Below are 72,089 nucleotides of genomic sequence, written 5' to 3'. Positions count from 1 at the left end.
TGTCTAAAGAAAACTTCTATGCAATCACTCTTAATCTATTGCTGCTTAGTGCTTACATGATTTACAAAAAGAATATGAATTTAATGTGAGTTGGCCTCCCAAATTTCAAGGTCCAAACAGAATCACACATTGCGCGAACTGTTTATAAGGTTATTGGTTGAGGAATAATCTTCTCCACTAGTAAGAGAGACGGAGGAGTCAACCCATGGTCCATTCATGGATCTGCTCCTCTGCTCTTGGCTATATTGTGAGAATGCAGAAGAAATATTTGTTTCGCTGTCGTGTGACAGCATCTCAAAGGCCTTGAATCTTGCGTCTTGTGCACCCTCGCTGCGCTTGATTATTGGTGCTTGGATCGGAGTCTTCCCTTCAAGCATACTTATAATAGATGACATGGGTGGTCTAAGAGTAGGAGATGGGTTGGTGCACAGGAGTGCCAACTGCAGCATTCTCATGGCTTCTTCAGGGGAGTAGCTTGAACCAAGACTTGGATCAACCAACTCCAGAAGGTTTCCTTGCTCTTGGAGAACATAGGCCTTTAGTGGCATGGAAAGAAAAATAGTAATTAGAAATTCAAAATGAAATCTAAACTTTAGAAGAGTCAAAAAGTAACTTGGTGATCATGCACCCAAATGATCCCACATAACATTTGAGGTTAACATAAAACTCAGAGCGGCATGCAGTTGCAACTTACCCAATCCAGAAGATAAACAAACTCCTCTTTTGGTCTGTAGTTTGTGTTGCTCTTCCCACTAACAATCTCCAACGCCACAATGCCAAAGCTATAGACATCTGCCTTGTCAGTCAAGTAACCCCGCATAGCATACTCTGGGGCCATGTAACCACTGGTAATACAAAAATTTTAGTATCATTGAGTCAGTGAGTTCATAAAACAATACAAAACATGAAACGTTTTTTTCCAGCTAGAACTGAAACTTAAAATGATGTGGTATGGCAAGATACTAACATTGTTCCAGCTATTCTTGTGCTGATATGGGTATTCTCTTCTTCATCAAGCTTGGCTAAACCAAAGTCAGAGATTTTAGCATTCAGACTCTTATCAAGTAAGACATTGGTTGCCTTAATATCCCTATGGACTATTTTTAATACTGATTCCTCATGTAGATAAGCTAAACCCCTTGCTATGCCAACACAGATCCTCATTCTTGTGGGCCAATCCAAATGCATCCTCTGTTCTTGTTTACCTGGAGGGGAACATTTTCTTTTTCAGTTAGATATGACTAGGAACATACACCACAGAAACAATGAGTTGTTCGTAAGAAAAGGTACTAACCGAAAAGGGCACGAGCAAGACTATTGTTCTCCATGTATTCATATACTAGCAGCAATTGGTGTCCTTCAATGCAACAACCATAAAGCTTCACAAGATTTGGATGCTGCAAAGCAGATATCATGCCTATTTCATTGACGAATTCGCGGTTCCCTTGCTTTGATTTGGCCGAGAGTTGCTTAACTGCAATTATAGTACCATCTGGCTGTACACCCTGTGAATAGGAAATGTTTTCAGCATCTTTGTTTTCATAGTGAACTTATTGGTGTATGAGGTAATTTCCAATATTCTAAAACTTCATACTGCTCAAGCAAGATGAATATAATCCATTCAAAGTTACCTTGTATACTGGCCCGAATCCTCCTTCACCTATCTTGTTTGCTGGGTCAAAGTTATTAGTAGCAGCTTTAATTTGCCTTAAACTGAAATAGCCTGTTTTCAGCTCTAGAAGTTCTGCAACAAGGTAGGTTTATACAAGTTAATCAGAATGAAAAAGTACACATGAAAACAGAGAGACAAGAGGGGGTGATAAAAACATATGATTAGTGGGGAAGAAGTTCCAGGAAGAAAGCAACACAATGATCAGAAACCAAGTCAGCAATTTCAAATAACATAAAACACATGATTTTGTCACCTCAAAAAGAATATCACAAGAAGATATCATTTTGGATCTTTGCAGTAAAATTTTTGCTATGAAATAATATAATCTTAATAGAAGTATCTTGGCTGCTAACCATTTTTTTAACCTTCTATTTGTGAAATTACCTTTGTCTGTTTGATCTTTCCCACATAGGAAACCCATCTTCCAAAGGACAAATAGTATCAGTATGACAAATGCACACGATCCGATCACAATTCCGACAATTGCTCCAGTAGACAGTCCATTCGAAGGAATTTTGAAGTCTAAAACAAAGTAGGAGAGTCTTTAGAACTTGAAATAATATGATAGACAAAACTTAAAAGAAAGGAAGGACAAGAACAATAGGGTTGAAATTACTTACTGGGAGTAACAGTTATGGCAGATATAAGAGGTCCATATACACCTCTCACAGGAATGGCATTAGTTCCTTTCCCTGCCCAGGACAAGTGTATCTCCAAGGTATTATCATTAACATCTACATCAAACTCCTCAGTAATTGGTTTACCAGCTCCACCAGCTTTTTCAGCAATGTTAAAATCTTTCAAATATTTAACACCCTGCCATGAAAAAGAATTCAAAACATTGAAAACTTTTGTTATCTTGTAAAACCAGGTGCACAAATTTTGGTAAAATGCGAAAAACAAAAATTTTGCTCACTTGGACTGAAACATCGAATATACGCCTTCCAAGGCTGCTAAATGTTTGGTCATTAGAAAACATTATCTCAGCAAAATGAAGTTTCACTTTATAATTTCCATTCTTCATACAGAGGCCATAGTAATTAAGAGACAAAGGGGCAATGCGGGCAGTTTGGTAGTATTCAGGTCCACTAATATTCAAATTGAAATCATTTGTTGCCACATGTGGAGCATCCGTATCTCCTAGATATGCTCCTGTGCTGCTGTAAGCCCACTTGCTGCTACTACTATGATAGGTTGAAGTGCCGCTTCTGCTGACGTCGGCTTCATATTTTGTTCCCTCAGCCTCAATTTCAGATCCTCCACAGTTTATGAATATTGAATAAGCTGCATAAACATAGTGAATCACTTTTGAGAAGAAGAAACAACTACTTCTTTTGTTAAATATTACTTCAAAAGTAACTATCATTTAACTACTATGTTTGGACACTTACTGTTTGCTTTTCCTGAACATGGCAGGCCCCTCTTTAAGCATGTAGTTCTACAAGACATGAGGTTTGTTTTTAACAGATTATTTAAAACTGGCATAGAATATAAACTAAACCATTAAAAGAAACTTACGAAGTGCTCGCTGAGGAAGAGAAGCTGGAAGCTAGGTTCCTGTTCAATAATTATACAGAACTTAGCATTGGAATATATGAAATGCTTATGTAGTTTCTAGACAGAGAAGCTTACACATCCTGAAGTTGGCAACTAGGTTGAGAAGGCGATGTAAAATCGTTGTAAGATAAATCCCTGAAAGAGAGAACATAAAGCAATTTAGTAACTTCATTCAGTTACTGCTAAAGACAAGTCTATGGTGTTGGTATTCTTTAGTAATAGCTAAATTTGAACAATTGACTCTAAACTTTGCAAATAAAGAGGGAAAAGTTCGGCAAAATATGCTAACATGTTCTGGTCGCTGCCTAGTATCCATGAAGGAATCGTTCCGGTCAAAGAATTGTTAGTCAGGAACCTGCATCATCAGTAGCTTATCTTCATCATATCAGAGAAAGTTAAAATCAATAAAAGCAAAGCACTCAACATTCTTGAGATCAAATTACAAGTTGGAATTACCATATCCTTTCTGGACTATCCGATCCGAGAAAAGAAATTGTACACTTACAGGTAATTTAGTCCTTGCAAGTTCCCAAGTGAATCTGGGATAGAACCATTCAACCTGTTGAAGCTCAGGTCTCTGCAACAAAAGAACAAATCTTTCAAACTCATTCCTCTATTCTTTTTAGCATATATATCATTGAATTAAAAGTACATATAGATTTTCAGATAAACAGATATGTAGTGAAAATGTTATACCCAAAGCATACAACAACTTACAGAGTTTTTAAACGTTGCAATTCACCAAGATAGGGTGGAATGTGACCAGTGAGAGGGCAATTTCTTAATTCCCTATGTCACCAAAAACTGAATGAGTTAGTAAAAAGGGTAAATGAATTATATCTTGTATAATTCTTCACATACTCACAGTCTGGTCAAGCTCTTCAACTCTGTAAGATTAGGAAATGTCATAGGTGGTCCCTTCAAATCAGTTATTCTCCTGATACATGTAACATTTCATCAATGGAAAGAACATCTGTCTCTGTTGAAGATTGAATTCTACAATGCAGCAATTTAAGAATATGTTTAAAGTTTAAACAGAGAAAGTACTCACAATTCTTGCAAAGTTGTTAACTCAGATATAACAGAAGGAATTGGGCCTTCCATGGATGTTCCCTGCATATCCCTATAAAAAATACAAGACGCCTCACCGAATTAACTCAAAAGCAACCCGAATTATGTGCATTTGTTTTCTTCTTTAACAAGAAAAAATATCATGCATGAAGCAAAATTTTAGACTCACATTCTCGTAATTTTGGTCCAGTTCCCAAAAAAGTTTGGTATCTTCCCAGAAAAACTGTTTCCATCTATCCTACTGCAGAAAATGGCAAGTGATTTCAGAATTTAACCCAGACATAATAAGAAATTAAAGAAAAAGGTAAATAAAAAAAGTTGTATAAAATCATATCACTTACAACCCAGTGAGATTCTTTAGTTTGCCAAATTCTTCTGGGATTGCCCCTGTAAAATTATTTCCAGAGAGAAGTCTGCATGTGCATTTTCAAAGCAAGATGAAATCATGATACATAAGAAATGCATCCACATTAAATGAAAAATATATCTTGAAATCAATCAATAAAAGTTCTTACAATTGATCCAATTTGCTCAAATTTCCAAGGCTAGGTGGAAGGGATCCTCCAAGTTGATTATCTTCTAAGTTCCTATTACCATGGATTAACAAATTCAATTTATTCTTCCTCTTCAAATACTAACCAATCTGACACAGTCATTTTATCAAACACTTACAGTTCAAGCAAAGTAGCAATGTCACCAATTTCAGCGGGAATTGGACCACTAAGATTATTTCCCAAGAGTGACCTTAAGCATAGTAATAATCGTAGATTAATTAGTGATTTGAATCATAGAGCAAGAAAACAATAACACAGATACAAAATAAAGTAATGGTGACTTACAGATTAGCAAGTGGGATGTTTGCAAGACTCTTTGGAATTGAGCCATTAAAATAATTGCGAGTTAAATCACTGCAAAATTACAAAAATTTCAGTTAATTAAAAATTCTATCTTACATTAATCATATACAATTAAGTCAAGTAATGACTACAAAATTAAGCACATTCAAAATTTCTAACAGACTCACAAGATATATGAACATGTAACAAGAAAAACACTTACAGTTCCACCAGATGAGTTAGATTTCCAAATTCATCAGGTATAGCTCCAGAAATGTTGAGACCCTTGAGAACACTATCATATCCAATTTTTTTGTGTTATTAATAACAAAAATAACAATTTAATTTTGATATATTTATCCATAAAAAAAAAAATTTAACACGTATTGCCACCTAACATTTGATAACTACTTTTTACATTCACTGCATAGATACATATCATTGAAAATTAAAATTGACTTACATGTTTGTAACATGGCAAAGAGTGTTACTATTGAAAGAGCAATTGCATGTGATATTCCTAAGGACTTGAGACCCTAAATTGGCTTCTTGTTTTCCAAATCCGCCATCAACGTTACATGAATTTTGTGTTACTTTCCAGTTCAGGTTCTTCACTTTATCTGATATTGTTTGTAGCACTTTCACTGTAACACAATACACAATCCAATTGAATTTTATTTATCTGCATGCATTATTTCATGTTGTTTTCAATATAGTTAACTTGTGATAAAAATATTTTATATCTGTTCAAGATTCTAGAAATCGAACAGAATATTGAATCAATAGAGATAGCAATTCAAAGATTTAATGGTATTTATTTTTCATATATTTTTTTCCTCTATCTTTTTCGTTTTTAAATTTTAAAAAGAGGAATGCTATGGGACCAGCAATTTTAGTGTTTTGTAATCATCAATTGACCATCAATAGTATTTTTAACGGTGTGAGATTATATCTAATAGTATCTAATGGTGGAAGATCTATCACTTTTATTTTGATGGTTAAGTGTTGGGAAAAAAAATACAAAAGTTACTGTCCCCTAGACTTTTTTTTTTTAAAATGTATAAAATTAAACAGCAATTTAAATACGAAATTATTATTACTTACTCTATATATTAACAAAATGCATAAAATAAAAGGTGTGTGTTATTATGTACGTATAACATATCTTAAAAACAAATACAAGGTATCAATAGTACGTGAACGCGAGTCACATCAAATTGGACAAGTAAATGAATTAACCAAGGCTTTATTAACCACCTTTTAAACCATAGTATTTAATTAATTGAAAAGTAAATAATGTATGTACGAATTCAACCATGTCAACTGAAGATGGTTCAATTAATTAATATTTCTAGATTGACTTGGAGATATTTCTAGTCAACAATCACATGCTTGGGCTACTATATCAACTTGAAACTCTCATATATGATTTAAAAGATTTTAACTGGCCATATCATTGTTATTGCATTCACGTGGTCAATAGCCTAAATAAATGAATGCGATGCTATTATAATTATATAATAATAAAAAAAAAAGAAGAATAATAAAGACACAACTCGTTATACTTAGTTTGACGGCTAACAAAGTCATACATGGTTGGCGTGGAATATAAAATACTAACGAAAATTGAACTTTTCATGCAACTATATGCTACAAGTCACTTTCAATGATCTTTTCATATTCTCTCAAGGCTTATCGTCCAATTTTGCATGTTTGGCTGCGCATTCAACTTTTTTCACAAAAAAGATGTTAAGAAATTTAAAATGCCTTTTTTTATTGGTTTTTCTTTTTGGTAAAAAATTCTGTTTGAATTTACATGTGTTTATTAATCAAAGAATTATGGGATTACTTCTAAGTTCTAAGGTTGCTTCACTAAATAACATTAACGTATAGATTCAAATCGAGCTATTAACTATGAATCACTTTATGGTGGAAACTCAGATGCAGTTGACTTCATGTGAAGTTAATATTTAAGAGTCGTTAGATGATTTGACTGATTTGACTAAATTTTTATTTAACAATTCTCAAATATCAACTTCACATGAAGTCGATCGACTTCACCTGAATTTTTACCTTTATTTATTTATTTTTTAATGGAGGCCAATAAATATGCTACTAGCCGACACACAAAGCAGGTTTGAATAAAACACTGAACTCATAAAAAGAAGCACCTCTCCTTTCCACAAAATGTATGAAGAAAAGTCAAGTTTAAGAACACATATGGCTTAATAAGGCATTAGTTACAAAATAGTGCTATGATTAGCCAAATAGCCAGTTCTAATAATAAGAAGAGTATGCACGATACTACAGCACGTAATTCCATTCATGAAAAGTATTCCATTTTGGTACACTACTAATAATGCTTTAGTAATAAATTTAAAGAAACACAAGTGGGGATAGGAGAAATATGATTTTAGCAAACCATGATTTTGGTCAATAATTTTAAAACATCTTGTATGTACACAATTATTCAACGTAACCATATATGAAACAACTTATTTTGTGTTTTTTTTAAGTCCCCTTTACATCATTATAAAATTATGAGCTGCATGATCCATTCCTTGGTTTGACTACAACAAAACATAGAATATATCTTCTATCTATTATTGATAAAGAAAACACGGGTCACACAGTAAATATGATAGAATAGATAGATAAATATAATACGGTTCCGCTACGTTACCAATAGTATATCTGCCAACTTCTGCCAACTCTTAAGTGTGTTCATAGATGTATCTAATAAAAATATCTTTTTTATAATTGTGTTTAATAGAAGTGTCTTTATAGATATATTTTATGGATGTGTCTCTTTATATATGTATTTAAAATATATTAATTATTAGACACATCTACGAACACACTTTCATGAAACACAAATATAAATAAGAGTTGGCAGAAGTTGGCGAATAATATATTGGTACCTATACTTTTCCAATATAATAATATTTAATAATTCAATCTCATACATGAGTAAATTACAAAAGAAGTGGCCCCTTTTGCATGTAAGGATGGGACATTCTGACGAGGGACAGCAATGCGTACAAGATATTTTATTTAGTGAAAATTTATTAACATTATTTTTAAAAATTCCGATTTAAAAGTTCATTTTCATTTTATGGTAAAAGAAAAACGAGTTTCAAATAAATATAATAAAAGTACATGACTCTATCATTATTTTTGTGAACACCAAAAACCTTCAAAAACAAACGACAAGTCCATCTACAAAAAATCTACGTCATCCAAAAAATAAAATAAAATAAAATAAAATAAGGAAGTGTATGATAAACAATTCGCCATTATTGCTAGCAGAAAAGTAAAACATGTCACCATGAAAGTGCAGGAGCTCCAATAAGAAAAAACAATATAAATTCATGTGTCAAGTAATAGAAACATAGGAAGATTGACCATGATCAATTCAAGTTTTGGATCTGGTAACTGCCATAAAAAAACCCAAACAGCAAAATAATAAAAGAAATAGCAATTGAAGTTGATGATAGATAAATAAATAAATAAATTCTGGAGGTATAAGCAGAGAGCAAAGAACACAAACTTTATTCAGCAAAAACAGAACAAGGTTATCAAAAGCAATGCCAAAAACAAGGACAATCACTTCAAACTCTACGAAAATGATTGATTGTATATATATGTGTGTCTATTTAATTTAATTCATACAATTCGAAACGGTTATAATGCAAAACTTTTCATTCTTTCTTATATTTTCACACACAGATCGTTAACACAAAGTTCTCATACATTTTTTCTTTTCTGCCAGAAAAGAGCGTTAGTGTTATTTTTTATGGCAGTTTTTTCTTCCTTTAAAAGAAAAAAAAAAGCACCACGGAAGTTATAGAAGTTACTGAAACCCAAAAAAAAAAAAAAAACAGAGAAGATGAATTGTACCTTCATCTTGTGGTATGAGTTGAGCGAAGGATCCAAACTGTTGGAAGCAATTGAAGGCAAGGAACACAATGATGAAGAAGGCTTTGACGTTTTTGGAGCTTGTTGGCATAACAAACTCCACCTTCATCATGATATGGTGTGTAATTAATTATTGCTGGCCACCGTATTTAATTTCGCGTTGGTTTTGTGAAAGGGACGAAGAAGAAGAAGAAGACAAGAAGAGTAGCTATGATTATGTGTTATTATTTGTGGGAGCGAAACAGAGTCAATAAGAGAAAGAGAAACGTTTTAAAGCCATGTGTGTCTACTCTATATCTATTTATTTGTCATGAATCAAATGAGGAACTTCCGAGTGATGGAACTTCTAAGTATCTTTTGTTGAACTTGAAATAGATTTTTATTTTTTAAAAAAAAAAAAAACGGATTAGGTACGATTTTGGCCTTTAAGGCATTGGTCGAAAATTTTTTTGTCTTTAACTTTTTTTTTTGTGCATATAAAATAATTCTTAAGGTTCAACTTAATTTTAAAATCATTCATCGCACCAAAAAAACCTTTCTCCAACAAATTTTCTACACCAAAATATTTAGTTTCGCTTATTCTTTTTCTTCTTTTTCATCACAGCATCAGCAACAATAACAATGGAATCAGAAGCATAATGTAATAAACAAAAAAAAAAACAAAAGAATAAAAAATATAATTAACAAATCAACAAACATTAAAAAACCAAAAACAGATGAATCAACAACGTAATAAACAACAAGCAAAAGCAGAAACCAATACTAAAAAAATCAACAAATTTACATTTCAAATATCAAAGAATAAAAAAAAAGAATTGGAACCTACGAAACAACGAGGAGTAGCCGTAAGCGGCGAGTGGCGAGTGGCGAGGAGCAGTAGTGAGCAGCGAGGGAGTGACAAGTAGGAGCAGCAATGGCGATACGGCACACGACGTCCTTCCTTGTCGATTTGCTGGCGTCGACGTCGAACACTAGCGCAGGAGCAGAAACGGGAATACTGGCGCACAATGTCCTTCCTCGTTGATCTGCTGGCGTCGATGTCAGACACTAGCGCAGGAGCAGAAACGGTGACACAACGTACGATGTCCTCCCTCGCCGATCTGCTGGCGTCGACGTCAGACATTGCCGCAGGAACAGAAACGACGATGCGGCGTGCGACGTCCATCCTCCCTCACTGGCGTCGTCGCCACCTTTCTCTTTCTCCTTCTTCTTCTTCTTTGTGGTTCTTTTTTTTTCTTTCAACTTCAAACACGTTCTTTTTCTTATTATTTTTATTTTATAATTTTTTTTAGAAGTAATTTGGTCCAAAATTTTAAAATTTTAGTAAAAAATACGATTTTAAGACCAAGTTAAACCTTAGGAACGATTTTGTATAAAAAAAAAGCTAAATAAAAAAAATTTGACCTAAACTTTAAAAACCAAAATCGTACTTATCCTAAAATAAACTATATAAATGTTTTCATTTATTTATTGAGTTTAGGTTTGGTAATAATCAATTATTGCTAACTAATGAGTAATATATATAGATATAGACAATTTTCGTACATTATTCTTATAAAAGAATTCAATCCTACTATCATGGTATTATTTATTATGTGTATACAAAAAATTAATTATTGTGTAAAATATATATTTGACATTTTATAAAATGTTTTATTATACTACTATAAATAGACTTGATTATTCTACTATATCAAGTTTGATTATTCTATTGGCTGATTATTTAGAAAAAAATATATAAAATAATATATAAATATAAATTTAATTTTGATGCACTGTCAGTGTAAAGTAATCTTATATGTGAATTTAATTACATAATGTTACAAAAGTAAAAATAATTATATTTTATATTAACCGTGTGAATGGTCATTTAAAAGAATGGATATGATTAAATGCATCAAAATTAAACTATATAACACAAAGGGTTTAGTATGATTTGATTTCTAAGGTACGGGTTGAAAATTTTTTTTGTCCCAAATCTTTTTTTGCTTATAAAATCATCCCTAAAGTTTAACTTAGTTTTAAAATCGTCATTTTTAGTAAAATTTTTTAATTTTTATTACCAAACTACCCCTAATTAAACAAATATAAAAAAGAAAAAAAAAGGATTAAAGGGAATCACGCTTTCGGGGGAGGGGTGTCATGGAAGAAGAGGGGGAAGGGAAGGTGGGGAAGGGAAGGGGAAGAGAATTCACCGCCAGATCTTGGCGCTGCTTCTCTTCCTCGCTCGACGTCGACGCCAGCAGATCCGTGAGGGTGGACATCGCGCGCCGCTCTCCATTCTATTCCTCGTCCTCGCTCGGTCGTCAGTCGTCGCTACTACTCGCCGGCCATTAATCGTTGCTGCTACTCGCCGACCATTAATCGTTGCTGCTACTCGCCGGCCGTTTCTGTTCCTCGTCGTTTCTGTTAATTATATTATATAATTTGTTTAATTTGTGGATTTATTAAATTTGTTAATTACATTGTTTTTTTATTATGATTCTATTGTTTTTTATTCTAATTTCATTCTGCTTCTGGTTTTGGTTCTGCTTTTGGTTGCTTGTGCTTCTGATTCTAGTTTTGCTTCTAATTCCATTATTTCTACTTCTGCTTCTAGTTGTTTGTGCTTCTGGTTCTGGTTTTGCTTCTAATTCAATTTCATTTTGCTTCTGCTTCTAGTTGCTTGTGCTTCTGGTTTTGGTTTTGCTTCTAATTCCATTATTTCTACTTCAGTTTCTAGTTGTTTGTGCTTCTGGTTCTGGTTTTGCTTCTAATTCAATTTCATTTTACTTCTGCTTCTGGTTGCTTGTGCTTCTAATTTTGGTTTTGCTTCTAATTCCATTGTTTCTGCTTCTGCTTCTGGTTGCTTTTTTTCATGTTTATTATATTGTTTCGTTGTTATTGTTGCTAATGCTTCAATGAAGAAGAAGAAAAAAAAGAAGAGATGATGCTGGATGGAGAAGAAGAAAAAGAAGAATAGAAAATGAGGATTTTGGGGAAGAAGGGGAAGGGTACTTTGGTTCGAAGGACGATTTTAAAACTAAATTAAACCTTAGGGACAATTTCGTAAGCAAAAAAAAGGTTGGGGATGAAAAAAATTTTCAACCCCTACCTTAGGGACCAAAATCGTATTTAACCCTAACCCAAATAAGTAGTGAATTTTTTTCAATAATAAAACAAAAAATCTTTAATTTCAGAAACAAATTAATCTAACATTATATACGAAGATTTTTTTTTTACAGATTTATCAAATTCTTCCAACCGAGCGACGAACATGTGGAAGCATGTTAAAGTTTGCCTAGTTTAGCAACTGTAACACCCTACCATACAAAGTCTTATGCTTAAGTCATAATTCAGAGATGGTAAGGTATTGCAATCTCTATAAATAAAATTTAGTATATATAGTAGTATGAAAAATGTTTATAACTAGGAGCTTTTGAAGAAAAAGGTATAACAAAAATCGTTAAATAGAAAAGTGCAACACTTCGATCGATAACACACGGATAAAGGATAAACTAACGCGAGATTATATATATACAAAAGAGTGCCAAAAACAGGAATATCAAAACTCAAAATTCGGTTGCGAAGATAACCGGTCCGAGCATAGAAGTATATACAAATATATAAAGCAAGAAACCAAAAAAAAAACCTAAAGGGACAAAAATACAGAAAACCTATTCTCCAAAACAACCTCTAAGAGGAATTAAAATAGTTTGTATTATTTAGTGGAGATAAAAGTATCTAAACAAAACATATAAACCAATATAGAGTCTCAAGAACCAAGGATCTTCACTAATCCAGAAGACTCCAGCATACTTCAACGAGAAGCCTCACGTCCTACATCTAAAAACTACAAAATCTGCATGGGTGAGAACCAGAGGTTCTCAGTATGGTAACAGTGCCCACATATCTAACATGTAATGTCCTGGGAAAGCCGAAGGCAATCCTAGAACTTCCAACAGATAATTCAAAGCTTATAAACAGGCTAAACCATAAGTGGTAACTGACTAAAGATCTTCAGTCTAACTAATACTTTCCTTTCCAATTCCTTCAGACCTCTCAACCACCAGCAGGAGAATAAAATGGCAAACACAATTATATCAGACAAGGAGATATACAAGTAGGAAGCAACTATGACATTTAGACAATTAGCAAGTAATATATAGTCAATTAGGCAATTCCAAACAATTGACATAATATGCATATGATGTATGCCTGTCCTAATGGCTGATGTGTCTAATCTGTCGGTTATAAAGCCAACCCGACAAGTCCTGGTAGCTAACCATTGGATTGTCCCTCTGTCGTGCATCCCCAACTCGAGTTATACTCAATATAATTCATAATTCATAATTCATATCCAACACCCTCACTGGTGTATATTCACGGGGGCGAGCTCATCTGGAACTTTCACAGTGTCCGGCCACACTTATGACATAGGGTCAGCAGAGTATCGAGTCTCCATCTGGAGCACATGGTGGCTAGCCACAGCTTCCACCCAAAGAAACTTGTATCTCAGATAGTGGAAGTGCAACATTCACATTTCACTCAATATGCATATATGGAATCATACTCAACCATAAATCAATAATGGCTCCGCCGTAATTCGGCAATAACTCAGCCATCTAGCTCATAGTTCAATCTAGAACCCGCCAATTTATTAATAAATTCAGCTCTTCGGCTCATGGCATATAAAGCACTTCCACCGCCATCCTCCGTATCTCATACAATCACATTTGATCATCATTGATCATTATTTCTCCCCTTTCTTCATTCACAAGTTGCTACACTCCCTACCTTCTTTCCTATTGCTAGACATATCATAATGATTTGGGACATAAGGGGTCAGATCGGAGGCTTAGAAGTATGAAATTTCGCTTTTAAAATTCAAAAATCAACTTTGGGATGAAAACAGGGTCATGCGTGCGCGTCGCCCACGCGCACGCGTGGAAAGCCAAAAGTTCATCGACCCGTATGCATCGTCCACACGCACGCGTGGATGGAAGAAAAGCCAAGTGATGCCTACGCGTCAGCCACGCGTACGCGTGGGTGTGGTTTGTTCCCCACGCACAAAACTGGCACATTTCTCGCACAACTCTCGGGAAGTATGCTGGGCAATTGGTGCAGCGCATCGACGCGTGTGCGTGGGCCACACGCACACGTGGGTAGTAAAAACGACGCGTACGCATCAGCCACACTCACGCGTGGGTGTGCGTTCTGCCGAAAATTTTTCCAAGTTAAAAGCTGCAGAATTCACAGTTTCAAACCCCAATCTTCCGACAGGCATAACTTCGCCGTTTCAAATCATTTTTCACCCGTTCTTCAAACGAAATAAACATCCCAGGTCCAATTTCATTTCTAAACAAATTTGGCACAAATTGGGGATTTGGAGACCAAGTTATGCTCCGTCAAAGTATGCCCAAAAACCACATTTTCATATAAGATCACAAAGTGCCAGTTTCAAAAGAAACCAATTCCAACCCTTTTCAAAATCAACCAAAACATACCAAAAATCAATCTCAAGCCTCCTCCACATATACATTAACCTTTTTATCAAAACACAAGCCACCAATCCACCATTTTAACCAATCTCAATCAATTACCTCAATTTCAAACACAATATCACATTGTATATATCTCCTCATCCCAATTTCCAACAATATAATTTCTAATCAACCATCAATATATACAATCAATATCATTCTCACCATCAATATGGTTTCACCCACAATTCAACCTCAACTAATCATCAAACATATAACAAGCATGCATATCTCTTATGCATCATACCATCAAAACATCAATATTCATAATCACACACATGACCACATAATTTACCTCAACCATTCAACAACATCAACAATTCAAATCCTATCTTAGGGTCTCTAGCCTAAGTTTTCACACCACATTATATTTTAGATACAGGAAACCGAGACCATACCTTAGCCGATTTTTCCCACTCAACCGCAGCACTTCCAAATCACTTTTCCATAAGCTCTCAAGGTCTCAACACCTCCAAGAACAGATTTTTAGCACACCAAAGCCCTTTTTCCAAGCTTTCCAAAATCTCAATCAAGCTTCAATATTTACATACACACTACCTAAGCCACAATTATCATACCCAAACACAATAACTCAATACCCAAATATCATAGAACAATAAATTTCACTAGGATTGAGAATCTTACCACACCCAAGGTTCAAGGAGACAAGATTAATCTTCTCCTTCAAGAGAGTTGGGTCCTATAACATCAAAGAGTCCAAAATTTCAACACTTTTCTCCATAAAATTCGAAATTAAGGGATGAAGAACTGAACCAAAATCATGGCTTACCTCAAGAACAAAGTAGTGGATTTTGTAGAGCTCTTCGCGGTGAATGCGTGGCTACAAACGGTGCAGAAATCGGAGCTCTAGATCAAAAGTTATAGTGGTTTGAAGATCAAATAAGGGTAGAACTTTGAGAGAGTGTCCTTCCCCCTTTTGCATTCATTTCAGCGTGTGTGAGTGTTTAGTAAGGAGAGAGTGCTGAAAATTAGGGTTTTAGGTTTAGTTATGTTGGGTCAAGGGCCCAATATGGGTCCAGTTGGCCCAGTTTGGCCCATTCGGTTCAATCTTGGGTCGATTTCTATAAAATTGGTATCGAAATTCTCGTCTCAATCTCCTCTATCATATTAAGCCATAAAAATCACATTTTTTGGCTTTCTAGAATAAATTCTCATTTATGGGTTAATTAGTCATTAATTAACCGGGTTTTACATTCTACCCACCTAATTGGGAATTTTGCCCACAAAATTCAAATTCAATTACCTGAGAGTAAGTGCGGGTAGTCGGCTCGCATCTCCGACTCAAGTTTCCAAGTGTGTTCTTCAACACCGCCTCGACTCCATGCCACTTTGACTAACGAAACCTCATTTCCACGCAACCGTTTGATATTAGTATCATCAATTCTGACTGGAGTTACCGGAAGCGTCAAATCTTCTTTCAACTGAACAGATTCAGGTTCTAACACATGGCTAGTATCAGGAGTATACTTGCGAAGCTGTGACACGTGAAATACGTCGTACAAGTTCGAAAGATGAGGTGGTAGAGCCATCCGATATGCCACCGGTCCAACCCTTTCCAGGATCTGAAATGGACCAATGTACCAAGGATTCAACTTCTTTGCTTTAATCGCCCTACCTACTCCTATGGTTGGAGTAACCTTAAGGAAAACATGATCTCCTTCCTCAAATTCCAAGGGTTTTTGTCTCTGATCGGCGTAACTCTTCTGACGACTCTACGCGGTAAGTATCCTATCTCGGATTTTCTTGACTTGTTCAGTGGTCTCAGCTATCATCTCCGATCCCAACAAGCCTTTCTCTCCAGCTTCATACTAACATAGCGGAGGTTGATATTTCCTCCCATATAGAGTCTCATACGGAGCCATTTCGATGCTCGCATGGTAATAAGGATCACTAAATTGTGAATAAAATAATAAGGATAAACAATAAACATAATGAAAAAATAAAATATATAAATTCATAAAGAGAATGAAAAAATATATTAATACCTAAATTATAATTGTTTGAATTAAAATTTGCAATTGAAAATATCAAAAAGAGAAACAATAAAATTAAAAGATGCATAGAGTCATAGAGAGCTATATAAAACAAAATAGAGAATTTAAAATTTACCTTTTGATGAAGAGAAGATGACCACTAGACAAGGAATAAAAAAAGAAGGTTAAAAATATGAAACTAAGAAGACGGTTTAAGAGAATAAATTAAAGGAGTGACGGTAGAGATTTGAGAATGGAAGAAGACTAAATTTGATTAGGTTAACTAATAGTCAAAATGATAGAAAGATAAAATAAATTTGGGGCTTTAAATAATTGGGCTTAGTTTATTTGTAGTGGAGTCATTTAAAATCTAAAATGGGACATATTATATATATATATATATATATATATATATATATATATATATATATATATATATAATTAAAACAAAAATGAAATGTGAGTGGGGGCAAGTACCCCCATTGCTCTACTTAGGTCCATGCCTGCTAATTGTCACATGAGAAACAGTGACAATGGGATTGTTTTTGAGTGTGATAGTCCTATCCTATTGTGCACTCATCGATTAAGTTTCTTATTTGAGTTGAATAGCCTAATATTGACGAGCTTAGGTATTAATAGGACAAAGGAGGTTGGAAGAGTTGGGTATAGGTTGTTAGCTCCAATAGAAAGTAGAGTATTTCAGTTTTGTAATTTTTTGCTGGATGGCAATGAGCATGTACACTTGATATTATCCATGGAAGAATCATAGCCTAACAAGTGATGGAGCTTTCTACGAAGGTTGGTGACATAGGTGGTGTTGGTTTTAGACACTCAAATTTTATCAAAGCTGATCCACCTCTTGCACGACCACCTCTACAGCGTGCTAGTCTAACGGATCATATCGAGGTGGATAGTGAGGAGTCAGATGAAGAATATGTTGCTGATAGCAATGAAAGTGGTTCTTTTGGGGATGAGGAAGAGTTTGTAATAGAGACTTCGGTGGGTGGGAACAGTTCTATATCTTCTGCCTGTCCCAAAACTAGTTCCAGAGTTGTCAACTGTAGCTAGTCATTATCACACACTGAATCTTGATGCGATACATGAGGGTACTCCATTTTTAAATACAGGGGGAAATGATTACAACACAAACAGTAGTGTGGAGTTTTTTTATTGGGCATAGATTCAAGAGCAAGGAAGCTTTCATCCTAAGTGTGAAGAATTACAGTATTCAGAGGAGTGCTGAGTATAGGATTGTCGAGTATGATTGATCAAAGTACCACATGCATTGTAGGCAATTCATAACAGAACGTCCTTGGAGTCTCCGTATTGCACTTTGACAGAATCTTGGATATTGATAAGCTACTTTATGATGTCTAAAGTTACAATATTCTTGTTTATCATGATTGTTTTGGGACTGACATATAACCATCTAATTTGATGTTAATTTGATAAGGAGGTGCATAAATTTGGAAAATCGCACACTTCTAGCCCTCACCATGTCTCAGGACCATCAATAGTTGGACAACAACATCATTTGCGGTGTTATCATGCCTTTCATACAGTCCTATCCGTCTGTATCTGTTCCTGTCCTACAAAGTGCAGTCAGGTAGAGCTATCACTACAAACTGTCATACAGGAAGGTCTGGATGGCCAAACAAAAGGCAATTTCCTAGATCTATGGTAATTGAAAGAAGTCGTATAATAAGGTTTTGAGGTTGTAGCAAGCATTGCAGATTTGTTGTCCTGGCATAATAAGTGATTTCAGTATGGTACCGTACTATGATGGCCACTTATTGGTGTGTGATTGCAGCCAATTTGACAAGATATTCTGGACTTTTCTCGTGTCTTCAAGTTTTCAAACATTGCAAGCCCTTTGTCTCCATGGATGGCATACACTTGTATGGCAAGTATGGTGGTGTAGTACTAATTGTCGTGGCACAAGATAGTAATAGTAATATCCTGCTTGTTGCTTTTGCTATCATAGAGTCAAAGATGACTGAGTTATGGTCATTCTTCCTGAACAATATAAAGAGGCATGTGACACCACAAGAAGTAGGGCTGTTGGTTATATCTGATAGATCTCAAGTGATCAAAGCCGCATTGAGAGCTGATGATAGCGGTTGAAGGCCTCCTAGTACTTTTCATGCGTACTGTGTGAGACACATAATAGCAAACTTTATGACCCGTTTCAAATCCACAGAGGATAAACGATACTTGATGAATGCTATATATAGTCCAAGCAAGGCTGGGTATGAGGGGTATATGGATGCATTGAGAGGGTTATCCCATGAGATGTTAGACTTGGCCAACAGATTCAACAAGGAGATATTGTTGCAGCATTATGATAGTGGTTGTAGGTTTAGACACATGACTACAAAACTCTCAGAGTGCATGAACGCAGTGTTGAAGGGCATGCGGTAGTGAAGACGATTTCCCGTGCCATATAGTGGGGGCTGTATCTGACGTGATGGTCTTGTCGGCCTGGCCGGGGGGCGAAGGAGGAACTTGCGGAGGTTGTGGAGGAGCCTGAGGGGGTGGTGGAGGAGGGAACTGCATAGGATGACCATACTACAGCCACGGACATGGTTGTGTCTGATAGTTTGGAGAACTAGGTGGATACTATGGTGGAGGAGGCAGAGGTTGTATTGCAGTCATCAACCGTGCATAGTCCACTGATGGGGGTGTGGCATACTGAGCACCAGGAAGTACATCGTACCATATGAGTAACTAGGACCAGGAGACACATAAGGGACCCACACAGACGTCACTACCGGTGCAACGGTAGAGTGGATACCCTAATGTATCCTCTACTCCATACTCGTTCGAAACTGGTCTACAAGAGTTTGCATGGTATCCTAGTCGGTGGTATACAGCTATAAGACCTTGTTGAGTTGGATCTCATCGATTGATGCCCCATGATGACCACTGCTCTATGCTCCAAGATCAACCTAGCCAAGTAGGGCATTGAAAGGGTCATCAACATGGGACGGTGGCTGTGTCACCGGTGGGAGAGGGTGGTGGTGATGGTGGTGGCGACGACCAAGATAACCCATCATCATCCTACGGTATGTCTTCGAGATCCTCCTGTTGCGCATACTTGGCCTCCTCCTCAAACCCTACATCTAAGCACTCTTGGCACTGCCTGGTTCTCTCCCTCTGAGCCCCCCTAACTCCTTCGGGGCCTCTCGCACCCCTCTCTCTTAGGGGTGTTCAAAACCGATCCGGACCGAACTAAACTGATGGACCGAACCGAAAAAACCAAAAACCGAATTAACCGAAAACTAAAAAAACCGAAAAAAGTGATGTTTTGCGGTTTTTCTACGGTTCGGTTCGGTTTTCGGTTCTTGCCACCAAAACCCTAACCGAACCGGTTCTTCAGAAAACCCTAAAATTAAAACTACCCCAACCCCACCCCCCCAAAACGCGTTACACTTACAGCTGCGCGAGTCCCTCCCCTCCCCGGCTCCCCCTATGGAAACCTAACCCCGCCGCCCAAACCCCAGATCGGAGCCACCACCCACGCACCAAAACGGCCAGCAGTCACCCACCTTCTTCACTCCTTGTCGTTGATACTCGAAGTCGAAGGCAGCAGTCACCCACCCACCGCGAACACGAAGACGAAGACCCAGTCACCCACCCACCCACAGGACCTCCGACCTCACCACCTCTGACGTCACCGCCTCCACCCAGAAAGCCTCCACCCAGCAGCGTTTCTGGGTTCTGTAGGGTCACCTCACCACCTTCGACCTTGCCGCCTCCACCCAGAAAGCCTCCCACCCAGCCACCGATTCAAGTGCATATGGAGCCCGAGCCATCTATTCAGGTAAACTTTACTGATGCATTCTTGCCTCGTTGTTGGTAGTGCTGCTTGGTGCTTGCTGGTTAATGGTTATTGTTCAATGTTCAGTTTGTTCAGTTTGTGACTTTGTTCAATGTTCAGTTTGTTCAGGTTATTTTAATCATCTTTTTTTGTACGTTAGGATCTAGGAGTTCAATTTTAATATAAAGATTAATAGAATTGAATAGATTTAACCTGAAAAATGATGTTAGGGATCTAGTTCAATTTTAATATAATCAATTAATCATTAACATAATTTAACCTGAAAAATAGTTTATAAGTAATGTTTACCATTTCATGTATGTTTCATATTGTTTTTTTTATTTTTTGTAAAATTTTAGTTTTAACCACTTTCTTCCTCACATGAATACAGAAATGGGCAAAACAATGGAAAAATAGTAAATAGTTTGCCTTTTGCTTCAGATATAGGTGAATGATTGGAGTTGTTTTTTTTTTCAATTTATTTATAGGATCAAAGTTTTGAATTTGGCTTCTAAAATAGAGGCTTTCAGTTTCTGGTTCCTTGCTTGTTTATTGTTTGGTTTATTGCTGTTTATTGCCAAGTTCAATTTATTGGTATAAAGGTTTATTGCTTGTTCATTGCTTGTTTGGTTCATTGCTGGTTTAATTTGAGATTATCAAGTTTTGTTCTGTTTAGTGTTTAATTTGCCAAGTTCAATTTGTTCATTGCCAAGTTCAATTTGCAAATTCTGTTTAGTGTTTATTGCTGCCTTGCTGGTTTAATTTGTTCATTGCTTGTTCACATTATCAAGTGCCAATTCTGTTTGGTTTATAGCTGGTTTAGGGCTGGTTCATTGCTTGTTTATTGTTTGATTTATTGCTGTTTATTGCCAAGTTCAATTTGTTGGTATAATGGTTTATTGCTTGTTCATTGCTTGTTTGGTTCATTGCTGGTTTAATTTGAGATTATCAAGTTTTGTTCTGTTTAGTGTTTAATTTGGCAAGTTCAATTTGTTCATTGCCAAGTTCAATTTGCAAATTCTGTTTAGTGTTTATTGATGCCTTGCTGGTTTAATTTGTTCATTGCTTGTTCACATTATCAAATGCCAATTCTATTTGGTTTATTGCCGGTTTAGGGCTGGTTCATTGCTTGTTTATTGTTTGGTTTATTGCTGTTTATTGCCAAGTTCAATTTGTTGGTATAATGGTTTATTGCTTGTTCATTGCTTGTTTGCATTATCAAGTTTTGTTTTGTTTTGTTTATTGCTTGTTTATTGCTGGTTAATGGTTATTGCTGGTTAATGGTTATTGCTTGTTCTCCTTATATTATTATTATTATTATTATAATTATTATTGTTGTTGTTGTTGTTGTTGTTGTTGTTGTTGTTGTTGTTCTTATTATGTAATTTTTTTTATTTCAGGTTGGTTTGCATTATGAAGTTTTAGCTATTTTGTTGGAGAAGACACCATAACTTTGCTAATTGCTATCAGTTTAATGACAATTTATTTTTATTTTCAGTTGTGTTGACTGTTGAGCTATTAAACTTGTTTAATTGTCGTATTTGAATTCTATTGTCGTTATATTTCATTAGATCAAGACTTTGTTAGCTATTGTGTATTTTGGCTTGTTGATTTCAATCTTATGACATTGCATAATAGTATGGTAGAATTTTTTTTTATTTGATTGAAAAAACCGAACAAACCGAACCAAATCAAACTGATTTTAATTGGTTTGGTTTAGTTCGGATGACCCTGAAAAAAAACCGAACCAAATCGAATCGCAATTTAATTAAACGATCGGATCGGATGGCTTTTCCTTCAAAAACCGAACTAAACCGCACCGCGAACACCCCTACTCTCTCCTACCTAGCCTCCGTGTGACTACATGAGACTGCCTAGCACGTCTACTAGGTGCATAACGTCAAAGGTCTAGCACCTCCCTAGGCTGTGTGGTAGTGGGTTGCACTCAATAAAAAGAGTCAATAATATAGGGTTGTCGAGCACATCCTGATCAGATAGCAACCGAACTCAGCAAACAACCTGCCACCAGTCTCAATACTCTTGTGTGGACTAGTAGTTTGTCTATGGAAGCAAGGAGATCATATGTCCCTCCTCGAATTGAACCCTCCATCTGTCATACCACTCCCTATAACGAGTGGGCCACCATATGTCCTCTTCTCCGCTAGTGTTGAAGATGTACTTGTCGACATTGACCAGATCCATAGGAACTAGCTGTTGGCCTCCGAACTGAGATTTCACCTTGTCAGCATGGTGAAACTCAACATAATTAAAACAAATGGATACTACACCCTTCTATGTCCGTTTCTCCTAGTCATCTCATAGCCAGTCCAACGTCAAAGCTTGTAATGCTGGGTTATCATATGGCGTCCACTGAAACTACAAATCAAATTGAAAGATTTTAATCACTATATGCAATTATTCAGCTAAATTTATGCAGTAAATTATTATATGAAAGAAATATTTCTTACCGCATCGAGTGAAAACTGGTCTAGCCAAAGACGCCATCAAAGGAGTCTCCCATTGAACTGGTTTCTGCTCTGCTAGACATATCTATCAACCTACAACCATATATAACAATAGCAAGTTATGCAATGAGAAAATAAACTTAACTACGAAGAAAATTGACAAATGAAATTATAACAAATGTATATCTCATAGCCAATGGAAAGGTCGGTGTCTGCATGTCCGGTGGTACCATGCCAAAAGTCGAGCGTATATCCATGACATCAGCAGCGGCATGCACCCAACAATGTCTGTGGTGGCTCGATGTGTCGTAGAGCACAACAAGTGATACGTCCATGCAAGCATGACAAAACCCTAAGACAAGTTGCGGCACCTATCAAAGTCTGCTAGCAAGGAAAACCGCCTAATGTGAACCTGATTGTTCGACTTATCCGTAATCAGGTAATCCCCAATCATCAGTAATATATAGCACCTTGTTTACTATCAGACAGTGGCCGAATCTACACCAGCTAGCATATGCTGCATCCTGTCCCTAAGCCACGTGAGCTTGATCGAAAAGGACTCCTTCCTCTGCTCCCCGTATTGTTGAGCATGTGGAGGCTTAGCACCGAGGAGCTCCTCTAACTAATCGCATGTCAGGTGTTGGTACCATGTCTGAAAATCCCTCAAGCAACCACCCACTGACTCTTCATTGGTGCGCAACCCAAGGTAGTATGCAACATCCTGTAGGGTGATCGTGCACTCAACCTAAGGCAGGTGAAAAGTGTGGGTTTTCGAACACCAATGCTCCATGAATACAAAAATCAGGGTATTGTCAAACACAAAATCTCTGAGTTGCACTGTGTTGCAAAACCTTGCCTCCCTCAGATAAGGGAGAATGACGTCTGTTGGTGTAAGAGTTTGACTAACTCTCCTAAAAAATAGGAGACGAAGCCTCTATTAAATTAAAAAAATAAATTAATATGCAACTCATATTAAAATAGAATATTTAAATAAAAATAAATTAAAATACCAACTGACATTTTAAATTACTAATATTTTTTGGTTAAATTAATAAATTAAAAGTTATTAAATTATTTTTTCAAATGTGATAAATATATGGTTATGCATTTATTTTCTAAACCCAATATTTAAAAAATTTATCTACATAGTTAAATATTAACCACTAATAAAAAATAAAATACCAACTAATATTAACAACTAATATGATCTAAAACAGTAACTAACATAAGATATGCTCCTAGCAAGGCATCTACTCTGGTTATAAATATAAAATGTTAAATTACTTACAAATTATATATTTCAGTAAATAAAAAAATTAAAATATTTATTTGAAAAAATTGTAATTTGAGTCAATAAAAATTTGAAACCAATTTAATTCAATTTTAAAATTTAAGAAATCAATTCAAATTAAATATTTCATTTACTTGAAATAGTCAATCTTAAATAAAATTTTAAAATTATAATATCGTAATAAAATTTTAAAATATTCAATAATTAATTATTTGCAAAAGATAGAAAAAATGAAAAGAATTCGGAGCAGAGTCAAAATCAAACAGAGTCACTTAAACCTTGAGAGAGAATATCTATTATATTCCTCCCTTTCACATGACGCATTTAGAATTACCATGAACTTCAAATAAGTAATAAATGAGCCAATGCCTTCGATTGTTTTTGGTTCAGCTAATTAAATAAGTAGGCGATTTTTTTTGAAGATGACTTCTATATATTTTAATTAGCTTCCTCTTCCCTAATGTGTCACTCTTTGTACTCGTCAAAAAGGAAAATATAATCTATTATTCGTAGTTTTCCTGAGATTAGATCAATGTGTCAGCAAGGCAGCAATCAATATCATCTGGATGGTATATCTCGTATCGCTAATTGGACTTGAATTTATTCAGAGTTTGATTTTGACACGAATAAATAAATATATATAGTTGAACTCAATTAAGCCTTGAGATAATTTTTTTTATCAAATGCTTTAAGTTTTTAATAAATTTTATTTATTAAATTTGTCTCTAAATCTTTATTCTATAAACAAATCAATATAATATTAAAATTAAAATTCTCGTTTATATGAAAAAATTAATTCAAAATTTTAAAAACCTTTTTAGAGAAATAAATAATGGTAAAAATTAATTTATCTAAATTCTTTAACATAATATGATGTGGAATTTATTTGTTTAAAACTAATATTTTTTGAAAACTAAAATGATATTTGATTAATTAAAAAAATTATTTAAGGTATTACTCATAAATATTTAATAAAAAAGGAACTGAATTAAAATAGTATTTTTCTTTTCCTTTAGTTAGTATAAAATAAGGCTTGTTAATTCACAACTGGATCGCATGTTAGATTTATAACATTTAAAAAATATATAAATAACGGAGAACAAAAAGTATCAGTACATATATAACCAGTTATTATGAATTTCAGATATGTAGTAATAATTCACAGCTTAAAATATATACCATAATAACTAAACTCAAATAGGAAGATACAACTAATTTGATGACTACATGATTTTAAAATGCTAAATATTATTTGTTTGATTATTTGTTTTCATGTTGTTTCTTTGTTTTGTATTCCTTGTTTGTACTCACGTCCCGGGGTAGGAAATCTTGTGAGTTTGTTAACTGATCGAAAAAAAATATTACACTTATTATTATATATTTTGAGTATTTATTATAAAAATATTATATAATTATAGAAAAAACATTATGATTAATAAAGAGTATTATTGTCTTCTTTTTTTATTTGTAAATATTTAAGAAGATTTAATAGTTGTTTTAATAATTTTATATAATTAAAAAATAGTTAATTTGAAAAAATTGACCATAAAACTAAATTAAATTAAATAAATATAAAATAATTTAATTAAAAATATTAGAATATATATACTGATTAACATAGAAAAATAAATGAAATAGCTTAGCCTAGTAGCAAAGTATTGTGATTTGAACCACTCGAATTTAAATCTCATTTCTCTCATTTGGAAATAATTCCAAAAACTTGTCAGTTCCACGTTGGAGATTTCATGTTACAGAGAAGCCATTATAAGATTTATGTATATGATGTAAGCTGACATAGAGTAGTAGCGGGCTTTTGCACGTTGCGTTGATAGATTTGACAGTTGTTGACCCGCTGAAATGCAAGAATAATCTATATGTCAAACTAAATTGGATAAATTATTGGTTCACCAATTTTTTGGTAGAATGACGATGACCTGATTTTGATAATACTGTAATAAATTCTTATTTTATAATGAGTTTTGGATAGAGTTTATTAATTTATTTTATATTTATTCATAAAAATATATAATTTTATAAAATTTTAATTATATTTAATTGTAAAAATTATATTTTTTTATGTTTTTAATTATTAATTTTTTAATTTTTTTGTGTCATTTAATGTCGTGATCAATTTTGTTTAAGAGTTTAAATTAAAGCACTTCAATTGTTTTAAGGGGTAAAAAAGAACAGAACAAAAATACAAATTTGGAAAACAATTTGAAATGGAGGTTGCTAAAATTCTGATTTGGTATAACATTCTAAATTTTTTAAAATTAAATAATAAGTTGTTTATAATTTATTATTTTATTTAAATTTTTTTTAAATTAATTAAATTAAGTTTTATGATTTTTTAATTTAAAATTTATTAAAATTTTAAAATATTTTTTATTACAATGAGATATTTTTAAAAAAATAAAAAATTATTATTATTGTTTTATTTTATTTTTAACTACTTCAATTAAAATAAAAATTTATATAATAATATTATTATTAAAATTCAAAAAAAAGGAAAAAAATTTTGGCCGAAACCATTTAAGAGCAAAAGAAAGAAAATGAAACATGACTTTTATATATATATATATACCAATGCCATTAAGGGAACAAAAAGAAAGAAATAAAATAGCGTGGCTTGCATGTTTATATACATATATATAATTGTTACACATGTTTCTTTAATTAACAATCATGACACATATACCTCCTTTATTTAATAACTAATAACACTTGGTTATGAATCATCATTAATTACCTTCGTTCCTTTAATTTCACCACCAAACTAAGCTTAAGAAAAATAAGGGAAATAGAGAAACCGAATGAAAGAGAGAGCCTGAATTTCATGGAAACATAAACCTTCTGATTTTAATTTTTTGAATTCCGTAACTATAATAAAAAATCTAATCTAATAAAAATATTCGTATCCTCTTTTTCTACACGTTGATGTCATATTTGTTCGGTAGAAATTGACGGTGACTCGTAGCTTCTTTTTTTTTTGAGTTCGGTTAATTAGAATTCTAAGAGGCATAGACGATTTCTGACATTTTCTTCTTCAACAGCTCGATCAAAAAACTTTTCTGGAGCTTCTGTTATTTTGATTTCGTACAGAAGTAGAGTTTTGATAAATTCCCAATGATTAAATTTGTATTGAATAAGTGATTTGGAGCTGTGACTGATTATTGATTGAGTTTGATTGAGTTTATATTGAATTTTTGCAAAATATTGATGTATGTGAAGATCATGGCTTGGTTGTGATGAAACCAGTAGGGACCAAACTATTTTGGAAATTTTTAGGTTGGAATATCATTGAGAATCAAGTAAAAATTAGTGAGATTTGATGGTCGAGAGATTAAATTAAAAGTTACGAAAACTTGGTAACCGAAAAACTCGAGAACATATTAAAACACAAGTAATATTTTAAAAAGAAAAGGTTAAGGGTTTCGGTATAAGAGGAAGATTAGTAATTAAATTTTATTTTTGAAGGGTAACATTGTATTTATATATAAAAATCAAGGTAGAATTCGTAATTATGTAAGTTTTTGAGCATTTTGGATAATAAATATGGATAAAAATGGATATTTTATAAGAGTTCAGGATCATTTCTAAAAATATGAAATTAAAATTAGTAATTTTATAAAATGGGTTAAAAAGTAAAATATTTAAAAGCTTAAAGAATAGAACGTTAATAAGTAGATTTTGATATAAAAATAATAATGTTAATACTCTTTTATTATTAATACTGGCATTACTTGTATCAATATAATATATTAGTATTTTATTTAAAAGATATTATTTTATTTATGATATACTAAAAGTGTAAGCAGAGAACTGTCCTAAAAGTTTTAGAAAGACAAATTTAAATTAAGAATCTTTGATTCTCTTTTCATAAGACACTTAGGAAAAGGCGAGGAAATAATGTGAAGATAACTCATATTGTGGAATGATAAGAAAGAAAAAAAAGAACGAAAAAAAAGAGATAAGCAGAGATATTGTTTGGTACTGAAAACGAGCAGAGATGTGGTGGTGAGTCTACCGAGATTTGCTTTCCAGAGATACATCGGCCAATCCAGGGGATGGTCGCACCTGTAAGACAGAGGTTGCTTACAGAAGTTATCAATATATACATTGGCTAGAGAGAGCCTCACCTGTAAGGCCGATGTTGCTTACAGAGGTTATGTTTGCATACATCGGCTCAAGATAGTCGCACCTGTAAGACAGAGGTTGTTTACAGAGGTTATGGCACTGGAAGCCAAACTCAGACAAAGGTTGCTGAGTTAAGTCGGAATATAATTCAATAAATAATAGAGAATAAAAGAATTAAGAGAATAAAAGAAACTAATGAATCACTGCTACAGAAGAGCAGAGAACATAAGAGAAAAGAATGTATTAACTGAAAGGATCTCTGCTGCAAGAGATCGGAGGGCAAAGATAAAGAAAAAGTTTTAAAAGACTGTCTGCCACAGGAGAATAGATGCGACCTTGCTTGGGGCTTAATGCCAAATGTATAGTGGGGACACCCACACATTGAGAACTGTTTTTTAGATGTAAGCATATTGAAATACATTTTAAAGTCACACTGTATACGGCCTGATCCTAAAACTTATATGCACACTATATGCATTTGGAAAGCCATATCTGGAATTTGTGCCCGGGTAATGTTGAGAGCGGGTAGGCAACCGACACATGAGCTCATGGCGTGCATAGGACATACATGCATCATACTTGTTTGCACATACTTCTCTGTGATATGTGTTTCTGTGATTGTGTGTGTGTGCTTCTTGACTTGATTTTCTCTGTATCTTTGGTTTGTTAAAGTTGTTTGTATTTTGAGGTTTGTTACTATTGGCTATCTATTGAAGATTGTAAATATTCTGTTGTGAAATTGTTGTATAACAAATAATAAACGGAACATAACTACACAGTCCGACCCTACTAAGAACTCCCTAGTTTTTACCCCTTATTTTCACCCCTTTCAACTATAGGTGCGAAGGCTTAGTGCAGAACTATAGGAGCATATGTTTACAAGTTGAGTTGTTAGAATTTACTTTCCCCTCGTCGTTTATTCTTTTGGTTTTTAGAGGGGTAGGACATGTAATTGAGGTTCTATGAATAAGTTTATTGGTGTGGATTTTTTGAATATCCACAACTGAACCAGCAAGTGCACCGGGTCGTCCAAGTAATACCTCAGGTAAGTGAGGGTCGATCCCATGAGGACTGATGGACTGAGCAACAATGATCGACTGATTGGTTTAGTTAGGCAAGCAGAAGAGTGGGTTTGGTTATTTGAAACAACATTAAACAACATTTCAAGAGTAAAGAAAGCAAATAAGAGAATTGGTGAGAAATCAATAAGAGAAAGCAATTAAGGTACCGTAGATGTTTACTTTTCTGGATTAAGTTTTCTTACCAATTATTTTAATCATGCAATATTCATTTCATGGCAAACTGTAATTGACTAAACCCTAATCTCTTAGAGATTTAGTCTCATCTAACTTTCATTAACTACCAATGTCTTGGTCACTTGATTCCGATTAGAGAGTTACGTTCAAATCTAGTTTATGGCTACAAAATCCCTAATTACCCAAAGCTAAACGGATTATATGTCACGTATCCAGATTAGTTCAAGTAATTAGCAATTTAGGAGAAATTTACTTTCAAGTTGTGTTCAGGTGAGGGACCTCTTCCAAGGGTCACAAGAACGAATCTAAAATAAAGGTCACACTCTCGATCCACCCATATTCATAAAATGAAGAACGAAAGTAATTCTTGAAACTGAATCAATATATTAATTAAAATAAAAAAGCACTAGTCTTAATCCATAAAAATAAACAGAGCTCCTAATCTTAACCAAGGAGGTTTAGTGGCTCATGACTTACAAAGAAAACAAGGGTTTTGAAAAGTGTAACGTGCGAAAGTGTGAAGATCCTCCTCTAGGGTGAATCTTTTCCCTTTTAATTCTAACCTAATTTCATTTGAAATTAAAATAAGATAACTAATAAAAATTACAAAATTAAAAGATAAGATAACTAATAAAAGCTAAATCCACTTGAAGATGCTTCCTTGATGAGGCTTCAATTCGGATTGCCTAGCGCTAAATGTCAATTAGGCGATTAGCGCCTAAAGAGGCAGAGAGCTTCCTGTTTCACAAGGCTTGTTGGCACTAAATGCCAACTGGGCGTTTAGCGCCCAAAGGGGTAGCTCCAAATCTTTTCTTTTTGGCACAAAATTCTGCCAACTTGCTCCAAATTTCACTTGAAATCATAAAAATACTAAAACAACTCAAAGTAACATCCAAAGAGGATTTTTGTACTAAAATATAATAAAACTTAATAAATTCTAACTAAAAACGACTAGAAAACAAGGGAAAAATAGGTACAAGATGCTCACGCATTACAACACCGAACTTGAACTGTTACTTGTTCTCAAGCAACTAAAAATAATAGAGGACTGAGAAGAGAAAATGCCCAAGGCTTGAATGTTCAATTAAGGTCATGTCTGAGTACTGAGTGGGGCTAATGACACTCTAATTCTGAATAGGTTTGGCATTTCTTTATCCTTTGAAGCTCAGAAATATTGATATCCTTTAGTACTAGAACTCGGATAATATTATGGATTCTCTTCTTTTAGGCTATAATTGATCTTTGAACACAGTTTTTTCTTTTCTTTTCTTTTGGTACTCTAAGTGTTTTGTCCTTAAGCTTAACTTGATACAACAACACTACAAGCACTTAACTAGGAAACTCTTTGAGTTCTAATTTTTCTATTCATTTTTCCTAAACAGTGGTGCTTAGAGCTTTTGGTATACTCTGTAATTGCACTTGGTGACGATTCTTAGTGCTCTGTCTCAAGGATTAGTTGACACATTTACATCAAAAGCATATGGTTAGGAAAACAACTCTTTGAGCTTTTTGATCAATCTTGACCTTCCTAACCATTGATGCTCAAAGCCTTGGACCTTGCTCTTTATTTTCTTTTTCTCTTTGCTGTTTGTTTTGCTTCAAGGATCAATATCTCACTTACTTTAGAGCATCCATAATATTTCTCTAGGTTCCTCTACCTCAAGAACCAGCATTCTTAACTTCAATATCAAACATGCACTGTTTATTCATACATTCAGAATTAAAGATAATACTACCACATCAAAGTAACTAGAAAAACTCATAATATATAACTCATGCACTTTACTACTTATTTCCTTTTTCTTTTGATTTTTCAAGCTCAGTGAGCAATACATGAGACAACTTTCAAAGTAAACATAAAATGACAAAATAACTGACTAGGCTAGAAAGTAATAAAAGACTCTAATGATCATGCAATGACTCAAACAAGTAAATAACAGGAAACAAGATAAAAATACTAAAAGACAGAAAATAGGATAGGCATAAGGTAATGAAACTCAACTACCTCAGTCATGGTGGCTACTGCTCCCTCCTCTGAATCCACTCTAGCGCTTCAGCTCCTCCATCTCACACCCCCTATCTTTACTGCTCCTTTGCCAACTGATGAAGGAGGGTAGAGTGGCTCTGATGCTCCTGTCTCAGCTGATTCATAGAAGATATCAGCTATCCAATAGATGTCGCTAGCTGATCCCAGTACTCAGGCGGAAGAAGATAGTGTCCCTGAGGTAACTCAGGATGATCCTACTGAGGAGGGGGAACTGTCTCCTGCGGTGGTGCTTGTCTAAGCTCCCGAGCATATTCCACACCCCTCCTAGTGATCGGTCTATCAACTGCAATAAGAATGTCTCTATCAATCTGGACATTAGCAGCCTTGCATAAGTGGAAGATGAAGTGGGAGAAAGCTAATCCAACAGAGGTGGAGGTCTTTGCTACTATGCTGTATATCTCGAGAGGGATCAAACGGTGAACTTCCACCTCATTGCCGAGTATGGTGCAGGAAATCATCACGGCTCAGTTCATAGTAACCTTGGACCGGTTACTAGCGTGGAGGATGGAGCGTTGAATGAACTCCAACAATCCTCTAGCAACTAGTTTCAGATTGTACCTTCCCAACTGGTATGGCTGGCCCATGGCATCCTTCCTCCAATGTGCTCCGGGTAGACATATATCCTTGAGGACTTGATTCAGTCTTTAATCAGCTCTGACCCTCTTCGTGTAGGAGTGAGGGTCATATCTGGATGGAGGCAGTTGAAGTATCTCCTTCACTCTCTCCATACCGAACTGTAGGGTCTTTTCTCGGACCATGGTGTGCCAAATCTTAACTCGGGATGCGCATCCCTGATATGCTTGTCAGTCACCCACAAATCTGTATAGAACTCTCTGACCTTCAGAACTCCAATCTCAGTCAAAGGGTTGGCCAGAACTTCCCAACCTCTGCTTCAAATATGTTCCTGGATTTCTGGATACTCGTCTGGCTTCAAGTCGAATCTCACCTATGTGATCACTTTTTTTTTGTTGACATTCTTATAATAGTGTTCCTCATGAATGTTAGTGTAAAATTGGTTGACATCATGTGGGATTATGAAGGGAGCCTTCTCTTCTCTCTTTCTTGAAGAGGATCCTCCAACTTTTGGTGTCATAAGGGTTATGAGAAAAGTGAAAAGTCGAGGTCCCAACATCAAACTTAAAGCTGTTGCTCGTCCCTGAGCAAAGAAAAAGAAAAGAATGTAAAAAAGAAGTAGAGAAAAAAGGGGAAAAGAAAGAGAAGAGACATTGAAAGGAGTAAAAGGGTGGGGGATGTGGTGATTGGGTTCGGCTATGAGAAGGAGAAAAAAGGAGGAAAGGAAGAAAGAAAAGTAGAAGAGAAGGTTGGTAAGAGGTGAGAATAGAAGTGATATTTATAGTGGTGGGGGATATTTAAGGTTCGGTTATGGGGAAGGGGTGAAAAGGGAAGTGAATTTTGATTGTTGGAGATATGATATGAAAAGATATGATGAGGATTTGATGAGATATGATATGAAAATAGTTGGAAAAAAGGTAATATGATAGTTGAAGATGAGTAGTGGGGGGAGAGAGAGAGGGTAAACGGTCAAAAGTGGTGAAAAAGAGAAAGTGACTGTTTGGAAATTCAAATTGTCCATCTTTGAAATTGAATGTCCCTTTGCTGGCGCTAAATGATACTTTCGATGTTTAGTTCCCAAACGCCGAAGAGTGCATCCCCTTTGTGGTGTGAAACGCCACTCCTGGCATAAAACGCCAAAGATTTGTTTTTTTTTGACGAGATGGGTGGCATTAAACGCCCAACTGGCGTTTAGTGCCCTTGGTGGGGGTAAAATTGGGTCCTTTGTTGGCGTTAAACGCCCTCCTGGCATTTAACACCAGCTCTTTATGCCTCATCCCTGGCGCTAAACGCCCAGCCTGGAATTTAGCGCCAGAACACTTCGAGCTAACCTTACTCCAGGGTGTTCTGTTTTTTCTTTTGGGTTTCTGTCCGGCTGTCCCTATTCTAAGAACTTTGCATGATCACAAACAAAATTAAACCACAGAAAACTATGAATAACACTGAAAAATAAACAAAGAATCAAATTAGAAGAAGAACTAAAGGATACTCAAAGTTGTGTTGCCTCCCAACAAGCGCTTCTTTACCGTCATTAGCTTGACGGTTGTTTATGCTAAATCAGCAGATGGGTGGATCTCTGGCGATCAATCTCGCCTCCCAGATAGTGCTTCACCCTCTCGCCATTAACTACGAATCTGTTATCTGAGTTTTCTTCTTAAAGTGCCACATGAACATAGGGTGAAACTCCAGTGACCACAAAGGGTCCTAACCACCTGGACTTGAGCTTCCCAGGAAAGAGCTTGAGCTTAGAATTGAAAAGTAGAACCTTTTGGCCTGACTCAAACACTCTTGAGGCAATCTTTTTATCATGCCACTTTTTGGCTTTTTGCTTGTAGAGCTTGGCATTCTCATAAGCAGAGTTCCTGAACTCATCAAGATCATTCAGTTGGAGCAGTCTTTTCTCTCCTGCAGCCTTGGCATCAAAATTTAAGAACTTTGCTGTCCAATATGCTTTGTACTCTAATTCTACTGGCAAGTGACAGGCCTTACCATAGACTAACTGGTAAGGAGACATTCCAATATGGGTCTTGTAAGCAGTCCAATACGCCAGAGAGCATCATCAAGTTTTTTTGCCAGTCCTTCCTTGAAGTACTCACAGTCTTCTCTAGGATCCTTTTGAGTTTCCTGTTAGAAACCTTAGCCTATCCACTTGTCTAAGGGTGATAGGAGGTTGCCACTTTATGACGGACTCCATACCTTTGCAGGAGTGAGTCCAAATACTTATTGCAGGAAGGAGTTCTATAAGGTCCTCACAAGTCACAATGTATTAAATAAAAAATATTAGAAACTTGATAATCACTTAAAGGAAACTTATCTCTTGTTTGATTGAATTTTTCACGAGTTTCACAAATCTCATTGCTGGTAGAATTCTCATTTACATCAGGGAGCATTTGCACAATTTTAAATGATGGATGTCCTAGTCTCTTATGACAAAGCACTAATTGATTCTCTGTTCTAGCATGACAAGCTTGAATCTTGTGTGCCTCACAATACCAATAGATCCCATCCTTTTGCTCACCCGCTCCAATCAGCGTCCTCAAAGTGTGGTCCTGTATGACAAAAAATTTATCAGTAAATTGTACTAGACAATGTCCTGCATCTGTTAATTGAGAAACTGAGAGTAAGTTGCATTTTAAATTAGGTACATAGAGAATATTTTTCAATTCAAGTCCTCCGTCAAGAATCACTGTCCCTTACTTGCACGCTATCACCTGTTCTCCATCCGGTAAACCTACTAGATACCTGCGTGTAGTTTTCTTTTCACATAAAATTTTCAGGGTTCCGGTCATATGGTTGGAAGCTCCACTATCAATGATCTATAAATAAAAAATTTTCTTACCAGTCATTTTCTCAGATTCATTTAGTTTTTGCTTGTTGATCATATCTACTAATACGTTTCATTACTCATTGGTCAATCCTGGTATCTCACGTCTCTTGTCTTCCATGTTGATAGCATGGCTACCACTTCCATCAATGTGTGCCACATTTGCACATGCTGGAATTCCTCGAATACGTGTGCATTGTCATCCGTAGCCTTTGTCACAGTCTATTCCTTCATTCCTCGTCGGTCGATTGCCCCACCATTTTGGATATCCCACAATCTGAAAGCATCATTTAACATCATGCTCACTTTTGCCACAGTTAGAGCATATTGTTAATTTTTGGCTATGATCTCCTCGTCCTTTCGTCCTGTTTTCTGCCTGCATTACAAGTTCCACAACCAACCTTCTCTCTTCTGATGGCTTAGTAATCGTTTTTACTCTCTCCTCTTGCACTAGCATCGCGTATACATGATACACGATTCAACGATGTCAAAGGATCTATTGCTAGGATATATTTGACTGCACTATTCTGTAACTCGCATCATCTAGACCCATTAGAAATTAGTGGACCCTCTCCTCTTCCCTTCGCTTCTCAAGTTGAGAGCCAATCCCACACTTACATCTACCACACGTGTATTTTAAAATTTACTCGCATTGTGCTAATTCATTTCACAACACTTTTAATTTTCCATAATACACCGTCATGACCATCCCTTCCTACTTGCATCTCATCAGATCTGACTTCAGTAGTTGTATTCGTGTTCCGTTCACAGCAGAAAATCGTTCTTTGATATCTTTCCATAGTATCCACGCGTTCTCAATATATGCAGCGGTTGACTGTAGGTTTAGTTCGACCATTTCAAGATCTAAGATACAATCATTGACTGTCCACCATTCCTCAAAATCAGGTGCATCTTTTCTGGTTCCGTGTGAGTTCCATCGATGAATTCTCATTTTCTCTGAGCTCGAATTGATATTTTCACCGCTCTAGTCCATTCTTCATAATTTTCTCCACGCAGCTGCACTTGCATTATTACATTTTCTGGATTGTCACTCGCATTGAGGTCATATGGCAAGTAACTTTTCTTAGTTTCTTTTTTTGAAGTCTCTGATTTATTTGCAGAGTTCTTTTCTGGTTTCGTTGCCATGATTATGCAGTGTAGGTTCCTTTTGTATTTGTCGATATTAGAGTATGGTCTAATACCATGTAAAAAATAAGTTGTTTCAACATGCTTTTCTATTAGTTATGAACACATATATATACATCTTTTGATATAAAATTATATCAAATATTTTCTATTTTAAAATGCATAAGTTACGATCCTAATAAATTATAATACATAACTTCCTATCCTAAATATACATGAGAGTTGAGTACTCTATCTATATTTAATTATAGAAATATTATTGATATAATATTTTTGTGTATATTTAAATTATCCTTTAATAGAGGAAATAAAAAAATTCAAATGAAAAAAAAAGAAAGAGATGGAAGTGGTGGTAGTAACACGATAATTATAATAAAAGAAAAAGATAAGAAAAAATGAGGAGAAGAAGGAGACAAAAACACAGAAAATGAAGAGAAGAAATGCAGTATATATATATATATATATATATATATATATATATATATATATATATATATATATATTGGTGCGTTAAATAAAAAATTTGTTAAAAGTAATGACACATAAAAATAAATTAGGAGTAATTTAGTTAAACTTAGTTGGTTAAATGACTTGGACAAATTTTATTATAATAAAACACCTATCTTCGTTAGAAAAAAAAGTTAGTCGTTGAACTAGCTACTAATATGTAGGTTACTACATAATGATATAATACTATATTATTATCGACTTACTACGTGTGTGTTTGGATTGTGGTTGGTCAACTGGAGTTTGAATAAAAGTGATTTTATATAATTGATTTTGGATAGAAGTAAGTTTGTGTCAACATGATTTATGTTTGGCAACTCTTTACCAAAATTGATTTTGATAAAATAAATTTTGTTTGGATAATATTAGTTAAAATCACTTTTAGATAGATAATTATTTAAAAGGACATGACATTAAATTATAATATTATTTTTTTATACATGTTTAATTTTTTTATATTTTTTTCTTATATATTTTTTATATAGTATATTTTTAATACTCTTAGTACTCTTTTTTAGTACATTATAATTTTTAACTATTATTATTATTATCTAATGGGATCAATAAATTCTATTATAAAAAGATAATAATAAATATAATACACAAAAATTATAACTATAAAAATATATAATGTCAAATAAAAAAATTAATAAAAAATAATAAAAAAGAATTCATATAGAGAGGAATAATAAAAATTCTATAAATAATGCAATAATATGTATAAAGGATAAAGTTGGTAAAAAAAAAATAAATATTGAAGGTATTAGCTAAAAGCACGTTAATGCAACGGAGAAGCTAGAAATTATTGCTTCTTGTAAACGTGGGTTTAGGAACAAAAGCACTTCTGCGTTTGTAGAGAAGAAAATTACCCAAACAAAAAAATGAAGCTTTCAAGAAGCTCTAACGTACTTTTTTCCTTCAAACGTGGTTACCAAACACACCCTACATAGTACCAGAATTATTACCAGAATTATTATTATTATTATTATATATATATATATATATATATATATATATATATATATATATATATATATATATATATATATATAGCTTAATTCGGTGTAAATCTAGAGTTAAAAAAAGTGAATAACTAAATAACATAAATTTTAGATGCATAATTTTTATTTTTATTTTTATTTTAGATATATATGTATGTTTTTTTTTCTGAGCTAGTTGTTATTAATTTATTTACCCTTCACAGGATCAATTATTTTGGCGATAGTAGTGTGCGTTGTACATTCAACGTGGATTTTTGGCATATAAAGTAACTAACAAGTTTCTTTAATTTAAAGTGGTTATTAAAATATTAAATGTTAAAAACAAATTTATATGAAAAAGAAAACACTATTAATTTATTCTTAAATTTATTATAGTATATACAATTTTAAAAACTTATTAATATAAATAATTTTAATAATATTGTAACAATCCTAAGAGACTTATTATAAGAAAAAGTGGCTAAAAACCATTTGACATATTGTACAATAATGTTTTATTATCTAAAGATCAATAATGCATTTAAGGAAGGAATTTTCATTGTGTTTTTACAATGTGTGTCTCTCATAATACGTTTTTACTAATAGAGAGAAAGAAGATAGTTTGTTCGTGGCTGGAATTAAATGATGAGCATCAATTTGATATGTGAAATGGTTCCACATTCCAGTGAACGAACTTACCTTAGCTTGTTAGTTCGTGTTTTCTTTCTTGTTCTTTGTATTTTTTCCATTTCTTTCATCTTTAGTCACAAAAAACAGTGTGTCCCTCATTCCGTGTCTCTTAATATCAACTTGCTCTATTTTCTTTCCTATGGTCCCCACCACTATTAAATGCAGAAGATGAGACGTCTTAATGGAAACTTGTTCCTTAGCTTCTAGCTTGCAAGTTGGTACGTTTGATCTGTACTGTGTATTATAGTATTCTTTGCTAAAACTTTGGGTAAATCAAATTCCACTACACATCCAAAGAAAGTACATTATAATATTATGTCATTCACAGGATATAAATAATGCGTTTATATCATTTATATATATATATATATATCTTTTATAGTATAAAAGATAAATATTTTTTCTTTAAAAAATATAAAAAAATTATATATAGAAGTGATGCATATAAATTATTCTTAATTATTTAAGCGGCTGATAATGAAGAAGAATTAAATATTATTGGTTTAATTACTTTATTGGTCTTATAGTTTTGCGAAATTTTCAATTAGGTTCTTATATTTTTTTTAATTGGATCTCTGTACCAATTTTTTTTTTCAATTAGGTCCCTCTTGGTAGTAATTGACTTAATTGTATAGAAACCCAACTAAAAAAAATTGGCACAGGAACTCAAATAAAAAAAAAGTATAGGGATTCAATTGAAAAAAAAATTTGGTACAAAAATCCAATTAAAAGAAAGAAAAAGCACAGGGATCTAATTAAAAATTTTGCGAAACTATAAGACCAACAAAATAATTAAACAAATATTATTAGGAAAGAAAGAAATCTACTTTGAAACTCTTAATATGTTTATTAAAATTTGAGGGTTTTTTTTTTGTTGGAAATTATCTAGCTATTACATTTTATTTGACATTTGAAAATTGATAAAACTTTTGACATTATACTGTAATAACAGAATTAAATTGTGCAAAACCTTATATATTATATACATATCTTTTATCTTCATCTTCGTTATTAGTATGTGTCTAAATCTTATAGATCCATCATGAGTGAAAGACAAACCAATTAAAGAGTAAATACCCAAAAATTTTTTAAGAAATTTTAAATTAGACATTTAAATTTTTAATAAATTTTTATCTTTTAAAAATTATTTTTGTCAAACAAATTGATCTCTTGGTCACTTTTAATAATATAATTTTTAATATGTATGTTAGATAAATAATTAAATTCCAAAAATTTTATTATAAGATAATTAAATTCCAAAATATATAACTATAAAATAAATTAGTGTCTCCTCAAAATAATAGAAGAAAATAAAAATTTGTTGAAAATAAAATGTTTAATCTAAAATTTTTTAATGACCGATTTAGTTATTTAAATTGAATAAACTTTAAAATGTTAGCATACAAATGAAAATTTTTATTATCATACTTTAAAAAAACTATATTACATAAATAACAGAATTGTACATAAAAACAGTAGTAAAAGTATCTTATAATAATCTTTTTTGTTTACACTCCAAATAAAGGACATAAACGTCAATAAAAACTTAATTAGATTTAAAATTTTTAACTATTTATTATTTGATATAACTCAACATATTATTGATGAAAATTTAACCTTCAATGTTATTAGTGTTGAACTTGTTATATAATAGGGAAAGTATGAGGAGCCAATGAAATATTTATACAATGTGTACAATGGAGATTTATGGAGTATTAGAGATATAATCATTAGTGTTATATTTTTTCATCAGCCGAAGCTTTTGGGATGAGTGGTATCATGACATGGTATTAAAACGCTAGATCTGAAAGGTTAAGAGTTCGATCTTTGGTAAATCCAAAAATTAAACTAATTTTTCGAGAAGATGTTTATTATCCCTTGTACTCGGATGGTTATTCTAAATAGTATAGGGGATGTTCATTTCATAACTCAATAGCCATTGTACAAATAATCCATTGTCTCCCTAGCAGGATCCTATATAATAATATGCACATTTAAATAATTGGTTTTTTAAACAAAGAGGCAACAAATTAAACACACCTATATAAATGTTACGCATAAATATACGTGTTATTTAATTTATTTTTAGTTTATATTTTAATATATATTTTTATATAGGGATTGATTTTGTGTTTACATCTAATGTGATTAATAATATTAAAAAACAAAAAAAAGAAAGAAAGAAAAACTAGAGCACATCACATTCCAACGGAAAGGTGGCTTAAAATTTATACATGATGCAAAGTAAATCCGTAAACATGTTTCAATGGATGACGATATATCTTGTTGACTTGTTTAAAGTCTTCAATAATAATTCAGTACTTGAAGGCTTCATTTCCTTCATCTCCCTCTATCAACTTCATTGGCCACCTATTTCAACATATAATTAATCAACGAAGTCCATAGATATATCAACTCTTTTTCCGATCCGATAATAGCTGAACTGCTTTAATTATTTCAATTTCATCGGAAAATTAAAGCATGAACATGATCTCCCCCTTTTCTCTCTTCTTCCTTTTACTTTGCTTTTCCTCTCAAGCTTTTGGAGCTACCCAACTGCCAGAAAATGAAGGTATGTATATATCAGTATGTAATTTATGTTTCTTAATTTTTATAAATTTGTTTATGTAGTCAATAAATATGAGATCAACCGTAGACATGGATTCTCCAAAAAAAAAGAAAAAATTATATTGTTATTAATTCTCATAAATTCATCATGATTGGATAAATTAAAATACAGAGACTATATATTGAATCCTGTCCAATAGTGTATATCCCAATTATTATACTCCTTACATGTTTATTTGTTGGATTATATATGTAACAGTGGAAGCTCTGCAAATCATAGCAAAGACACTTGGGATCAAGAATTGGAATCCTAGCGCTGATGAATGCAATAAGCTGGTGGGACAAAATAATTGGACTTCATGTTCGGAATTCAAAGATAATGAATATCAGAATGTTGTCATCTGCAATAATTGCTCCAGTGACACCGTTTGTCATGTCACTAATCTGTACGTGATTTATTTGTTTAATTTCTTTTTATTCTCTTCATTGGGAGTTTTAATTTATTTTTGTTATACTCATTTATTTCTTTTCTATTTTTAATCTTTTTCCAACTTTTCTTTTTTATCCCATCACTTTTTTCCCTTTTTTTACAGCATCCTCCTAGTTGTTTATTATTATTATTATTATTGTTGTTGTTGTTGTTGTTGTTGTTACTTTTTTAATATAAAATTATCATTTCTTGAAAATTTTTACATTTTTTTTTTGGAGGTTATCACATTTTTTTTGGCGTTATTATATTTTTATGGTATCAAGTTTCTTACTTTATGATATTTTATAGATAGGGGTAAATTGTGGTTGTACAAGATGAATCAATTGTACACATGTATATAGCATTGTTCCAAGTAGAAAATGATTGAATATGCGTCTATATGAATGATCAGTATGGTATATTATATTTTTAGATAATTGTTTTAGAATTTAATTTTAATATACTATCTATATAAATTAAGATAATTTTATGTATGTATTTAATTATGTAATATTATGTTATAAAAAAATAATTTTTTATTTTAATATATATTTTATATTAATAATTAATTTAAAAATTAGTTTTTAATTTATATTTAATATAATTTTTTTTATGTATTATACATGCTTATATTTGATGTGTTTGACTTTTCTATCATTTTAAAATATTTTATCTCCTTTTAATCTTTTTACACGTATAAACAATTTTATTTCTTTATTACATCTGAAAAAATATATATTTCTAATTAGATTTTAAAATATTATTTTCAAATACAAGTCATCATTTTTATTTGATAATAACATATTTGTTATAAAGTCAATGAGTTATAATTCTAATGGCATAATCTTCTCATATTCAACTAAGAGGTCGCAGATTTAAATCTTTCTATTTTTAATAAAAAAAAAACATATTTGTTATAAAAGTTGCATGCAATAAAATTTATCTTTTTTTTTTGTCATTGAATTGGACAACCCCTAATTCTAAATACTCCAATGGATTGGACAACTTCAATTCTAGGTACACAATATACTCATTCACACTTCATATTTTTACCACATTTTTTCCCAGTTGCAATTTTTAAAATTTAAACTCTAAACCTTTGAAGTAGAGAGGGAGAGATATGCATGTGAGTTAAGACTCATTGGCTAATAAAATTTATCTTTAAATTATATAAGATATTTTTTTATATTGAATTCTCCTTTAAAAAAAGGGCCTGAACAAAAAATATGAATTGCATTTATATTGGATCATGAATTTTAAGCTTTTTTTTTATTGCTTTTTTCTAGTTAAAATCTGTATCACACGAAAGCATAATACATAGACACTATAAAACAGTTTCAAATAATATATAAAAAGATTTTGTTAAGTATATAATGACGTTTATAAACAATGTAAAAAATCGGCTCTAAAATTTAAAATAGTAGCTTTATTTTTCGTTTTAAATTTTGATTATTATTCTTGAAACATTTGTTCATTGATGGGTTAAATGAATGATAAACAGATGTATGAAACGACAAAATCTCGCGGGTACACTTCCGCCAGAACTAGTGAGGTTGCCTTACCTTCAAGAAATGTATTTAATTCTACAACTTCCCCATTTTTCATCAATTCATTGTTTCATTAATTTGTTCAACGACATATATTAATTATAATATTATTATTTATGACTACTTGCGCCTTATATCTTTGTGCAGTGATCTTACTTTTAACTACCTGAATGGCACAATTCCTAGTGAATGGGGCTCCATGAATCTTCTCAACATGTATCGTCTAGCTCTTTTACAGTTCTATTATTAACAATACAATAAAAGATGATACATAAATTATTATATCTCTAATAAATATATATAACAGCTCTCTTGGAGGAAATCGGTTAACAGGCCCAATACCAAAAGAGATAACAAACATATCCACTCTCCAAAGTCTGTGAGTTTCTTTTTATCGCTTTATAACTTCCAAAAGTAAATGCATGTTTAGGCGTCATTATTATTTTGTTAAATTTTTTTTTTTTAACGTATTTGGCAAATTTTTAGTAGTAAAAATAAAAGCACTAGTAAAATAAAAAAAAATCTTTTTTAAGAAGCTGTAATTTATATCTTTTTTTAAAAGATATTTTTTTTTTAAAAAAAAAATATTTTTTATGTAATAAATAAACAATAAAATACTAAAAACTTATTTCATTTAGCATATTTGAAATTCATGTATTCAATGGAACATAGCTTAATTAATTAATTTGCACTCGATATACATAGTGTTGTGGAGTCCAATCAAATGTATGGAGATCTTCCCCTTGAGCTTGGGAATCTGACGCAGATTCAAAGACTGTAAGCACCTTAATTACTTTACCTAAGTTTTATACCAAGTAGCTTAAAAAATTTTCTTTACAGATAGAACTAGTTTTAATAAACTAGGAGACTTTCATTGATTTACATATGTTAACTCTGAAAATTTTCAAGCATACTAACAAAATCAAGAAAAAGAGGTACAAATAAATAGTCAAATACATGTGAGAATTTGGAACTTGTGTTTAGTTCTTTCATTTTAATTCCTTGCACTTTCTATTTCTTCAATTTACAGTTTCTCCTTTCAGTTATGCATTTTATCATTCTATTCTTCTTTTTATCAAGTTTGTCGATTCATTTTTTCCACTTTAACTAAATAATATCATTTTCCATATGCTTCATTACAATGTAACTTAGATTAAGCATGACATTACTGTAATTATTCTGAATTACTCGCTGAAAGAAATTCTCTATCTACTCTCTAAATTGAGATTACTAATATAAATTTGGTCAACTATTTTAATTGTTGTTTGAGCCAAACAAGATCCAAGCAAAACATTATATATATATATATATATATATATATATATATATATATATATATATATATATTTGAGAAAAAATTATTTCTTTATGAGAATTAACAAAGAAAATAACGAATTATATATCAATTATCTATCCTAACTAATGACAAAATACAAATAAATCAATAAGTAAAATTGTGTAAAAGGTGAAAGAGTTTCACTCAACAATCCGGATGCTATTAAGAATATAACCTTCACAAAAAAAGGTAAAATAAAAGATATATATATGAATAAAAAACAAATGCTTCTATATATATTTAAGTGTTTTTCGACCAAAAAAATAATTCTTTTTTTTAAGAAAAAAAGAATTAAGTAATTATAATTACCTATAGTCTTATGATTAATTGATTTTCTTGATTGATGATCCTTTCTTTGTAGTTTGGATTATATATATGTTTGTTTGGATACGTAATTTATATATATTTTAATTTGTGGCATTATTGTATATATATAGGTTACTTTCCTCCAACAATTTTACAGGAGAGCTACCTGCAACACTTGCCAAGCTCACTAACTTGCAGGATATGTAAGCTTCGATTTTTTTTTTCTTTATTAAACTAATTAATAAATAATCACAAATGGAAAAGTGGAAGAACATTAATGATTCTCTTTTTTTCTTTAAATTATGCAGTCGACTTGGGGATAATCAATTCTCTGGAAAGATTCCTGATTTTATTGAAAGCTGGACAAATCTTACAACATTGTGTGAACCTTTTAAATTTTTTATTTTTTCAATAACGTTTCTATTATTCTTCAATTACAAATAATAGTTTGTTCTATTCTTTTTATAGAAATATTATAGGGAGTGGACTAAGTGGGCCAATTCCTTCTGGTATTTCAAAATTGAGAAACTTAACTGACTTGTAAGCATGATATATTTTATGTATATATGAATAAGATATGGTTTCATTTTGATAACTTTATGTGTTTAATTAATTATCTTTGGTTCTGATTATTTTTATATGCAGGAGAATAAGTGATTTGAATGGATCTGAAATTTCAAGTTTTCCCGAACTTAATACTAAGTCGATGAAATATTTGTGAGTTGATACATTTGAATCTTTCAAAAGTGAAAAGTAAAAATAATGAAAAAAAAAAGTTATTCACAATATTATGATTTTGTTTGTGATGATTTCACAGGATTTTAAGGAGTTGCAACATTCATGGAACACTAGAGGATTATCTCTCAACAATGACAATATCACAAATCTTGTAATTGAATCAGTAGCTTTAAATTCTGTTTGAGGAATTCTTTAGATATAACATTACGTAAAAATGTTTAGAATATATATATATATATATATATATATATATATATATATATATATATATATTATGAAAAAAATAGGATTTAGCAACGGTTTTCTAAGAATTTTGTTTTTCTAAGAATTTTAAGTCGCTGCTAAACAGATTTGCAATGCTTATTGAACCGCCATTTTTTAAAGCATTGGTAATAGAATTTAGATCTTCTAAAATGAAAAAATTAGCAAAGTTATAAAATAAACCATTAATTTTGTAACTTTCATAAAATATGTACCTACTATTTTAATTTAAGAGTGATTAATTCCTTATTTTATCAATTTGTTTACTTTAAAAATCTTTTTTTTTTTCGCCAATAATATGTGACACATCACACATTACTAATTTATTATTGACCTTTTAACATATTCTTAATTATTTATTTTTCATTTTTTCAGAGACCTCAGCTTTAATAAATTGACTGGACCAATTCCACCTTCTTATAAGAAGTTGACAAAAGTGAATTACATGTAATAATTAAATTATCATGCTTGATATTTGGAGATAGTATAATTGTTATTTTGGAGCATACTTTAATTTTATTATGATAGATCTATTGGCTTAACATCTAAAAGAAATAAAAATAAAAAATATATACATTCAGAAAATTATGCATGTACTTCAACTCTTCAAGTATGGCTCCATGTGACATAATTAATACTATTTAGAAAGGACAAATTAATTTGGAATTTGGATGAGAGTAGTATTACTAATAATTTTATGTCTATTTGTAATAATTAATAATTTATATTTATATATATACAAAGGTTAAAGGTAGATGTATCGATTAACTTCAATTGAAAATTGTATAATGTAGATTTCTTTATATTGATCATTTTCTCCTTGATTTCTTGTAATAATGTAGATTTTTAACTGGAAACCTTCTCAATGGATCAATGCCATCATGGACGAGTGATGCTACCAGTTTGTAATAATTTCTTTATCAAATACTGCTTTTTAATTGGTTGTTTTAATTAAACACAATGCATAGTATTTATCATTAATTTTTTATTGTTTTATATATTATCATTTAAATTTACTTTTTAAATTTTCTTGCCTCTCCCATTTATTCTGAATGAAATTCTATGCCTTCTATATAGAGATCTTTCATATAATAACTTCAACCAAGATAATCAGCAGCAATGTCAATCTGGAAAAGTGTAAGTAGTACCCTTAGCTTGTACTTGTATTTGTATTTATTGAATTTTAAGATTTAATTTATGCATTAATTTAGTGAAAAGCTTTGTTTTCTTACTATGTATGTGTCATATATAGGAACTTATTTGCTGCTACCTCTCCGACAATTAACAATTCGTAAGTTTTGCATTTTAAAAAATAATTGTCATTTTTGTATTGCATTGGCATAGAAAGATTTCATCATAATGAGATTAGTTATACTAACTTATGTTGTCAATTTTGTTGCTTCCATTATTTTATCAGAGGAATTGTTTCATGTTTGAGAAGCTCTGTCTCTGGTTGTTCTAAAGGTGAGTTTTTAGGTTATGTTTTCTAAGAGAGTTAGGCTCTTTGGTATCTCGATAAATAGATAAATAAAGAAATAAATCTCTCTTACAAGTACAAGATGAGTAAAATACTAAAATGAAAGATCATCATGCATGCTTTTCTATCAAGTTTGAGTTGCTATATTTTAATGGGGTTGGACACATTTTAAATATAATATTTATTTGATATTTGTCTAAAGTGTTTTTGTGTTTAAATATATTTTTTAATAAATAATGAGAAATGCCTCTTTAGGCAAGTTTAGACACACTTAAATAGTTTCATGTATTATTATATTCAACTTTTATTACCTTCTAAAAAAAATTTCTTTTCGAGTTATCTTTTTTTAAAAGATCTTTTAAAAAAGTAAAAACAATTTTATGTTTAAATATCTCATGAAAAATATTTTTTTGTATATCAATTATATTTGGGTACAATAATATAGGAGTATTTTTTGTTGATTTATTAGATAAAAAAATATTTTTTTAAGTAAAAAATATATTTTATTTAAAAAAGATATAAATTATAACCTTTAAAAAAATATATTTTTTATTTTTCTAGTATTTTTATTTTTACTATTAAAAATTTGCTAAACAAAATAAAAAAAAAATTAATAAAATTTTTTTTAACAACTTAATAACACCTAAACAAATTTAATATATATTACTATTTATTAAAACAAAAAATTATTTATATGCTTTATGTAATTGAAAAGAGTTGATGTACTTACACTGTGAAAAATTTTATATGATCCTTTAATTACATTCATATTTTTAAATTATTTTTTAAGTAGTGGTTAGGTTGAAAACTAAATACTTTTACTAATGTAAAAATATATGGTTAATTATTTGTGTAAATCTTTTTATTCTCACCGTCTATAAAAATTAAATTCAATTAAAAAATATTAAAATATTTAAAAAATTAGCTTATGCTAATATCAATAAAAATATGATATTAATAAAATCTATTTAAAAGATATTTTATATTTTTTATGTTTAATTTTAATATATTAAAAATATAAAATTTTTTACATAATTATTTAATTATATTTATTTTTTTAAATGATGATTTATAAATATAAAAATTAATTATTTTTATTGACGTAATATTATATATATATATATATATATATATATTATATAACTACTTTATATTGATAGTACGTTAAAATTAAATTTATATTTTATATTTATTTATAATTTTGATAAATTAATAGTATAAAAATATATTTTTAAACGGTCAACTAATTATATTCAGGCTTTGAATGATTTTTTAATTTTTTGTTAGGTAGACAATGATTTTTGTAAATAATATAAATAATAAACTCTAAAATTAACTTAATAAAGTAAAAAAAAATACTTTATCTTTAAATTAATTCTTAAATTTTAACATTAAAATAATCACATGCACACCTAATGAATTAAACATCCAACTATTGTTAATTATGTATAAGTAAATCGAATAAAAAAAACTATCTAATTGAGACAATAAATTGTGATCTCTTATCATTAGTTTTAGAAAGTTAAAGATCACACTTTTTATACTTTTATTTTTTTCAACAATTGAAAGGATCCATTTTTTATTGTTTAATATTTTTATTTTCTATTTATATATTTTTTTTTAACTAATGAGTTTGGAATTGAGTTTATTTTAGTGCGCGAGACAATATATAGTTAGTTGTCTCGTGTTAAGTGTGTCTCGTACTGGAGTCCGTATTAATTGTAAAGCATGAAAAGCAAGATCTCCCCTTTGTTGTGTCAGTTAACTCTATCCATATAAATTGTGGAGGAACATCCCAAAAAGTGAAGGGAATCACATATGATGAAGATACAGATGAAGGGACATCATTGTTTACCAAAGGTCAAAACAGAAACTGGGCAGTTAGCACCACCGGTGACTACATGGATGTAGAAGCAGAGTATTCTACTGCCTCTGTAAACGACACTTCTGCACTCTCTTCCAATGATGCTTATGGCCAACTATACAAAGATGCACGTGTTTCTCCTATTTCTCTAACTTACTATGGATTTTGTCTTCATAATGGAAACTACAAAGTCAAGCTCCATTTTGCTGAGATTATGTTTACCAATGATCAAACCTATAAAAGTCTTGGAAGGCGTCTATTTCACATCTACATTCAGGTATATTAATATATATTGGAAAAGTATAGGTTACCAACATATTATCTGTCAACTTCTGCCAACTCTTATTTATATTTGTGTTTCATGGAAGTGTGTTCGTAGATGTGTCTAATAATTAATATATTTTAAATACATATATAAAGAGACACATCCAGAAAATATATCTATAAAGACACTTCTATTAAACACAAGTTATAAAAAAGATATTTTTATTAGACACATCCATGAACACACTTCCATAAAACACAATTATAAATAAGAGTTGGTAGAAGTTGACAGATATGCTGTTGGTACCGTAGCAGAACCGATATATATTACTATTGCTATTTTTTCGATTGAGTATCTATACATGCTTTTGTTTTTGTTTTTATTTTTAATGTTTTTGTTCTTTTATTTTGTGAAAAAAAAATATTATTTTTTATTTTTATTTTTTGTTTTATCCTTTTTTTTTTACAAAATTTTAAAAATAGAAAATATTAAAAATTAAAACAAAATAAAAATACAAACAAAACTAACTTAATTTGAAGAATTTAATTGGTCCTAAAATTTTATATATGTTCACTTTGGTCATGTTATTCCTGAGTGTATAGCTTTGTTCAATTTTGAGAATAAAACAGGATAAAATACAGACCAAAATACAATAAATAGAAATAAAAAAAATTATAAAAATATGATTTATTCTTATTTTCTTTCACACAAAAAACTAAAGAAAAAATATAATGATAATAGATATAATAATAAAAAATTTATAACTCTAATAAAAAAATAAAAAATCAAGTAGTGTTTTATCGGTATTTTTAAGTTTTTTTATTAAAAGATATAAAATATAATAATTTAATATTTTAAAATATAATATTTATGTCTATGTCTTATTTATCAAATATAATTTTTTGTGTCCCCTAAACAAATGTAGTTTAAGTTCCATCATTGCCGCTCCTTTTCATGATTTAAAAACACATCGTGGGTATCAATAATAATGTTTGATTATTGAAATGTTGCAAGGGAATGTTGGTGGAGAAGGATTTCAATATTGCAAAAGAAGCAGGAGGTGTTGGTAAGGGAATCATAAAAACTTACACAGCAGCTGTCACTAATAATACCATTGAGATTCGATTTTATTGGGCTGGAAAAGGGACAACTACAATCCCACAGAAATCAGTGTACGGTCCTCTTATATCAGCCATATCTGTGGACAATGGTGAGTTATTCTCTTTAGCTACCTCCTTCAATGTTATTCTATTGTTGGTTTGATTTATCGGGAAATTAATGTATTTAAAGATTATTTATCTTTTGTTTTTTTGGTCAGGCAAAGATTATTTATGTTTAGATATAATTAGTTTTATTCTAGTTGGACGGGGTATGGGTACATTTCGGGTATGTATCTAAGAAAAAAAATTGTTTTAGGTAAAAATAATTTTGGCTATGTATTAGATATGGTTGGATATGTTTTTTTTTTTTTGAATTAATTTAAAATTACATCATGTTTAGCAAATTTTATTTATTATTAATTATTTTATTCTAAATCTATTTAGATTGTATAATTTATGATATTTCATTAACTATTTAGATTATTTAAGTGCTGATATTTTAATGTTACATAAAATATATATTTTATTAGTTACAAATTATCATCTATTTTAAAAACTGTGTGAACTTTACATCTACTTATATATATAACAATATTATAGTATCCATTCTGTTCCAATCAGTTAGTGAGATCTTGAATGGGATAAAGTAAGGTAGGATTTAGATAATATATTCATCCGGTATATATATAATATATATAATATTTGTAAAATAATTAGGATAATAATTAATAATATTATATTATTTTTAAGTTTTTATTTTAATTTATGTTATGTATGTGACGATGGTTATATAAATTTTAAAATTTTATTTTATTTGCTAGATTTTGATAATTATAAGAGTAAAAAACAGTATAAAGTAGATTAAGGTTTAATACTTTACTCCCCACATTTAAGAATGTAGTGAGTTCTATACAAATTATTGTAAAGTGAAACAAAATCGAATGTATAAGACAAAAATCTGTCTCAGTCCTACCTATTCCATTACCACCCCTACTAAAATTTTCATATCTTATCTATACCGGATATGGATACGATACCGTATTCATGCAATTTTGATTTTACCTTTTAAGTTACTAATTTAAAAATGGAGATATATAATATTATATATCTAAGGTGAATAATAATTGTCTACTAACAATCAAGCAAACATATACCTCATCACTTAGAAAATGGAGGTAGCATATCAACAGGGGCTGTGATTGGAATTGTTGCTGCAGTGGTAATTATCATCATCATCTTAGTACTTAGTGTGCTTTGGTGGAAGGGCTACCTAGGAAACAAAAACTCTCCTTCAAGAGGTAATTTTTATTTTTAAATTAAACAATGCAATTTTCAGTTGGTGACCAAGTCATATTATGTTCTAAATTAATTATATATCTTGCTATAAAAAGTTTTACAGTAAATTCACAATATTGTGATTTTAAACGAAAAGAGAGTAAAAAATCTTTAAATTTTTCCCTTTTTTTCCTCTTCATTTGTTTATCCAAAGTGTCATTTTGAATATATAATTTTCATTATGATTTTTAAATAATTGTCTCTAATTTTTTTTTATTTCATTAATTGTCAGAGCTTATGAGTTTAGATATACAAACAAGTTTATTTCCCTTGAGACAAATCAAAGCAGCAACAAATAATTTTGATATCACCAATAAAATTGGAGAAGGAGGATTTGGTCCTGTGTATAAGGTATTTTTAAACTGTAACTATATGAATTTTATTATGTTGAAGACACATGTATGCGAATTTTGGGTATTATATTTTTTAACAATATTTCAATTATACAGGGAAAGTTACCTAATGGTACAATAATCGCAGTGAAACAACTATCTTCAAAATCAAAGCAAGGAAATCGTGAATTCTTAAATGAAATAGGCGTAATTTCTGCTTTACAACATCCATGTCTTGTTAAACTCTACGGATGCTGTGTTGAAGGAGATCAATTATTATTGGTATACGAATACATGGAAAACAATAGTCTTGCTCGTGCATTATTTGGTAATTCTTATAATAATTTGCGCTACACTTGTATGTTACTCTTTTGGGTCCAAAAAATGTGTCTATTAAAAAATAATTTTATTAATTGATCATATAAATGCATATTCTCTTAAAATTCTTTTCACTTAACTTTGTTTTCTTTGTTAATAGAGTTTACTAATAAACATTACCTAAACAGTTTAATTTAACAATTATTTTGGTTCAAATAAAATTTTATAAATATTATGACAATTATTTTAGGATTGAAAAAAAAAAGTTCTTTTGGGATTTTTTCTTCTTCTATGTCTTATATATTGTGATATGGGCTAATTTGTTTCATATTCACATATAAAGGTCCAAAGGAACACCAAATACAATTGAATTGGCCAACAAGACAGAACATTTGTATTGGTATTGCTAGAGGCTTAGCATACCTCCATGAAGAATCGAGATTGAAGATAGTTCATAGAGATATTAAAGCCACAAATGTCTTGCTTGATAAAGATCTTAATCCAAAGATATCGGATTTTGGTTTGGCCAAACTTGATGAAGAAGACAATACCCACATTAGTACCCGAATAGCAGGAACATAGTAAGTTCAATTCATATTATTTAAAATTAGCTTGTATATTGATGATATTTATGAAAGACATTTAGTTTAACCAACTTGTCAATGGTCATTATAAAAAACATCTAGTGATTTAAACATAAATTTTACTCTAAAGTATATGGTTTTAAACTTTTAGTACAAAAACTTTTGTATCTAGGAAGAGTGCTAGAGGACCAGCAGAATTTGTAATGTGTAGCCATCAATTAGTCATCATTAATATTTTTAATGGTATGAGATGACATCTAATGGTGTAAGATTACTCATTTTTCTTTTGATGGTTAAGTGCTGGCCAAATTTCAATAAAAGTGTTAGCTCCATAAACTTTTTCTAAATTAAAAATAGGAATAGATATAGCAGGTATCAAATGTCAATGAATTAATCTAATAAACTTTTTTATGTTTATTATGTAGTGGATATATGGCTCCCGAATATGCAATGCATGGTTATCTGACTGACAAAGCAGATGTCTATAGTTTTGGAATTGTTGCTTTGGAAATCATTACTGGGAAGACTAATACAACTATGAGGCAAAAAGAAGATGTAATTTATCTGCTTGATCTGGTAAGTATTCTCTTGAAGAGTTCGTATAGAATGAGTGTGGTTACATTTTGTTCTGGGAGGAAAAAAAGCTGAGATTATATTATTATTCTACTTCTTGAAAATAATATAAGTTGTTCTATAATTAGTTTCCTATAATTCCTTTGGAAGAACAGATCATTAATTGTTAAATTAGTGCTGTGTTTCTAACTTTTAACAAACCTTATTTTCATAAGGACAAATGTGACACACATATTGCTATTTAAACACCTTTCTCATAAATTTCTCAAATTGGTTAATATATACACCGCTATAATTGCTTCAATATCACTCAATTTGACAAGATCGAATTGGCTGCTGACTTTGATAGTTATTTATACTAGGCACGTTTATTGAAAGAGAAAGGCAATCTGATGGAATTAATTGATAGAAGATTGGGCTCAAACTTTGATGAAAAGGAAGCCATGGTAATGATTAAGGTGGCTTTATTATGCACTAATGTGTCTCCAGCACATAGACCAAACATGTCTTCAGTGGTAAGCATGTTAGAAGGTAAAATTATAGTTCAAGAACCAACTTTTGATGAGCAAAGTGAGGCGTTGGATGAGAAGAAATTGGAGGCAATGAGATTGTATTGTTTTGAAGACCAAAGTATCTCAATGGAGAATCCATGGACTACTGCATCTACTTCTACAAAAGATTTGTATCCATTACAATTGGACTCTTCTTACTTAGAAAAGAGAAATCATTAGAGTTGTTAAATTTTTAGTAGAAAAAATTGCAGTTAGCACCAATATCATTCAGTATGTTAAGTTGGTATCCAAAGCCTTATTTGGTAAACTATTGAATAAGGTCGGATATTTGTGGTAGTAATAGAGTCTATGACTAAGCATTTTTTAGCCATGTTTAATTAAGGGTGATTTCTCCAGAATCTATTAGAATTGTAAGGGTTATTTACCCATGAAGAGCGGTCACAATCACAATTATTAATCAAGTGAAATTCTCAAAAGTTCATTACATGATGTTATACTATATTGTATTTTATGTTATTTACATTATACTACCTAGTGTATATATACTCTAATATGAAAAAGATGCAATGTGCAATTCATAGATCTTTAGTATGTTTACTTACACCACATCCTTTAGGTTGAGTTCAATTTTTCACATAACTTAGAACTCCCTATGTGGCCTTCTCCGGTGACTTTCTTGCTCGAAAAAACTTTTTCGATGAACCATAGAGTGTAGTTGAGCCAGCTCAAAGCATGTGACTCTGTCAAGCATCGTAGGTTGCAGCAAACAACAACTACCTATGTTGTTGATTTCCCTATTAGGGGTACCTTCGATCCATCCGTAGCTAGTTGGGTAATTTCTCCAATTTCACTTCCAAATTTGCTTTATTTCTTCTAGTACTCAGTTACTCTCATCGATCTTTGTCAAAGAAGATTCTTTCAATTTAAAATGTAAAATTAATTTTTTGTTATTCTCAGTTATTCTTTTTGTAATGGTAGCAGAGTGAATTATTTATGAGTAAAGTCTTATTTGTGTTCCTAACGTTTAAATCGTTTTATTTGTATCCCTAACATTTATAAAAGTGATTCAATATTATCTTGCCGTCAATTATACTAATAGATCAGATTGTATTTTTTTAATTCATTCTCACTTGGATGTATTCATTCTCAATTAGGTCTCACTGGATGTGTTCAATTTTAATATTGTATTTTCAGGTTCAATTATGTCCCTTAAACAATGAATTATGTAAATGTTGTAGAGATTAATTTCAAATTTTAATGAGTTATTATCTAGAGTGGATCATCGGTTCTGACCCAAACATTTGTATTCTAATTTCAAGAAGAGATTTTCAAAACTCCAACTAAAGCTCATGATGTATAATTGATGACAGGATAACATTGAATCACTTTTACAAATGTTAGGGATATAAACAGAACGATTTAAATGTTAGGAACACAAATAGGACTTATCCCAAATATTAGGGACAAAAATAATATTTTACTCATTATTTATTAAATTCAATGCCAATATAAATGTTACAGTAGGTCCAATATAATGCTAGGACTTGTCAATGTTATCATTGTTGATAGAATTTTGTTGTAGATTCAGCTCAATTATTTTGACTCGGGGAGTTTATCGACATCATCATTGATCTTTTGTTTGGACAAAAGGTATAGGAATGGAGAGGACTCCTCAGATACGAGCTGTTCTATTGAGAGCAACCAATGAACTTATACATTTTAGTATAAAGATTGTAGTGGGACTTCAAGCTATTATGTATCAGACTTGATGCATTTAGAAAGTATTTTCGAGGGATCCTTGACAAAAAATTCTTCGATGCCTATAGTTTTCAGGTGAGGAATTACAAGCCTGGAATAGTTGAAAGCAGCATTACATAATTTATCCCCCAGTATTTATTAGTTTAAATAAGGAAATAGTTACTTTGTATGTTGTGGTATGGAGCAGTTGTAGCAAGCTACAGATTGGGAAATTGAGTAAATCTGATAGAGTGATCGATGGAATATTTGGATTTGGGCAGCAGGAACTACATGTCATCTCCTTGCTCTCATCGCAAAGAATAGCCTCGACAGTGTTCTCGCATTGCCTGAAGGGTGATAACAATGGTGGGGGGATATTCCAACTTGGAGATATTATGGAACCAATCATAATTTACAGTCCACTTATTCCATCACAGTAAGTACTTTCATTGGTAATAAAATGCCTGATTTTTTTTGTTTCTTTATATCACTTGCTTTTTTGGTGTATGTTAAGTACTATATCAATGATGTTGATTGTTTGAATTCTTCCATAAATGAGAGTATAGATTGATGGCTTTAATGAAATTTCAGTACAATCTTTGTCATTTAGGTTATGAATTTGACTTGAAGATTGAAATTCTTCCTCATATGTTGGTTTCTATTGAAACATAAACTCAATCGATAATATACATCCTTAAATATTGTAACACCCTACCACATGAAGCTTTCTGCTTAAGCCGTAAAACAGAGATGGTGTGGTATTATGAACTCTAAATTAAAATGTGTACATATAATAACAGAAAGAATATAATAAACTAGGAGCCTTAAAAAATAGGTGAAATAAAAATCGCAAAATATAAGCGCAATGCTCAGAAAATGAGTTAACTTGCGTATTAAGAAAACTATAGCTATCAAGTATAAGATAACAAAAGTAAGGATAGAGTGCCAAAGATACAAAATAACCAGCTCCTAACTCAGCCCGTGAAGTCAAGGCTGGCCGGAAAATATTTACACATATATACATATCCAAAACCCAAATTTACATAAACAAAATCCTGTCTCTCCATAAGCCTCTAAGAGGGTCAAAAGGAATAAGTCATGTAGAGAGAAAACTAAGTACATATATATACATAACTATACAACAAAAGTAACCCGACAACCACTTCGCTTCAGAAGTCCAGACGCCTAACGAGGTGCCTCTTGACTTGCATCTGAAAAAACAACAACACAGTATGGGGTGAGAATCAGAGGTTCTCAGCATGATAAAGGTGCCACACATATAAGATATAAGGTCCTGGGAATGCCAGAGGCAATCCTAGAACGCCGACACTCAGATTATAAAGCTTAAAGTATTAAACAGAAACCATAAAATGTGGTTTTCTAAGAGTATCTAAGCCTAACTTAACTTAACTTTGAATCTAAGTCTTACCGCCTTTCTTCCATACCTCCATCTCCGACAACATATCACAGACAAACAAGCAGATAAAGGTAAGAACAAGAAGGTTACAAGTACTGCAGGTAACAAATATACAGTTAACATCACAAGTACATTTAGACACACCCAGTTAATGTACAAACAAGTAATTCAAGTAATATGCACATGATGCATGCTTGTCTTATGGCTAATGAGTTTCATCTGTCAGTTATCAAGCCAACTCGACAAGTCCGGTTTGCTAAACCCTTGGACTGTCCTTCGTCGCGCATCCCCAAGAGTTTATGCATAGCTTTTTCTCTTATATATAAATATCAATTGCTCAATGGGGGTACCATTCCCAGGAATTTATACATGCCCGGCCACCTTTACGACGTAGGTTCAACAGAGTATCGAGTTTTGACCTGGTACACGTGGTGGCAAGCCACGGTACTTTACCTAGCGAATCTCGTATCTCAGATTATTTGATTATTCAAGCCAAGTATCATACATAATCATTCATAATATTTCATAATCAATGCATCACTTTTTCAACTTTACTTCACCTCCAAGTTATCCCCATTTCCTAACTTCACTTGATTATCAAACTTAATACTATTATTTATGACTAGAAGAATGAAAAAATAGGTTTAAAAGTTTGAAATAAGGTTTAAAACTCAGAAAACCATATTTGCTGGAATAGGGGCCACGCGTACGCGTGGCTCACGCGTACGTGTGGGAGCATAAAAAGACAGCTCGCATGCGCACCCCTTATCATGCGTACGCGTAGACATGTATGCTGGCCTATTACGCGTACGCTTATAAGGAGCTCATTCAAAAATTCCATGCCACGCGTACGCGTGGGCCACGCGTACGCGTGGGCCACGCGTATGTGTGGACGTACATTTTCTAAAAATATGATTAAGTAGAAAGCTGCAGAATTTACCTATTCCAAACAAAAAACTTCTGACGTATATAACTTAATCATTTTAAATCATTTTTCATGGGTTCTTCGAACGGCATAAACTTCACGAACCCAATTTTTATCAAAACAAGTTTGAAACCATTTGGAGGTTTGGAGGCCAAGTTATAGCTCGGTGAAGTTCGGAAAAAACCCACTTTTCACCAACCCTTATACCACTATTTCATTAACCTATCATTCCCATATCAGCCATTTCACACCTGAATTCAGTCCCTATATGTACAATATACCAACAACACAACTTTACACCATTTTATCATCCATCATACATTAACATTACACAATCTCACATTTCAACAATTTCATCATGCACTCACTCAATATATGTATAACCATATCACCACCAACTCAATCATTTTCCACACTAATATCAATTTAGCAACAATCACTATCACATAACCAATTCACATTATAAATATCAAGGATACTAAGCATTGTATATTTCCATGCGTTCCAGCTTATCCTATGGTCATCTAGCCTAAGTTTTCACAGAACATTATATATTAAATGCAAGAAACCTAAACCATACCTCGGCTGGTTTCTACGTATTATCCAAAGCAACTCACCAAAACAAACACAGCCCCATAAAAGTTCAATAAACACTAGTGCTCAGCTTCCTTCTAGTTCCAATATCCTCAATTTCAAGTTCCAATTATTTATTCACAACCTAATACACATTCATGACACATATACACCCAATTTAATACCCAAAGCACAAATTCAGAAAATTAAATAGAACTTATGGTATCCTCACCTTACCCAAGCTTCATATAAGCAAGAGTGAACATTTTTCTCAAACTAATTGGATCCTAATACAACAAAAAGTAAAGAAATTTAACACCACTACATAATTTTTGAAAATTGGGGGAAGGAGAGACTGAGAATAATTAAATGGTTTACCTATGAAATTATTCTGGTAAAATCGTAGAGCTCAGCGCAGTGGTCGCGTGGCCGCAAACGGTACGGCGATCGGAGCTCGGACGGAGGAGATGCGGTGATTTAAAGTAATGTAAGGGGTTAGGGATTCTTTTCTTCTTCTCCCCTGTTTATTGCTTTCAGTGTGTTCTTGCTGAAGTGGGGAGGAAGAAGGGCCTTGGCTCATTTAAGTGCTGGGCTGGTTGGGTTCACGGGCCCAGTTTAGGTTCGGTTCAACTAGTTTGGTCCATTCGGTCTAATCTTGGATCGAATTCTTTAAAATTAATGTCAAAATTCTCGTTTTGATGAGCTCTATCCTAATTTAATATAATATTCATATTTTTAATTTTTTTATTAAAAATTAATTTATTAACTATTTATTTACTAATTTAACGGGATTTACAAATATCATTCAGAAGAGGATTACAACCCGTTTGTCAATGCAGTGAGATACCTCTTTTACTTTTCTGTATTCATTTCCCTTTATTTTTTCATTTATTTTTTGCAGATGCCTTTTATTAGAAATTTTAGATGAAGTTATCACCTAGGTCTATCAATTGGAAGCAGGCAACGAAGCCTCCTATAGATGCCATTTGGAGAAAAGTTTAGAACTGCAACCAAATTATAAAGACTAGGAAGGAGAATGTTGCTCGCAACGATATTGTGCAGTGAAATAAGAATCTCCCATTAGGTCCAATCAACTTTAAAAGCTACTTAGATCCTATTTTCTTTAATCCTTGAATATCTTAGTGGATAAATACTTTCTTTTTGCTACTATTTCTTCGTTTTTTTTATGATCTGCCAACAAAAGTATGAATTTAGGTTCAAAATTTTGAATATTTAATTGTCATTTATCTTCCAACTTATTTCTTTGATTTTCTTATCAATCAAACCATGGTATTATCTTTTACTTCTTTATTTTTTTATGTATAATTATTGATTGGATCTTAATAGACTCGATTGTGTTAAATTGAATTATGAAAACATTCAAACAAATGTATGCATCAAAATGTCATATGTTGAAATCATGTCCAATGTCCTCGATCTGAAGAAATTGTTTTAAAATAATGATTTTTCTGTTTCCCATGGATGGTTTAACGAAATTATTCCATTACCATTTGAACAGTACAAGATTAAATCAAGATTAATCCAACAATGTGAAAGATGAACATCATTCATAGTGAATGAAGGGTGCAATTTTTTCTAAAAGGGTGTTTTTTTTTTACAAAGAAAAATATCAACATTGAGTACAATAATGAATTCAAATTTCTTGATCAAGCGCCTCCAGAAATTCAAAGTTTGATAGATGAGGAAGCTAAGGGGGCGACTTAGTCTTTGAGGCTTTGCTTGAATATTTCTTGTTTTGTTTTTGTTTTCTTATCCTTGGGCTTAGGCCCCATTAACTAACAAAAACTTTTTTTTGGTGATGTCATCGGACCAGTAACGTGGGCCAGATCCAAAATATAAGCTCCATGACCACTATCACTAGTCCAAATTAAATTAAGCCCTTCTTCATCTTTCAATTTAGCCACTGCATGTGCTAAAAATTTTCTTTTCCTTGAAGCCAATGTCACCTTTATTTTAGGTAATTCTTTCATCAATTTTTGGATATCTCTGATAAATATAGCAATTTTTTTCTATTAAATCTATTGGTTTTAAGGATTGAGAAATAACTTGACAATCTGTTTCTATATGAGTTGTCCAATTAAAAATTTTAACTTTTGTTAATGCCTCAGTGAAATCATAGGCCACCATTTATTATTTAGTATTGGTTGAAATCATGTTACTTTGAATGATTTCTTGGGAGTGGTATTGACATTGTCATAAAAGAGCAGATATCATTTAGTATAAATATACGAAAATCACCAATTATAGCAGGTATTTTTTCCATCAATATAAGAAATGCTTGATGGATAAATTGGAGGCGAATTCTTCGGTGTAGAACATGTGACACCTTCTACATGTATAGAAGTGCGGTGGCAGATTTTGATTGTGACAACTGTCCCTAAAGAGACAAGTTCTGGCAGCTCGCAGCAAGTGCAGCGACTGTCTTTTGTTGTGATCACGTGGATACTCTCAATAAGTTAGTAACAAATTGTAATTAATATTATTAATGATATTGATTTAAGAATGGGCCTGACTTGGTTGGCCTTTTTTATTTCATCTTTTCAACTTTTTCTAAAACAAAAACCTTCATTGCCATTATATCAGACATCAACACAAAAAAAAAGTTACAACATTTAAAACAATTCGAATTTATAAGTTATAACAGTTGATTCTTTAGCCCCTTTAAAGCCATACTTTACCTCAAGTCCAAAAAAAAAAAAAAAAACCATACTTTACTTCAATGCACTCATCATGGAACGATCTTTTATAATATATAACAATTAAAAATATATTTGAGTTTTATTTGTAAACTCTTCTTTCTATTATGTGTATTGACTATTGAGGCAAAGGTTTAGAGTTTTTATTATGAAATTCATAAATCACTATTTAGTTGTTACAGAGTATAAAATAAACGATTAATTCTAATATATATATATATATATATATATATATATATATATATATATATATATATATATATATTTTCTGCTCAAAACAAAAATATTTTTGATGAGTTTGGAAAACTCTTATTTAATTTTGATGATGAACAAACATTATTAAAATATTTAATTACAAAATTATTAATTTGATCTTAATTCATACTTACTAAATTAATAATTTTGTTGTGCAGATTTTCTATTGGGCCGAAAAATGAATTTCCAGTTTAAGCCCAATAATCAGCCTTGCTACATGTTTCTCATACCATGAGGCTGAATTATTAAATGGGCCAGAATAAATATTATTGTTGCAAGCCCAAACAAATGCTTTCTTATGTGCTCTATGCTTGATCCGAAATCAAATTCATCAGGAAAGCAAATGTTATTAATTGGGCCAGCTTTAATTTCAATACTACAAGTCCAAGTCTTATTAATGATGAATGGTTCCAAGCCTGGTCCGAAACTAAGAAAGCAAATAGGCTTCATGCTTTCCAACGGATTCCATTGTTTGCTAAGAATGGATTTCAAAACTTAATAAGCTAGCCTTGGAAACATGAGAGAGAACTTGACTTTGATTTGATAGGGAATCATTATGATTAATGCTATACGCTACTCAAAGCAAGGGAAGTAAAAGCAATCTATCAATATGTTTCAGTTTCAGTTTCATTGTAATTGTTTACTTTATCAAGACCATCAAGCTGATGATGGCAAGAAAACATACTAAAATAAAAATGAGCTGTGGCTAAGATACTCACCAAATGTGGTTAGATTTGGTGAGGTTATCTTGAGCTATTCATGCTCAAAAATGGAAGGTAAAGATTCGGCCAGCAAGGGAGATTCTTGAAGCATGGCTTGTCTTTGATTCTGTTTAACCACCACAGGGAGTAGCTAGAGTGGCGAAGTGATGGTTGAGGCAGAGATTGAAGCAGATGAAGTCATTATCATCATGAAGTATCAAGGGCCAGAAATCCATCTTGGAGAGCAAGCCAAGGATGGAGAGCTCGGATTGATGAAGGGTGATGATCAAGAAAGGAGCAGATGTAATTGCATGTTGGATTTAGCATGGTTATCTCTTCTCTCTCTATGTGGCCAAACCGGTTCTGTTTGTTGAAGGAGGAAGAAGTTGGTTCGGTTGTTGGCTTCAATAAGTGGAGGCTTCCCTCTTCTATAATAAGGGTGAACAACCACTGTTTGAAGCAAGGAGAAAGTTTGAGAGTGCAAGGCACAGTATTCTCAGAGCTACCTGAGCTAACAGTTTTCTCTTCTCCTTCAATGTATTCTGTTTAGTATTTTTCTGTTTAATTTTGTCATGTCTTGAGTCTCATGGAAAAAAGGCAAACATTGAGGTTTGTATGAAAAAGCCATAGAGCGGAAAAAGGCAGAGAGAACAAAATTAAAAGAAAAAGCCATAGATGTCTTAGAGTTCCTTTGTTCATCTATGTTGTGTTTCATGATTCTGTGGGAATCCCCTTGTAAGTTGGATTAGCACTTTACAAGTTGTAATCAGATTGATTATAGTGAAATTCCATCATGTTTGTGATGGAGACTGGATGTAGGCTGCACTGCACTTAGCAGCTGAACCAGGATATATCTGGGTGTAATCTTTCTTCTCTCCTACTCCATTTCTGTTTTCTACTGCATAGGAGCAAAAAAAACTAAAATGTCTCGTGCCAAGTGACGAGACAAAACAAAAAGTCTCGTAGAAAGTGACGAGACAAAACAAAAAGTCTCGTGTCCAGAGACGAGCCAAAACAGATAAGTCTCTTCTGAGTTCAGCAAGTGTTAGCAACAAAAAAGGGGCTACGATTCAACCCCCTTCTCTTAGCTACTGAAACCATCAATTTTAAAATATTGTATTAAATTCTCTTTTATTCATATTTTTAACACTAATTTAAAAACGTTTAGGGTTTAAAATTTTCAAATAAATCTCATACATCACTTTTCAATTATCGGAGAGTATATATAATACATATTAATACATACAACAATTATCCATTAACATTTTGAATTTTTTTGGTAAGTTATAAGATCTTAGTCCAATATTTTTGTTATTATTTGAGCTAAGGCCTTGAAACTTATAAAAAAATTTAATGAGATAATTTTGATGTAATTTTGTAGAAACTTGATTAAAAAAATAAATTAATTTTATCCTTTAATACGGTAGATTTTAGGCTAATTTTTTTAGTTATAAAAGTTTAAAATGTGTTATACTCAATTATAGAAAAATGGTGTGTTTTTTATAGATATGGAGATAATTTTTTTTTTTAAAATTGAAACTCACAAATCGGAGGCTTAGATTTGTTTTTGGAAATAAAACTTAGGGTCAGATTTGGGGTAATAGAGAAATCTGAGCCTCAGATTTGTGTGAACTGAAAATTTTTTTAAAGGATAAACAAATCGGTGGGTCAGTTTTGTGAAAAAAAAAATGATAGACCACAAATCTGACCCTCAGATTTGTGGTATAACAAAAAAAAATTAAAATACACAAAACTGTACCTCAGTTTTCTCATTATTCATACAAAAAAAAAATACACCACTTCTCCACATTATTTAAAAACACCATCACAATCTCAATAATAAAAATAAAAAGTGTAGATTTTATACTGAGTTACTGACGCAGATCTAACGCATTAACTTGCCTAACACGTTACCGCCTATATCACACTCACCAAACTTAGCAGACACAATCACAAAAGAAGGAAAACTCCATTACACTGAAAATAGTATGCACTTCCATCATTGGATTTGGATTGCTAGTTACCTTTTCTTATATACACCTATTTTTCAAGGAATTCGTCAATCACAGCAGTAGAAATCCTTTGAAAAAATCTCCCCAATTGAATTTCATTTTCCTATGAATAAAAGAATTTAATACAATATTTTGAAATATCTTTGTTTTGAACTGAAAATTAAAAAAATTCAAGATGTTAATGGATAATTGGTATATATATATTTTAGAATTAATCGTTTATTTTATACTCTGTAACAATTAAAAAGTGATTTATGAATTTCATAATAAAAACTCTAAACTTTTGCCTCAATACTCAATAGTCAATACACATATAATAGAAGGAAGAGTTTCCAAATAAAACTCATAAATCACTTTTTAATTGTTATAGATTATAAAAGATCGTTCTATGATGAGTGCATTGAGGTAAAGTATGGCTTAAAAGGGGCTAAGGAATCAATTGTTATGAATTTAAATTTTTTTAAATGTAACTTTTTTTTTTGTGTTGATGTCTGATGGCAATGAAGATTTTGTTTTAGAAAAAGTTGAAAAGATGAAATAAAAAGGCCAACCAAGTCAGGCCCATTCTTAAATCAATATCATTAATAATATTAATTACAATTTGTTACTAACTTATTGAGAGTATCCACGTGATCACAACAAAAGACAGTCACTGCACTTGCTGCGAGCTGCCAGAACTTGTCTCTCTAGGGACAGTTGTCACAATCAAACTCTGCCACCGCACTTCTATACATGTAGAAGGTGTCAGACGTTCTACACCGAAGAATTCGTCTAAATGGGATGGACAAAATAAACTTTTAATAGCATAGTAAATAGATTTATAATCCCGAAAGAAAGAGGAGATAACAACAAATTTTTACCTTTTAGATGTTCAATATAATTGCAAAATACATTATTAACTTCATAGACTTAACTGTGGCTGAATTCTAAACCGGAAACATCCCTTGGTAATACTTGTATATAGATCTAATTGTAATAGGATGTGGCATTTCTCGAGTAGGCCAGACTGTCCTCACCAATAGCTTTCTAGTGTCATGTTCAACGTTATATTCTATTAAAACAAGCTCTCTATACTTGGAGTTTAGGACTAATTCTCTTTCCTTTGAATTGTTAATCAACAAAACTAAATTATGATCCAGAAATAGTAGTGAATATTCTCTTATGCTTCAGCTTTTAAATTTGTAGTATTGTTCGAATCTTGTGTTTCCACCGTAATTTTCATGCAAGTACCAAATCGATACGGCATAATCAAATTCATTGTGTGTATGCAAGAGTGCAAGTTTATTCTTGTGAGCCAGTAAATTGTGAAAGGTATATATAAACCTTGTTATTTATTCCTTAGAGGATGGCATAAAAAAAGATGAATTTGAGCATCAAGGATGCTATAGTACTTCCTCTTGGTAGACAGATCATAATAGAGTTTAATATAAAGTTGCAATCGATCAGTCAGACAGCTGGCTTATTAAGTAGATTTTTAGGGAGTTAGGGTGCTGACTTTCAAAATTTTTCCATTAATGAAGAGAGTTGAAAGACAATGGACATTGCTCAGAAAGAACATGCATATGACATAGTTAAGGAATAATCTTAAATTTGATAGCTTCTTATGTAATTTAAAATATGATATATGCCTTTATTTTTTCTTTTGTTCATATTCATCGCATTATATCTCAAATTTGTACCGGACCTTTCAATATGTCAAGGATGACAATGAAAAAATAAAGCGGGTAATGATTCAAAGGATAGGAAAAATTTGGAAGAAAGCAAGAAATAACTTATTTCACAAGTTTTATAATGACAGAAAGAATTTAAAAGAAAATGCTAAGCATAAACCATCCGGAATAAATGCACAACAGTGACAATGGTTCCTTCAATATTGTTTGAATGACTCTACGAAAGTAATTAACATTGAATTGGTATTCCATTTAGTGTTGCAATTTTTTACGTTTTGAATACCTGAATAAAATGATTGATTGACTGTGACAGAATTAAAAACCCAATATACCAGTCCATTATGTTTCTAAACCTTAAAAAAATAGGGCACTATTAAGGAGTCATTAAGTTCTAAAATTCATTCCATGATCAATTGTATTTGTGTCTTTATTTATAAGAAAAGTGTAAACAAAATACTCTAAATCGGTCAAAGCAACTTTATACACATACTGGAGGTTCGAAGACATTAGCAAGGCAAACGGATGAAGAGGTAACTATGTGTCTATTATCTTTCATATATTTTTTCATGTTTTATGTTATTCATTTGTTACATGTATGATTGCAAAAATATTTAATGTGGTTACAAAAAAAGGATGGCTCATATATGAATGATGATATATATGTTATTGGAGTAAGTATTGGTTTATATTTACATCTTTTGTTCTATTCATGTTGCTAACTTTGAAATTACAATAACCCAATTCTGATATGTTTGTAGGAAGCGATTGTAAATATCGAGAGCTAAGATGGTTCCTCAAAGTAAATTTTACATAATGATTTGGTTACACGAGCCCTTGGAAAAGAGCATTCAGGACAAGTTCGGGAGTTAGGTTTTGGACCGTGTCCAACCGAATTTATTTGTAATATTACATAACAATCAAACTCTGGAGTGCAAATTGAGGAGTATTAGAAGAAGATTACAGAATTGAAGGTAACGGCAGTAGAACTAAAGGCAGAGGCAGCAGAAGAGAAGGCAAAGCGACAGACCATGGAGAATCTGTTGAGATACATAATCTAACAGCAAAGAGACACTTTGCCACCTGACGTTGCTGTAGAGCTAAAATCTTTGGGGAGTGCAACAAAATAGATAGAGATCTTTTAACAACCTAATTTTTTTTTGTTTATTTTATGAACAGTGCACTTTGAGGACAAATTACTATTAACTATTTTATTTTGGCATACATATATATAATTTAGATTATTTTAGCATTGTATTTTACTTAAATTATGTTAGTTTATTATAATTGGAAACATAATCAATTAAATTAATACATAACATCTTCAGATTAAAAGATTTTTTAAATTGTGATTGTGATATGAAATGAAAATTCAAATAAACTATCTAATGGAATACGAAATTACATTTTTAGTGGCGGATACAAGTAAATGCCACAAAACTACTATTTTTACGACAGATATAATGGCGGTTAACTAACCACTGCGAAATGGGGTCTCAAAACAATTCCGGTCAAAAGCAGCGTCAGCTATTCGTTGCAAAAATCTTTCACCGCTAAATACCGTTTAGCAGCGATTATTCCAGCTGTCACAAAATCGCCGCTAAAAATTTACCAGCATAGTCAATCAACTGTTGCTATATGTCTATCGGCGGTAAAAAATCGCCGCTATTTGCCTCTTCTGTTGTAGTGTTCTTTGAAGTTTGAGACAAATTAAATTTCAAGAATTACTTTAGGTATCCATTTGATGAGATGCATATATTATGGATTTAGCTAATATATATTTTTAAGATATAAGTTAATATTATTATTAATAAAAAATTTAAAATATTTTGTTTTAATAGATACACAATAATTGTATTAAAATCAAATTTTGTATAAATTTTTATAATAAATTTTTTTATTAGTAACATTATCATATATTCTAAAGATCTAATAAAAACACATATTAATTAAATTCATGTATTATATATATATATACTACACCAAATTAACTACATAGCTACACTTAATTTACGACTCTTATTTTAAGGTTCTCTATTCCTTTATATAGTGACATTTATACATGTAATTTTTTATCCATCACTAATGTAGTGAATATCTTTTACTGTCTCACTCTTTCTTTTATTCTTTTTGTCAAAAACTATATTCACACCTTTCCAGAAGAGAATGTAACAACCATCACTGCGCTACAGTTCACGTTTTTCGTTCACCGTCGCAGTTAGAGTCGTCGTTCGCCGTTCACCGTTCACTGTTGCGGTTCAAGTTCGTTGTTCGCCGTTCACCATCGTGGTTCGAGTTTGCCATTCCCTGTTCATCGCGGTTCGAGTTTGCCGTTCCCAACACTGTCCTTTCTCTTTCCCTCTTTTGTGAGTGCAAACCCTAATCCCCTCTTTTCGGCGACTATTTTTTCTTTTCGAACCACAATATTGAACTCCAATAGTGAGTATTTGATTGTTCTTCTACTATATTTGTTTTTTCTTCAATTTATTTGTTGTTCATCTGATAGTAAATAACCTATACATGTTTGTTATTCTTTGGTACCGCTAATGTTACTTGTGATTTTCAATTTTTTATTGATTCTTCATCTAAGAGCTCATGCTTTGTATCTTATTATGTAGTGGATTGTTTTGTTGGAAGCTTGAAATTGTGTTTTCTTTAAAATTCATTTTGATTTTACTTGCACACAACGTGTTCGGTAAAATGTTTCAACTAGAATCATGGTTAATTTGATGCATTTCTAATTAGAAGGATAGATAATAGTAAAATTAATGCACTGATATGAAAATTGTAAAAATTGATTTTTGAATATACGGTGCTAAACTGCTAATTATTAATGGTACAATGGAGTGGTTTAACATGTTTATCAAAAGTGCTTCCTTAGAGACCAGCATACTCACTTAATGTGAATAGAGATCATGCATGCACTTGTAACCCTTCAATTCATTTTATTAGTCTTAATAATTATAATATAAGTATAAAATAAAATGTCCTCCATCTGATTAGTCTTGATTATAACATCTAGTGGTTAAATTCCGAATTTATCCTTGATGATCTTATATCATTGATCTACCAATTAAGTTGAAATTAATGTTGAATAGAATCTAACTTAAAATCGACCAAACTTTGACAATAACCTAACATTAAGAAATCAAGGTACTACCACGATCTTTTATAAGTCTGCAGGTAATTCAATTCATTGTTAACTCTTTTTGCTTTGTTTACTTATGCATCTCTGAGAATGTGTAATGAGTAAAATATAGTCCAAGGTCCAATTAGAATAGTTTATTAGTAATTGATTTACTATAAATAAATATAGTAGAAATATAATGAAAAAAGCATGAATTGAGTAATGAATATATTTTCTTTTTCTGAAATTCCTTCTATAGAATTATCTGTTTCCCTCTTGATTCACACACACACACACATACATACACATACACACATACACTTTAACTCAATCACATAAAAAAAAAAGGCGGAAAGCTGGTCAGAGTGCCACATGAAAATGGAAAACAAAAACATTTCAGATAAAAGCAGGGCCTATTTTGGTTGCCATAAATCCCTTCAAGAAAGTTTTTCTGTATTGTAATGATTATATTGAAGCCTACAAGCGTAAAAGAATTGAAAGCTCTCATGTATATGCCATTACTGACACAGCCATTCGAGAAATGATACGGGGTAACCTTTTCTTTTCTTATCTTTTATATGTATGCGTGAAGTTTTCAAATTTATGACCACTTACACATTTTATTTGAGCAAATCCTTACTCTGGCTCTTTTTTTCTCCAGACGAAGTAAATCAATCTATAATTATAAGGTCAGTCTTCTTTTATGAGCAAGTTATCATTATTAGTTCAATCTTAAGTTTTATCTTCTTGTTACTTGTGCAAGTAATGCTTGAATACTAGTTTTAAGTCTTACACAAGATTAAAAGGGTTGCATAGTGACTCCATGCTTTTACTACTCTAGAAAAGTATTAGTTAGGGATAAGCTTTTCACTGCTGAAGTCTTAAGACATTGCTCTTGATGCATTGGCTGAAGGAAGATACTTCTCCATTTTGCATGAACTTGGATTTCTTAAATATTGTGCCCCTTAACACATTTGAATTAGGATCAATAATAATTCTTATTATCTATATATTCAGTTGTGAGAGTGGAGCAGGGAAGACTAAGATAGCAAAGATAACAATGCAGTACTTGGCTGCCCTTGGTGGTGGAAGTGGAATAGAGTATGAGATATTGAAGACTAATCCAATACTAGAAGCCTTTGGTAATGGAAAAACATTGAAAAATGACACAGGAAAACCTCATTGAGATTCACTTCAGTGAAACTAGAAAAATATGTGGTGCTAATATCCAAACATGTAAGTCTACTACTTAATTGTGATTGAAGCTACATTTCTTTACTTCCATTATAATTTTCTAACAAAGAGTTGAAAATGTTTGCATCTATGTGCTGACTGCTGATCTGTGGTGCTCTTGGCATGATCATACCATAAACAGTTCTTCCGAAAAAGGTAACGATGCATCCTTTTGAGCTAGTTATTCTTCTCAATTTCTGTTCATACTACATTAAGACACCTTAACTTTATTTGATATTTGAACAGTCTAGAGTTGTCTAATGCAATGAAGGTGAAAGGTCCTATCATAAAAGGTAAAAAATGTCTTAGTATACAAGTCTATTGGCATTTGTTTACAGGTTATACATATCATGTAATTTGATTCCATTAATTTATACAACCTTTGCTGTTATTTTCTAAAGATTTTTTGAATAGGGATGGGTTATTCTTTGTTGTTGGAGTGCTATTAACTTTAACAAAGGAATTTTGATTCTATTTAATGTCATCTAGGAAAGACTTGCAAAAGGATATGGGTGAGGGTGTTTTAGCATATGTAAAAAGTATCGAGATTATGTTCAAGGTATGGGTTTTGGTGTTCATGCTTCTCAAGTGATTGAATTTTTGTCTTGCATAAGAGAGTTTATGCAATCTGCCACTACAAATGGACTATCAAATGCCGAATATCATATATTTGTTTAGCACTTAGATATATGAATTTTGTTATAGGGTCAATACTTTTATTATGTATGGTAGTATTTACTCTTTATAGATACATGAATTATGAATCAAATAAACAATGAATTAGATCTATGATTGTATAAATATTTTGATGTAGAAAAGTCTTATTGATAAGGAAACTTTTGATCTTGTAGTGTTTATATACACATAAATTATTATTTATAATAGAAATAATTTTTGTAATAATTAATAAAAAAATTTTGATGTTGGAGAGAATATGACAGTTTAAAACAGTCACTAAATACAGGAAAAAATTGTCATAGGAATTAGTAACTTAGTAACGGTTTTAAATCAAAAAATGTCACTAAAAATATCGTGACGATTTAAATAGTCACTAAATATATCTAAAAGTGTCATAAAAACTAGTAATTTAGTAATAGTTTTAAATCATCGCTAAAAATTTCATGACGGTTTAAAACAGTTACAAAATATAAGAGAAAATTATCACAGAATTTAATAATTTAATGTCAGTTTCAAAACATCACAAAATACAATATAAAAATCACCTCGATAAATATCACAAATTAGTGACAATTTTATGCTTCAAAAACTGTCACAAATAATTTAGTGACACTCTTTATCAAATATGTTCTAAAACTGTGGTAACTGACGACACTCAAATCCATAACTTTTTTGTCAACCGTCGTAAAAATAGTTAATAATAGTCAAAACTGTCGCCAAACATTGAAAAAAAAGTCGTTGCAAAATTGCTGTGTGTATATATATATATATATATATATATATATATATATATATGCGCTATATATGTGATCGTCACGCTCCAAGCAACTAGCAATAAATGAAATGAATAGTACTAACTGATTCTGTCAGCGGCAATCCTTAATTAGGGGAATTAAAATTAAAGCTTTATATAAGTGGTTGCTTTGAAAATTCTTGGTTTGATAAATGAGGAGAGGGGGACTCTAATTAATAAGCTTTGTTTTAAATCATATAATAATGAGGAACGACGGCGACTGTATTAAAGTTAGATTGCTAATCAAATGAGCAAGGGTAACAAGTTAGTGGTTGAACTAGCTAGTAGGTTACTAACTCAATTTAATGCGAAGGGTTTACTTATCATCTCGTATCGTAAGTGTATATATTAAAATTATAAATT

The 72,089-nt window shown here is 31.7% G+C and overlaps 3 protein-coding genes and 1 long non-coding RNA gene across 6 annotated transcripts in view; 2 read left to right on the top strand and 2 right to left on the bottom strand.

The window, feature by feature from the left end:
- Positions 1-9,343, bottom strand: part of LOC130941448 (probable LRR receptor-like serine/threonine-protein kinase At1g53430) — a 9,452-nt gene extending 109 nt beyond the window's left edge. The window contains exons 1-24 of the mRNA XM_057869950.1: positions 9,037-9,343; positions 5,600-5,780; positions 5,360-5,431; positions 5,140-5,208; positions 4,973-5,044; positions 4,816-4,887; positions 4,642-4,713; positions 4,470-4,541; positions 4,281-4,352; positions 4,095-4,166; positions 3,947-4,018; positions 3,735-3,806; positions 3,519-3,584; positions 3,305-3,364; positions 3,191-3,229; positions 3,064-3,110; positions 2,589-2,956; positions 2,293-2,488; positions 2,057-2,194; positions 1,632-1,744; positions 1,295-1,505; positions 968-1,205; positions 695-845; positions 1-536 (exon numbers count right to left, since the gene is read on the bottom strand). The exon at positions 1-536 is cut by the window's left edge and continues 109 nt beyond it. Coding sequence (XP_057725933.1) covers positions 123-536; positions 695-845; positions 968-1,205; positions 1,295-1,505; positions 1,632-1,744; positions 2,057-2,194; positions 2,293-2,488; positions 2,589-2,956; positions 3,064-3,110; positions 3,191-3,229; positions 3,305-3,364; positions 3,519-3,584; positions 3,735-3,806; positions 3,947-4,018; positions 4,095-4,166; positions 4,281-4,352; positions 4,470-4,541; positions 4,642-4,713; positions 4,816-4,887; positions 4,973-5,044; positions 5,140-5,208; positions 5,360-5,431; positions 5,600-5,780; positions 9,037-9,166 — 3,069 coding nt within the window. The 5' untranslated portion in view covers positions 9,167-9,343 and the 3' untranslated portion in view covers positions 1-122. The remainder of the gene's footprint in view (positions 537-694; positions 846-967; positions 1,206-1,294; positions 1,506-1,631; positions 1,745-2,056; positions 2,195-2,292; positions 2,489-2,588; positions 2,957-3,063; positions 3,111-3,190; positions 3,230-3,304; positions 3,365-3,518; positions 3,585-3,734; positions 3,807-3,946; positions 4,019-4,094; positions 4,167-4,280; positions 4,353-4,469; positions 4,542-4,641; positions 4,714-4,815; positions 4,888-4,972; positions 5,045-5,139; positions 5,209-5,359; positions 5,432-5,599; positions 5,781-9,036) is intronic.
- Positions 9,344-40,596: 31,253 nt separating this feature from the next.
- On the top strand, positions 40,597-54,372 carry LOC130941451 (probable leucine-rich repeat receptor-like serine/threonine-protein kinase At3g14840). 3 transcript variants are annotated; one of them, XM_057869957.1, is made up of 24 exons: positions 40,597-40,878; positions 41,134-41,320; positions 42,845-42,895; positions 43,038-43,106; positions 43,198-43,269; positions 43,596-43,667; positions 44,664-44,735; positions 44,841-44,912; positions 45,001-45,072; positions 45,178-45,249; positions 45,350-45,421; positions 45,907-45,978; positions 46,374-46,436; positions 46,609-46,668; positions 46,784-46,822; positions 46,949-46,995; positions 48,770-49,149; positions 50,152-50,347; positions 51,404-51,535; positions 51,805-51,923; positions 52,022-52,232; positions 52,566-52,803; positions 53,232-53,382; positions 53,742-54,372. In XM_057869957.1, exons 1-24 carry the CDS (start codon positions 40,788-40,790, stop codon positions 54,108-54,110), a joined length of 2,979 nt encoding a protein of 992 aa, XP_057725940.1. In that variant the 5' UTR covers positions 40,597-40,787; the 3' UTR covers positions 54,111-54,372. The 3 variants fall into 3 exon arrangements, with proteins under 3 accessions (XP_057725940.1, XP_057725939.1, XP_057725941.1); XM_057869956.1 differs by having other exon boundaries at positions 40,598-40,878; positions 42,845-42,916; XM_057869958.1 differs by lacking the exon at positions 45,907-45,978 and having other exon boundaries at positions 40,599-40,878; positions 42,845-42,916.
- A 735-nt stretch (positions 54,373-55,107) lies between these two features.
- LOC130940067 (aspartic proteinase 36-like) lies at positions 55,108-56,068 on the top strand. The gene is given in 3 exon segments (XM_057868116.1): positions 55,108-55,116; positions 55,474-55,724; positions 55,837-56,068. Coding segments are annotated over 3 exon segments (492 nt in total).
- A 472-nt stretch (positions 56,069-56,540) lies between these two features.
- On the bottom strand, positions 56,541-59,088 carry LOC130941453 (uncharacterized). The gene is made up of 3 exons (XR_009070646.1): positions 58,922-59,088; positions 58,776-58,830; positions 56,541-56,839 (listed from the first exon to the last, which is right to left on the bottom strand). It is a non-coding gene; the product is annotated as an uncharacterized LOC130941453 (long non-coding RNA).
- Positions 59,089-72,089: the final 13,001 nt, after the last annotated feature.

Source organism: Arachis stenosperma, chromosome 7 (genome assembly GCF_014773155.1).
Source record: "Arachis stenosperma cultivar V10309 chromosome 7, arast.V10309.gnm1.PFL2, whole genome shotgun sequence".
Classification (NCBI taxonomy): domain Eukaryota; kingdom Viridiplantae; phylum Streptophyta; class Magnoliopsida; order Fabales; family Fabaceae; genus Arachis; species Arachis stenosperma.
This window is presented reverse-complemented; position numbering and strand designations above follow the sequence as displayed.

Coding starts and splice junctions, on each gene's coding strand:
- LOC130941451 (XM_057869956.1), top strand. CDS start 40,788: ATGAACATGATCTCCCCCTTTTCTCTCTTCTTCCTTTTACTTTGCTTT. Junction 46,823..46,948: donor TCTCCGACAATTAACAATTC/GTAAGTTTTGCA, acceptor TTATTTTATCAG/AGGAATTGTTTCATGTTTGA. Junction 46,996..48,769: donor TGTCTCTGGTTGTTCTAAAG/GTGAGTTTTTAG, acceptor TTGTTGTGTCAG/TTAACTCTATCCATATAAAT.